At 36.9% G+C, this 60,948-nt stretch overlaps 4 protein-coding genes and 1 non-coding gene across 7 annotated transcripts; 1 reads left to right on the top strand and 4 right to left on the bottom strand.

Annotated features, from left to right (window-relative positions):
- The first annotated feature begins 13,232 nt into the window (after positions 1 to 13,232).
- Positions 13,233 to 18,226, top strand: LOC113288889 (translocase of chloroplast 120, chloroplastic-like). The gene is made up of 2 exons (XM_026538026.1): positions 13,233 to 13,532; positions 13,753 to 18,226. Exon 2 carries the CDS (start codon positions 13,774 to 13,776, stop codon positions 17,884 to 17,886), a length of 4,113 nt encoding a protein of 1,370 aa, XP_026393811.1. The 5' UTR covers positions 13,233 to 13,532; positions 13,753 to 13,773; the 3' UTR covers positions 17,887 to 18,226.
- Positions 18,227 to 18,723: 497 nt separating this feature from the next.
- Positions 18,724 to 18,797, bottom strand: TRNAE-UUC. Its single transcript has one exon. It is a non-coding gene; the product is annotated as a tRNA-Glu (tRNA).
- Positions 18,798 to 19,174: 377 nt separating this feature from the next.
- LOC113288888 (60S ribosomal protein L17-like) lies at positions 19,175 to 22,249 on the bottom strand. 3 transcript variants are annotated; one of them, XR_003330750.1, is made up of 7 exons: positions 21,636 to 22,248; positions 21,046 to 21,216; positions 20,285 to 20,515; positions 20,099 to 20,202; positions 19,943 to 20,007; positions 19,745 to 19,836; positions 19,231 to 19,515 (listed from the first exon to the last, which is right to left on the bottom strand). XR_003330750.1 is itself a non-coding variant. In XM_026538025.1 (6 exons), exons 3-6 carry the CDS (start codon positions 20,480 to 20,482, stop codon positions 19,832 to 19,834), a joined length of 372 nt encoding a protein of 123 aa, XP_026393810.1. In that variant the 5' UTR covers positions 20,483 to 20,515; positions 21,046 to 21,216; positions 21,636 to 22,249; the 3' UTR covers positions 19,175 to 19,831. The 3 variants fall into 3 exon arrangements, 1 of the variants encoding a protein (XP_026393810.1); XR_003330751.1 differs by having other exon boundaries at positions 19,231 to 19,512; XM_026538025.1 differs by having other exon boundaries at positions 19,175 to 19,836; positions 21,636 to 22,249.
- A 576-nt stretch (positions 22,250 to 22,825) lies between these two features.
- LOC113286056 (dirigent protein 23-like) lies at positions 22,826 to 23,756 on the bottom strand. The gene has a single exon (XM_026534774.1). It carries the CDS (start codon positions 23,471 to 23,473, stop codon positions 22,910 to 22,912), a length of 564 nt encoding a protein of 187 aa, XP_026390559.1. The 5' UTR covers positions 23,474 to 23,756; the 3' UTR covers positions 22,826 to 22,909.
- Positions 23,757 to 24,340: 584 nt separating this feature from the next.
- LOC113291321 (dirigent protein 21-like) lies at positions 24,341 to 24,825 on the bottom strand. Its single transcript, XM_026540869.1, has 2 exons — positions 24,514 to 24,825; positions 24,341 to 24,412 (listed from the first exon to the last, which is right to left on the bottom strand). The coding sequence occupies exons 1-2, from the start codon at positions 24,823 to 24,825 to the stop codon at positions 24,341 to 24,343; spliced, it is 384 nt and encodes a 127-aa protein (XP_026396654.1).
- Between the last annotated feature and the right edge of the window lie 36,123 nt (positions 24,826 to 60,948).

Below are 60,948 nucleotides of genomic sequence, written 5' to 3'. Positions count from 1 at the left end.
TTTTTGTGAAGCAAAAAATCTAGACTTATGACTTCTACTTCTTCATCCAAACCGGCTATTACCAATTGTTAAAGTATTCATTAAAAAGTTTAGTATCTTTTTCTTTTTTAAATAATGCACTTAATATATCTAAAAAAATGATTAAAAATGGTCATAAAATTAGCAAAAACGGGAAAATATACATATATCAGTCTCCTTTTCCTCGTGACAGGTTCGATGCAACAACAAGTAACAAACTTCCCGTAAAACACATATCACATCACATTTTAGCCGTCGATATAAAATTCTTATCCAAATCTCTTCTTCTCATGAATCTCTTTTTGAAATTCAATTCGAGAGTGGAAAGTAAAATCCTTAAAAGGGAGGAACGAGAAACAGTAAAAAAACACGAGATTTTTAGATATATCCAACCAAACCAGCTCTCCAAGAAGCTGAAGAAGAAGAAGAAGAAGAAGAAGAAGAGGGTTTTAGATATTTTTCAATCTATCGTCAATACGCCTCTTATCTCCACCAACACCAGGTTCGACTCGATTTGGTTCTTTTCTTCATTTCGATTTTGATTATTTTTTTTTCTTTAAACCCTAATAATGAACCTCATAATCGATTATTTTCAGATCTGTAAACTTGTTTGATATGCATTTTGTTATGGTCTCACATAACTCGTCTTGATTTCGTATACAAAGTGAAGATGATTATGACAAGAACCGATTTTCGTGGTCTCATTAGAGAGACACCAATACCTCTGGCATCATTCGAGGGACACCAGACCTCCCAACGATTACTTCGAGTGTAATCAAACTCCCAATAAGAGAAAAACTCTCAAACTTGCATAATTCAATTCCTAATCACAACCGATTACATTACACCTTCTTATAAGGTTTATTCTTACAACAATTATAATAACTAACTAAGGTAATCCTAAATAATAACCACCCCTAGATACATACAGATACATAACACATTTCTAGGTTTTTAGATATGTTTTGTTGGATATTTGTTGTTTGTGTATACATACGTAGTCGTTGTTTTTTAGGGTTTTAGTAGATCTTAGTTTGATTGGGTGATTTTTTTTTTTAGGTTAATGTGTAAAATACTGTGATGGAAAACGGTGTTGAGAATATTGATAGAGTAGCGCTGCCTGAAGAAGAGATAACAAAGACGGCTGATGGAGGAATTTCTCAGATGAAATTAGTAGATACTGTTGTTCAGGTTTTTCATGAACCGACTGTTTCTGAAGTGGATGCTGATGTAATTGAGGAGAACGGAGGCGGTGAGAATGTTGATATTGATGATTAATCTCTTCCAGTAGCGGAAACCAAGACAGCTGATGGAGGTATTTCTCAGTTGAAGATAGTAGAGAATGTTATTCAAGTGTTTCATGAAAGAAATCTTTCTGAAGGGGATGAGGTTTTTGAAGAGGCGATAGATGGTAATCCCGAAGAGATAAATTTTCGGCAAACACCACAGTCAGATGAGGCTGTTGAAATTGGGGATGAGAGTGTAAACAAGAACGGGGATTGAATATGTTGGAAGTTGATGAAAGTCCTAATGAAGATCATACAGTTGAGAAGTTCGAATAAGCTATTGATGTCGGCTCTCCTTCTGTAAGTGTAGTTTCTGAGGTGGAAGAACTAGTTGTATTAAAAACAGACCATCATATGTGTTCCACAACTATTAATGAAAATCTAAAAACATGAGTTAAATGAACTCAGAGAGGAGAATGTAGACCGAGAAGTTAATAAATCAAGATGCAGATTAAATCAAAGATAAAAAAGAAAATTAAATTGTGAAAAAACAATTTTCAATGAGTCAACTCATTAATCACCCGACTTGCAGAGTTTCTCTCTCCTCTACAACATTAAAATCTACTTTTCCTGGCTTATTGCATCTAGTTTATTTGCTTTTTGGTTGTATCCTCTCTTTGAATTTTTCTTGCTTAATGCAGGTAAGCCTTTTAATATAATTCCTAAAAAAATAAACAAATCACTACCGTAGATTTATATATGCAAAATAATCTTAGACGGGGGTTACGAAGGTCATGCAAAATCGGTAACATAAAGGAGCTTCTCAAACTTCCAATTCCAAGCACATCCTAAAAAGAAGCAGACTTTTGGAGTAAAGTCGAAACTTGAAAGATACATTTGCCTAGATGATCACCAACCAATTCTGGTACGCTTTTGGTTGTGTTAATGCTTTAGTCGAGGGATATCCAAGGAATTATGCGTGTAGTGTACGTACTACTAAATTGGACGGTAACATCAACCCACATTAAACTATTGATTGATGAAATCTCTACACTTAGTAGGTAGGCATTAGCAAGTAGAAATTATGCATCCAACGTGCAACACGAGCTCATTGTGGGGCGGGGGCATCATAGAAAAAGGATTCCCCATTTTTTAATTTGTAAAGAAGATTCATTGAAAATGACCCCACAGCTGTTATTTTCACGGGCCACGGCTTCCCACCTACTAATCACCCATCCTTGCCATGAACAACTAATCGCCTTGTGCAATGGCTTAAGTGTCCACTCCTCGTCAATCAACAGAAGGCAAGTGTGCAAATGAACAACTTGCATTCAGTTCAAAATTAAGCGTATAAACGATGCAAACCAGGACCCCCTTGCTGCAACATGGATAACTAAGTTTTCTTTATTGTTGACAAAATCGTGGCTAACTAAGTCAAATAGTCTGGCCATTTTTTTCTTCTTTTTTTGCCTGGCTAAATCGGGGTCCATGGTGATTAATCGGGGCCTATTGATTTCTTCATCCACCCCATAAAGAATGATAAGATGTGTCTAAATTTGATGAAACTACTATTTTACCTTCTATGAAATTTTAATACTACCAATTTATTATCATTAAATCCTAATAACAAAAAAAAAAAACTAAATCAAATCAAAATCATTTCTATTTCCATCAAAATTAAGAATTCAAAATCAAACGAAAACATTGTCGATAATCACCAAATTCACTAAAATAGGTAATTTTTCGTTTTAACTCGAATCAGATACTTTTCTATTAACCCAATCCCCTAGAGTAGGTTTCAATAACATGTAATCACTCAAACAATCCAATTTTTTTAAATCAAAGTTTTTTGGGTTTATAATAATCGGTCTACGCCAATGCACTTGTAAACCGATTTCATTTAGAAACGATTGTTGTTTATGCCCACAAAGACCGATTGTCCTGGATGGGCATTCTAGTTGGAGGAAATTGAACCAGAATCGGTTTACTTTAATGCCCACGTAGCCCGATTCTTGTATGGAAGAGATAATTATTTTTCAGTTTTTTTTTTGTTAGAATCAGATTACATGAGCATTTTTATAAACCGATTCCTGTTGTGCAATGTCAGGAATCGGTTTTTTTATATGTATCGTGTACATCGGTTCTGGTTAACCCATTTTTTTTCCAGTTAATACTCGATCATAAAATGAATATGAAATTATACTCGATTTCATTTCGATTACAAATGAAAATTAAAATAGTTTTGTATGATTTTACTCAATTTGAAAACGAGTGTAACTTTATACTCGAATTGAAAACGAGTATAACATCTTAAGCGAACTGAGATTGAGTATGAAGTCATACTCATTCTTAACTCGGATATAGAATGAATTTTAATTTTATTTGATGGTTAACAACACATAATTTACAGATAAAAAAGAAAATTTTTATCCACAATCGGTTTATGCTCATGCCCATATAAACCGATTCTGGATAATCGGTTGATTTTCATGTCCATATAAACCGATTCTGGATATAAGCAAGTTTCAAAAAATCTTTGTATGTTTTTGAGGTTACAATCGATTGATACCAATGACAACATATATCGATTATGAGTTGGTGTTCTTCAAAAAATTTCAAATTTTCAAATTTTTTCATGTTCAGATGATTCATTAACACAAGTTAATTTCCATCTAACACGATATCTTACCACTAATCATCCAAATTAATACTATTAATCAGGAGTAAATTAGCTATTAAAAAAATATTTGGCTAAGGGGTTTTTCATTTTACTTCAAAATATCTTTTTTTGTCACGTAGTGATAGGCCCAAATTAATCCTTATAGGCCCCAATTTAGCCAGGTTTTTATGATTGGTAAAAAATTTGAGACTAGTGAGTTGTCAACTCATACCGCTGGTACCATCACCTAATGATTTTGTCACTGTAGTACAGTGACAATGGTATAAAATCGACTTGTTGAATACAAGATTTTTCTTTTTTTATAGCAATGAGTAAGGTGATTAAACATCAAATTACTTAACAATCAACGACAGTGTTCTGTTTTTTTTTTTCATAGAAAAAGCTTAGGCCTATAAGGCACTTAAGACTCAAACATAGTGTTGGTGTTGGCATTGGTAGCATAAGTGCCACTTAACCTGCCAGCATTGTTTTTACAAAAAAGAGCTAAATTTGAAAGAATCCATGTTTTGGTGTCTTTGGATGATGTTAAGATTCAATAAAACAAAAGATATTGGGTGAATACCCAAACTTGGGCTATTTTCTTCTTCTGCATCAGGACAGTTTATTCTTTCGTGGTAGCTAATGTGAAATCTTCCTGTAACCGCGTCATGATAGAGTAATTTGAAACGAACTAGAATCTATATTGCCTCAGAAGATATGGTAACTTTTGTGTGTTGCAATTCTTTGGCCCATTGGAAAGCTAGATCTGCCCTTTCTGTTGCTCCCTCTGCTCCATAGTATCCTGGATGTCCTCTGGTTCCAGTGATGTTTCCTACAAAATCTGTCATTATCAGAGCAGTGTAGTATAATAAGGTTGCATGGTCTTGTAGAGTGCATATTTTGATATTATTTCCAAACTCCGTTGTAGTATTCAGAGTATAGGAAGTAATATTATATTGAGATGTTGTATCAGTTTCCTCAGGAAAGAGAGGAAAACTGTTCATAATATGCCCATGCATATAATGAATTATATTATGATTGCACAAGTGCTTCTTAATACAGAGAGAAGTTTTTCCCGCATTAGGCTGAATTTGTTGGAAAATGAGATCACATCTCGTTTTCCAGATATACCAACAGGTAGTTGCATAGATGTTGCAATTAAAACTAGTATTTCCAGGTTGAAACCAGGAATTCAACCAGTCAATGAAGATGGTATTGCTGTCAAAATGGGAATTAATGGAGCCCAAAACCTCCTGCCAGACCATAGTAGCAGCTGGACAGTTTAAGAACATGTGAGACATGGTTTCTGCTTCACCACTATTGCAAACAGTGCATGTAGGGTTGATGTAATGAAGTATGCTATCTATTTTGTCATTGGTGGGAAGTATTCCATGAGCACATTTCCAAAGAAAAATTCTGATAACTGGTGCCACTTCCATGTTCCAGATAGTTGCCCAGTTCCCTGTAGTGGTGTCATTTCTGTAGTGGTTTTCAATTTTTTCCTTATATAATTCCTTGACAGAGAAAACACCTTTATCATTGAGATCCCATATTATTCTATCTTATTCATTTGGGTGAGTCTGCAGATTGACAATCACTGCAGCCTTGTCATTGCTAAAATAAGTAAAAATTAAAGCTGCATCCCAAGTTCCATCTGGTAGAAGTAAGGACTCTAACATTTCAATATGATGTGGGAAATTCTGTGGTTTTGGCTGTTTCAGAGAGGTGTTAGGAATCCAAATGTCTTCCCATATATTTATCTTTTTCCCATTTCCAATTCTCCAGAGGCAATGATGTTGTATATTATTGATTCCTTCTAGGATTCCTTTCCATACCCACGAATCTCCATCCTTAGCATTTGTATCCATGTTGAGAACATTCCTTCCTAAGAGATATTTGGCATCCATGAGCTTAAACTATAGAGAATCTCTGTCCTGCTCAAGCCTCCATCCAATTTTTGTTACCATTGAGCTGTTAAAGAGTTCCATATTCATAAATCCTAGTCCCGCCCAGGTCTTTGGGTTTGCACACTGCAGTCCAAGCTTTAGGGTAGTATCCAGAAGGATTTTCTATATATTTTTCCCCAGAAAAAATCTCTTTGAAGGTTGTTGATGTCTTTGCAGGTTTTCTTAGGCACCTTGAAACAGTTCATCTGATATATGCATGCTGAGGAAGTGACAGACTTGATGAGAACTTCTCTTCCAGCAGGGTTTAGGGGAGTATTTTTCCAGCTAGTAAGTCTCAGTTTCAGCTTTTCCACTCCAGGTTTGAAAGAATTTATTTTGCTTCTATGGGTGAAGAGTGGTGAGCCTAGATATTTATCATCCAGTTGAAGTATTTGAACTCCCATGGAACTGCTGATTTGAGGGATGAGGTCTGGATTGGTGTTATTGCTGAAAAAGACTCCAGACTTGTTGAAGTTGATTAACTGCCCAGAGGTGCTACCAAAGATTTGTAGAATCTTCATTATGTTTTGAGCTTCCATCAAATTGGCTTTGCATAATATCATACAATCATCAGCAAAAAGGAGATGGCTGATAGGTGGTAAAGCTTTGCATATCTTGATACCAGTGATGATGCCTAGCTCCTCAGCATGAAGAAGGGTTCTTGACAGTGCTTCCATGCATAATAGAAACAAATAAGGAGATAGGGGGTCTCCTTGTCTTAGTCCTCTGGAAGGTTTGAAGAATTTGTCAGGAGAGCCATTAATGAAAACAACAGAGGTGGAGGTTGAGATACACTGCAAGATTTTGCTGCACCATTTCTCATCAAACCCCATTTTATTCATAATGGTTATGAGAAAGGTCCAGTCCACTCTATCAAAAGCTTTTGCCATATCTATTTTTATGCCCATGGAGCCAACATTCCCCTTTTTTCCTCTTTTTGATCTCATAGAGTGAATAATTTCATGAGCAATAGCTATGTTGTCAGAGATTTTCCTTCCAGGGATAAAGGTTGACTGATAAGGAGATATGAGTTTGTTCGGGTAAGGTTTCATTCTTTGGTATAGAAGTTTGGATATGATTTTATAAGTGGTGTTGCATAGGCTGATTGGCCTGAAATGGCTAGGAGAGGTTGGGGTGTCAATTTTGGGAATGAGAACTATAAAAGTGGCATTCATCTCCTAAAGTAAGTGACGTGAGGAGAAGAAGTGTTGAACCATTTTGACAATATCATTGCCAATTAGTGATATCCCAATGAAGAAGTTTGGAGGGAAACCATCTAGTCCAGGAGCCTTGTCATTTGCCATGATGAATAAGATAGCTTTAATTTCAACAGGCTCTGGTTTTCTCTTGAGCATTAGATTGTCCTCAGTGGTTATGGCTAGGGGAATGAGGTTGAGGATTTCTGAGGAAGTATTGATGGTTTCAGCAGTTTCCATCTGAGAAAAGTGGTTGGTGAAGCATTCTTGAGATCTTGATAGTCAGTGATCCAGTTGCCATCTCCATCTTGAATAGTATCAATTTTATTTCTTCTTGTTCTACTCTTAGTGGCTTTGTGGAAGTAACTTGTGTTCTGATCTCCCAGCTTGATAAGTTGATATATGCTTTTGGTTTTCCATAATTTCTCTTCTATGTCTTGCCATTTTTTAAGTTGTTTTCTATCATCAACTAGTGCATGTCCTTTGTCTTCTCTGAAGTAGTAAGTATGGAGCCAGGTTAAGTGTTGCTTGCATTCATCTATGTTGGTTTTGATATTGCCATAGACCTCCTTGTTCCAGACTCTGATTTGTAGCTTTATGTCTTTAAGATTTCTAGATATAGACAAAGCACTTGAGCCAGGGATGTATTTTTTCCAGCATTCAACAATAATTTTCCTGCAATCTTCATGATCTAACCATGAGCCAAAAAATTTAAAAAGAATCTTACCATTTTTCCAGTGAGGATTTGAGTTAAGTAAGATTGGGTGGTGATCAGACCCAATATCTAACAAATTATTAATAGTGGTATTTGGAAAAATAGCCAGCCAATCATCATTAGCTAGACCTCTATCCAACCTTTGTACAGTAAGAGCATGGACCTTTCTTTTATTTGGCCAAGTGAAAGGACAACCAGTAAAGCCAAGATCAATAAGATCTAAATTAAGAATCTTTTCATTCAATATTGAGGCTTCATTAGCATCTATGGGATGTGTGCTAAACTTTTCAGTATCATGAAGAACCAAATTTAGATCCCCAATCACCAGCCAAGGTAACTTATTAGAGACAACAGTGATTTCAAGCTTTTGCCAAGAGTGGAGCTTGGAAGTGGTGTTATAAGGATTACCGTAGTAACCTGTAAATAACCAATTGGGGCTATTGGAAATGTTGATTTTAGCATTGATATGGTTAATTGAGCAGTATAATATCTCTAGAGATACATTGCTTTTCCATATTAATGCTAAACCACCAGCAGTGCCACTTGCTCCACCCGGATTGACATACCAGATATTGCTGAATCCTAACTCATTCATGGTTTTCTTGAGTTTATCACTCTTTAGTCTAGTTTCAGATAAGAAAATAATGTCAGGGTTTAGCTTATTTAGCATATCATTAAGGTATCTTTTGGCATCCCTAGTGCCTAATCCTTGGCAATTCCATGCTAAATAAGTAAATAATTGCCAAAAGGGGGGGTGTCCATCTTCTCCTGAGTTGCATCATTCAAATCTTTGTATATCTTGGTACTTGCCATTTCCATGCTGTTGAGAGTTGCATTTTCTTCATTGAGAATAGGCTTCTTTCTCTTGGTACCCAAGGTGTTACTAGAGGAAGTGTTGAGTGAAATGTCATCTAGTTCTTCAAAATTATGACCCTTTTTCTTTGCCTTCCAGGAAGCTTTCTTTTTCTGTTTTGCTTCAGCTTCCATGTTTGCTTTGATTTGAGCCAGAGTAGGAAGGGAATCAAAAGGGAAATGTTTTGGAGTATTGGTGACTGGGAAAATTTATTCAACAGCTGCAAGATCAACATCAGCAGTTTCCTCATCAATCTTGCTTTGAGTGTTGTTGTTGTTGGATGTTGTTCTTGCAGCAGCTTTCCACTTTGGAAGTTTTTTCTTGTAAGAGCCAGCTATCTTTTTTGCTAAATCCAATCTTTTGTTTCTGATTTGGCATGCTAAGACATCTAGGTGAGGTGATTCTTTAGCTTCTTAAGAAGATGGTTGTACTGCAAAGGTGATATGGTTATTTGAAGTGGAAGCAATGTTAGCAATTGACTTTTCTATCTCCAATCTTTTGGAAATCTTCATTTTTACTTCAAACTCAGCAGCTGCATCTGAATCTGAATAATGTCTGTGAATGATATCCTTTCCAGCTTAAACTATTTTTTGTCTAGGAGTTATGGGTAGAGGTTCTGGCTGAGGGGTTGGGAGGTGGTAATAGTCAGGGTTGTTTTGGTTAGGAGGTGATGGACATGGTGGGCTTGGGTGATCGAGAGTTCTACAAACTTTGCAGAATTTGATGCCATTAAGAGCAAATGCACATTCCAACCAGTGAGACACAGTAGGAGTTTCAAAGGCTTCTATTCCAAACTTGAGAGGTTTAGTTACATTGATTGTAACTTTAACTTCTAATTTTTTTCAAACCTGTCTCTACCATAAGGTTTTTTGGATCCCTGATACACTCCAATTGGTCTTATAATGTTTGGTATATCTGGAATTATGTGAGTTGGGATTCTCTTCACTAGGAGCCAGATCATAACTTTAGAAAAATGTTCTTCATCAATGAGTTCAGGAACTTTAGCAGGGACTCCTACTAGAGCCATCATCTTGTCAAAAATCCCTCTAGTGCCTTCATTCCTCAAAGTTGAGTAATCTTCTTCATGAGTAGTTCTGATAATGTAAAAATTTCTTCTTCTGTTCCATACTTCAACCTCAATTCTGCTGATCATTTCCCAGTTTGCGTTGATGAAGTTACTAACTTTGGATGTTTGGAAGCAGATATTACTACAAAGTTTACCAATGAAACATCCTTTCCAATCTTGAGCTTGCTTGGTTTTGATATTCTCGGAATTGATGAAAACTTTTGGAAACAAATCCTCAGGAATGGTTAAGGTTGTGTTCATTTTTTTTACCAGATTCTCAATGGTTGGCGGATTAGAATTGGATGAGGAGGCCATTAAACTAAGTTTATGAGACCAGAGAAGGAAAGAGGTGTGAGGGTTATGTTCACTTGGGGTAGAAAGGGTAAAGTATAAAACAGTGAGGGTGATGTTGATGTGTCTAACTTTAATTTGAAATTTTTTCACGGGATGACATTGAGCCTTGTCGTAAATGAAGTGGATAAAAGTTGCAGTGAAGATACCAATATAGTTGTACTTGTGATTGGTGCGGAAAGCTAAGGGCTTGTTGACTTGGTCGACCATGGCTAATGGCACATTGGATCGCAACCTGTCATAAATCATATCACTGGCCACCAAAACGTTAGTATAAACTGAATTTGAGTGAGGTTGAGGTGTTTTTACCCATTTGTTGTGGTTGATGGCTGCCGCGATGAGTGAGGAGTGCAAATTTACCTCATTACTGAGACCCCTTTCCGTGCCAAACTCTGACGAGGAGGGGGTGTATTTGGGATTTGGTGTGCCTTTTGAAATATTATGTGTCTTCCACCAAACGATTATGGGCTCGACCAATGTGCAAGGAATTTTTGTCCAAATATAATATGACTCAGCTTGTGTCAGGAACGGTATGTGGTGTGTAATCCGCTGAATCAGAGTTATATGTAACACCATGATAAGTTGAAATAGGTCTCCAAGTGGATCAATTTTCACGGGAAAAAACCATTGAAATTTATCCAATATCCGACCCGATTTTGTGGTAGATTTGTAACTGCCAAGTGCTTGATGCCGCTTTGCATGAGCCAATAAGAAGTTGTTACTTTTGCTAGTCTATTGTAAATAGCCAGTAGGCTTGCCACTTTGTAAAATCAAGTAATAACAATATCTAGAACGAATGATCCGAGTAACACAAGAGGTGATTAACGGTTGTGATGTGAAGACCGTTGCTCTTCCCAGCCAAGATAAAAGCAAATGAAGAAGGAGTTCTTTCAGTTTCTCAGTCAGTTTATCCAAATCAGAACTAAGTAAAATTATAGTTTTTTTATGTCGAGAAAATTTCCAAAGATGTATCAGGATTTGGTTCCAGTGATAGAAAGAGCGATCAAATGACTACTGATGGTATTCAAGATGAACCGCAGAAGCCTAGATTGAGTCCGCCCAAGCTTCAGGTAAAGAAATATGTTATTCAAGAATAATTTGTTAATTACTGGTGTTCTAAAAAGAAGATTGCAAAAATGGGTAATGTTTTTGATTAATAAGAGTTTGATGTTGAGTAATTTTTTTTCCACCAATCCGCTAGGGTGATGCAATTAGTGGGAGAAAATCCTCTCCAGATAGGATTGGAGGCATGATGCAGGAGAGTGTGTAAAAGAGTGCTATTGGTAGTGGTTCTGGTGTTGAGATCACAGGTGAGGGGTCTGGTGATGGAGATAATAAGCAGGCAGCAACTGGGGATGAAAGTCAGAATAAACATAAGGAACCTTCTCATCCACATAGAGACTGGATGATGGGAGTCAAGAATGGATGGGTATTGTATGCCCTTCATCCCCGTCGAGGCCGGTTTGTAATCAATGAGGGGGTTGTTCTGGTAGGGTATCATCGAATTGTTTTTGGAGGAGCACGACAGGGTTTCTTTGTAGCACCAGTGCCTGAGGATGTCAGAGCCCAGATTCATGAGAATGATGCCATCCCTTTCTTTGTTGATGCAGTTATCTTCCCTAATTTGTTTATGCTGGATCCTGAAATACGACAGATGGCTGCAAATGTTGCTGTAATAGCTAATGCAGGCCTTGGGGAGGTGACTCCGCCTCAAGATGTACCAGCAGATGAGCCTTTGCCAGTGCCAGTATCTAGATCCTATGCACCAGGACCAGAATCCGCTGCACCAATGCTAGCAAAGAAAGCTACAAGTGCATCTGGAGATGAAAATACTGTCTAAACAAGTAGGATTCAAAGCATATCTCTAAGAGATGTGAGGGTTATGTTGAATGAATGGAACTAAAGTTTTATTTTGGATAATGATTATCAGGGTAAAGGGTACTATTTTGTTGTTAGACAAAGTTGTGGTGTTTAAATTAAATGTTGGTTTTCCAGGGTTTAAGAATGAGAATTTTGAGCATGCTAACATTATTAGTGCTTAAGACATTAGTGCACTGCTTTCCAAGATAGTTTAGATTTGAATTGCAAATAATCCTGTAGGCAGTTCTAACAATACTAATATGTCTGAAGTAAGAAGTGAATTAAGAGAGAAAGCTTTTGGTATAGGAAATCCTTTGAGTATGATTTTGAGGGTTTATGTCACTTAGTTTTATGAATAAACAAGAGCATAAGAGATATGATGAGATTATAAAGATAGACATACCAGAATGATGGAGAGAAGTATCCAAGAAACTCACCCATTTAAGCTTGTGGCCTAATTTCCTCAGTAAGAATTGAAGAAATTGAAGTAGAGTGCAATTGTAGCTAGCCTGATGCCCATGGGTTGAGCAGTAGACCAATAGAATGTTGTAGAAGTTGTTGCTTCCGCTGAGAGTTATGTTATGAGATTCATAACTTGTGAGGTATCATTCTTCAGTCTGAACTGGTACATAGAGCTTTGTGTTTGAAACATTGTAATTGATATAGGCATTAGTAGGTTGGGGTTTGATTTGCAGGGGGAGTTATTTCTTACGCTCCTTGTAATTGAAGTAAATTCTTGATCTTTTTTCATTTGAAATAACTGATGTGAGTTGATCCTTGGTACAAAAATTGTGTTGAGAATTCTTCTTGGAAGGGGAAATTCCAGCTTCCAGACTAGAGTAATTAGTGAATTGGGTGAGATTTGTGTTATGTGTGTTGTGTGTGATGCGTGAGAAGATCCTCATCTCTTCTTTTTCTGTGATATTATGAATGTGATTTGAATGATTGATGCAGTTGCAGTAACACTGAAATAGGTGATTTGAGGTAATCATTTGATCTCAGGTGATGAAGAAACTTAGCATTTGGTGAAGAAATTTAGCATTTAAATTCAGAAGAAAAAGAAGAAAAGAAACTGAGAGGTTAGAGTAGTTCCGGTAAGAGATCCGGTGAGAAAAGACCGTTAAAAAAAGCCGTTGAGGGAAGAAGACAGGAGATAACGGCTAGTTTTGTCCGGCTAGAGGGAGAAAGCAGGGAAGGGAGAGAGGAGAGAGGGAGTATATAAAGTCTTCGTTAAAAAGTTTAATAAGTATCTTTTTATTTCTTAAAAAATCAATTAAAAATGGTCATAAAACTGGCAAAAACGGGAAAATATACATCTCAGACTCATTTTCCTCGTGACACAGTCGATGCAACAAACTCCCCGTAAAACATAACATATCACATCACATTTTAGCCGTCGATATAAATTTATTATCCAAATCTCTTCTTCTCATGAATCTCTTTTCGAAATTCAATTCGAGAGTAGAAAGTAGAAACCCTTAAAAGGGTGAAACGAGAGAAATAGTCAAAAAGCACGAGATTTTTAGATATGTCCAACCAAACCAGCTCTCCAAGAAGCTGAAGAAGACGAAGAAGAAGAGGGTTTTAGATCTTCTTCACTCACTCCATCAATACACACACCTCTTATCTCTACCAACACCAGGTTCGATTCGATTCCTTTTCTTGATTTTGATTGTTCTTTTTTCCCTTTAAACCCTAATAATGAACCTCGTAATCGATTGTTTCCAGATCTGTAAACTTGTTTGATATGCATTTCTAGGTGTTTAGATAGGTTTTATTGAATTTGTGTTGTGGATACGTAGTTGTTGTTTTTTAGGGTTTTAGTAGATCTTAGTTTGATTGGGTGATATTTTTTTTTTTAGGTTACTGTATAAAATACTGTGATGGAAAACGGTGTTGAGAATATTGATAGAGTAGCGCTTCCTGAAGAAGAAATAACAAAGACGGCTGATGGAGGAATTTCTCAGTTGAAATTAGTAGATAATGTTGTTCAGGTTTTTCATGAACCGACTGAAACTGAAGTGGATGCTGATGTAATTGACGAGAACGGAGATGGTGAGAGTATTGATATTGATGATAAACCTCTTCCGGTAGTGGAAACAAAGACAGCTGATGGAGGTGTTTCTCAGTTTATGGTAGCAGAGAATGTTATTGAAGTGTTTCATGAAAGACATGTTTCAGAAGGGGATGAGGTTTTTGAAGAGGCGATAGATGGTAGTCCTGAAGAGGTAAATGTTCAACAAACACCGCAGTCAGATGAGGCTGTTGATATCGGGGATGGGAGTGTAGAGAAGAACAGGGATTTGAATGTGTTGGAAGTTGATGAAAGTCCTAATGGAGATCATACAGTTGAGAAGTTTGAGGAAGCTATTGATGTCGGCTCTCCTTCTATAAGTGCAGTTTCTGAGGTGGAAGAGCTAAATGTTCCTGAAGAAAAGAAGGAATTGTTGGTGGAACCAGAGATAGTGGAGGAAGTTATGGACGACCACAGTCATCTGAAGGATATTCTGACAGATGAACCAAATGTTGTTGAAGAAGATGTGAAGGAAGTATCTGAGGTGACAGATGATGAAGAAAAAAAGCCTTTGAATGATGTCAAAGATTTGAATGTTAGTTGTGATGCCATTGTCCATGACAAGTCTGAAAACGGGGATGTGGAGAAGCCTCCTGTTACAAAATCTTTGGATGCTGACCATGTAAATTTTGACGGGTCTGATGTTTCTCATGGAAATGAGCAGATTGTTCGTGAAGATGACAGAAGTTGGGAGGTCAAAGATACCATGGCTTACGAGGATACTTCTGTCAGTCATGAGAAGGAGATTTCGGAAATAAAAAGCATTACATCCAGCATTGGTGATTCCGTCAGTGACGCGACAGAGGCTCAAGAAGGTCCTCTTGAAGTGGAAAATTTCCCTACTGTTGTAGATACTAGAGCCGACGAAGTAGAATCTGACACAAAAGATGGCGAGAATTCTGGGACTAAGCATTCAGTTCAGAGTAATGAGGAAGCTTCTAACAGCCATGCCGTCCTTGAGGGGTCTTTAGGGCATGAAACACAAAATGAGCCAGAGAAAGAAAGTCTTCAGACTAACAATTCCAGTGAGGTCAATATGGCAAATGAGGCAAATACAGAACCCGAGGTTAAAAATCTCGCAGAGCATGGAGTTGAGAATGATCAAGAGAAACAAGACTCTGACGTTAAAGCTTTCAGTGAGTCAAGTATAGCCGAGGAGGAGACAAAACTTGTGGTCTCACATCCAGAAGAAGATGGTGCAGAAATTGAGCAAGTGAAGCAAGACCCTGAAATTAAAGATTTAAGTGAGTCTAGTATGGTGGAAGAGGAAGAAAAAATTCAAAGTGCGGTTGAAGAATCCAAAGAGGCAAGTACAGAAAATGTACAAGAGAAACAAGACCTTAATACTACAGAGTTGGGCCAGTCGAGTATTGCTGAAATGGGAACAAGGGCTCTGGTCAAAGATGTCGAACAGCATGAACAAGATAAGAAGCAAGAGAAAGAAGATTCTACTCCATCAACACGTCCTGCTGATCCTGTTCATCCAGCTCGTGCTGCCGAACCTGTACTTCCCGCTCGTGCTGCCAACCCCATACTTCCCACTCGTCCTGCCAACCCTGTTCTTCCCACTCGTTCTGCCAACCCTGTTCTTCCCACTCGTGCTGCCGACCCTGTTCTTCCCACTCTTCCTGCTGACACTGTACCTCCTGCTCGTCCTGCTGGCCTAGGAAGTGCAGCTCCATTGTTGGAGCCTACTCGTGCACCTCAGCAGTCTCGGGCGAATGGAGCTACACCACAGAGGCAGGCACCGCTTGTTGAAGACCCTGTGAATGGTGAGGCGGAAGAGAATGATGAGACACGTGAAAAACTCCAGAATATTAGGGTGAAATTCTTGCGACTTGCACACCGGCTTGGGCAGACTCCTCACAATGTTGTAGTAGCTCAGGTGCTGTACAGGCTTGGACTAGCTGAGCAGCTTCGAGGGAGAAACCAAAGTCGTGTTGGAGCATTTAGCTTTGACCGAGCAAGTGCCATGGCAGAGCAGCTCGAGGCAGCTGATCAGGAACCTCTTGATTTCTCTTGCACGATAATGGTTCTTGGAAAATCTGGAGTGGGTAAAAGTGCAACTATCAATTCAATATTTGATGAAGTGAAGTTCAACACAGATGCATTTGAAATGGGTACGAAGAAAGTGCAAGATGTGGTGGGAACAGTCCAAGGTATAAAGGTGCGGGTGATTGATACACCTGGCCTTCTACCATGCTGGTCAGATCAGCGACAGAACGAGAAGATCCTCCATTCTGTCAAACGGTTTATCAAGAAGAATCCACCAGACATTGTTTTGTACCTTGATAGGTTGGATATGCAAACCCGCGATCTTGGTGATATGCCGTTGCTGCGTACTATCACAGAAATATTTGGACCTTCGATTTGGTTCAATGCAATTGTGGTTCTTACGCATGCTGCATCTGCTCCACCTGAAGGCCCGAATGGAACTCCTTCTAGTTATGAGATGTTTGTCACTCAGCGCTCTCATGTTGTTCAGCAAGCTATTCGCCAGGCTGCTGGGGACATGAGGCTAATGAACCCCGTCTCACTAGTGGAGAATCACTCGGCATGCCGAACAAATAGGGCCGGGCAGAGAGTCTTGCCAAATGGCCAGGTCTGGAAGCCTCATTTGTTGTTGCTCTCTTTTGCTTCTAAGATTCTTGCTGAAGCAAACACACTTCTAAAATTGCAAGACACTCCACCAGGAAAACCTTTTCCAACTCGGTCAAGATCGCCTCCCTTACCATTCCTCTTGTCATCTCTTCTGCAACCAAGAGCACAGGTGAAACTGCCTGATGAGCAGTTTGGCGACGAAGATGGTATTGATGATGAATTGGAGGAGCCATCTGACTCGGATGATGAGTCGGATTATGATGAGTTACCACCATTTAAGAGTTTGACGAAGGCCCAGCTTTCTAAGCTGAGCAAATCTCAGCAGAAATCCTACTTTGATGAACTAGAATACAGGGAGAAGCTTTTCATGAAAAAGCAGTTGAAGGAGGAGAAAAGACGAAGGAAGTTAATGAAGAAAATGGAGGCTTCGGCCAAGGATTTGCCGAATGACTTCAATGACAGTAATGTAGAAGAAGAAAGTGGTGGTGCAGCTTCCGTGCCTGTTGCCATGCCAGATTTTGCCCTACCGACGTCTTTTGACTCTGATAATCCCACTCATAGGTATAGGTTCCTTGATTCAACCAACCAATGGCTTGTGAGGCCTGTCCTTGAAACTCATGGCTGGGATCACGATGTTGGTTACGAGGGTATTAATGTGGAAAGGTTGTTCGTCGTGAAGGAAAAGATACCAGTATCTTTCTCTGGCCAGGTTACGAAGGATAAGAAAGAATCCAATCTTCAAATGGAGTTGGCTGGTTCTGTAAAGCATGGGGAAGGAAAATCAACTTCTCTAGGTTTTGACATGCAGACGATTGGAAAGGACATGGCATATACTCTGCGCAGTGACACAAAATTTTGCAATTTTAGACACAATAAGGCAGCTGCTGGTCTTTCAGTTACTCTTCTGGGTGATGCCTTAACTGCTGGAATGAAGCTAGAAGATAAACTGATTGTCAACAAAAGATTCCGGTTGGTTATGACTGGTGGTGCTATGGCTGGTCGTGGTGATGTTGCATACGGTGGCAGTCTAGAGGCAACATTGAGAGACAAGGATTATCCTCTGGGACGTGCTTTATCAACACTTGGTCTCTCTGTCATGGATTGGCATGGAGATCTAGCAATTGGGTGTAACATACAATCTCAAATTCCTGTAGGTCGGAGTTCGAATTTAATTGCCCGTGCCAACTTAAATAACAGAGGGTCCGGACAGGTAAGTATTCGCTTGAATACCTCAGAACAACTTCAGATAGCACTAATCGGACTGCTTCCCCTAATTAGAAAGGTAGTCGGTCAGTATCAGCAAATGGTGCGTGGGGAATGAGATTTATACACAGAATGCTTTTTTGTTAGTTATGGCTATCTCGAGATCAATAAAATCCTTATGTCAAAAGATTTGGCCATTTGTCAATGGATGCATCACATCTGAGTGCAATTAAGCTGCTGCTCTTGGTTCTCTTCTCTTTACATTTTAAGAATACTCCTTTGATATTAGTAGTTTCTTTTCGGACATATTTTTCTTTTATTTGGTGATTTCCTTTTGAGCTTCTGGTATAGATTCTGAGTACTGTACTGTGTTCCAATACCTTTTTGAAGGAAATATTTTTTCTGTCAGATTAGTTTCAATTTTATAAATAGTAAAGAGAAGTTCCATCTGCTGTTCAGCCATTTGTTTTACGTTCTTCCAGCATGGAGTTCTATGTTTATTATATAAGCAACCTAGGTATATAAACCTTCTTTCTCCTGTTCAGAGATTTTGAGTTATTGCTTTTCCATAATGTGATTGCATTCTCTAAACATGCCACCATGGTTATGCCCTGATATCCTGATTACCAGAACGGCAAAACCAAATCCAATCCACACCGTAAGGTGGACCATGAGACACAGTACAAAAAGTGATTGTTGCAAGAATCCAGGCGCAATGGTGCCATCAGTAGTAGTACTTTGGGATCGGTAAGCTGTTAGTGAAAAGAATTTCAAAAAATAAAACTGTTATTAAAAGTTAAAAGAACACCTCTATTTTGAAAGCGCCGTAGAACAATAATGGTATTGCAAGTTGCAACCAGAGTGAGGAGACCAAACTTTCCACTGAAACATTGTGAAAAAGAAAAACTTGAAACATTTGTGGAAAAGAGAAACTTTTAACAAAAAATTCAAAAAATTCCATTGCCGGGATTTGAACCCGGGTCGCCTGGGTGAAAGCCAGGTATCCTAACCGGGCTGGACTACAATGGATTGATGTCTGCTTGTGAACTCATATTTAAATATAACTAACTAGACAACAGTTACCAGGTGGAAATTAGACATTTTAAGGACCCATGTCATAAAACTTTTGGAGCTGGAGTTTGTCTTGTGGTAAGTACTAGTGTACTACTGGTGAAATGCTTAAGCTAGTTCCACTATCATTAATTGAAGCGAAGTGCTGGAGCTGACATGCCGGTAATTGTTACCGCTATCTATTACTAGATTATTACTAGATGACCGCTGTCATGATGGCACGGCCGACCGAAAAACTGTCGCAAAACTAATTTGTATACTCACAATTTAGTTCCGCCATAATGACACGGAGTCGGGTTTGTAAATTTGTAAAGCGAAATTGTAAAGCAAAGAGATTTTCAAACAAATACATCAAATTTCTTTGTAAAGAGATGTAAAGTAATTTCTAAAATTGTATACAGTTGAAAAGCTAAATTGAATTCAGTTGAAAATTGTTCAGAGATGTAGAATACAATTCTGGCGGAAACTTGACCGAAAACATCATTCGAAACGCATACATCCCTTTGCGATTCTTCAAATATAATTGATACCCACTCTATGATTCAATGAAACTTTAAGTTCCACATTTCAATCTCCGACACCCGGTATACGGAACTGGTAGCATTGGCTTGCTATTTCTCCTCCCTTTTGCAAATTTTTACTACATGGATGGTTCAGGAATTCTGTCAAACACCTGCTAAGCATGCCCAAAATGAAATTTGATGAGTTAGCCTGATTTCTAGATCCTAAACACAACTCCATCCGTGCATATTATTCCTACCAAACCCAATCTAATTCTACCAATACAGGATTCACATCAAAAGAATACGCCAAAATCTTCATATGATTGAAAGTCGGAACATATCTAAAAGCAACAAAAATGGTTTCTAATGTAAGAATATCAAGGCTCAAAGACAACTCAATACATTTCAGAGTACTCATCTACTTCTTAAGATGAGGCACCACTACGAAGAACTTGCGATTTCTTTGACTTCCATGGTGCCAACTGAGTGTCAGCCTGCAACAAAATGAATTAACGTCAGCAAGTAGTGATACAACAAGTATAACTAGGATTCTATTAAATGAAACAACTGTAATTCTATTAATAATCCAATGACCCTCACCTCTTTCTTCACTGCTTCTTCCTTCTCTGATAAGGTCAACTCGATGTGACGAGATGATACGTAAGCTGAGTCAAAGATGCACATTGCAGTCATCTTAAATTAAAAATCCAACAATCCAGAAAGAGAGAAACAACACATGTTTAAAAGGATACTTACGGTTGATTTCTTCCGTGAGCATGGTATGTCCTACGCCTTTGCTTCTGAGCTTGGTTGACTTGGATCTGAGAAATGTAAAGTGAATCCACATCCAAACCTTTTACCTGCATCGTGTAATAAGCAGCAATTCAGATCATTGAACTCTAACTTGATGAAGTAAAAATACAATAGAGATGAGAGGCCTACATCAGCATTGCTCTCAGCATTTTTAAGCAGATCAAGGATGAACTTGGCGGACTTAGCGGGCCAACGTCCTTCTCCATTTGAGTGACGGTTCTTGGCTTGAGCAGTCCTACCAACACCACCACACAAACGTCTAAAGGGAATGGCTTGCTTGTGAGCTAAGACATCCTCCAAATACCTCTTGGCTTTAACCAAAGGCATCTTCCTTAAAGAGAACGTTGTTTCCCTAGTGTTCTGAGAAGCAACATACAAAAGAAATATGAGCTACTGAAAAATATTTAAATACAAAACCAAGTAAAAAAAACTCTTCACAACTCACAAATTCTATAAAAATATCAAACATAGCTCATATAGTGAAGGCATATTATTAGAAAAACTACTAGGATGCAAAGCATTTCTACTCGTGAATTTTATTGACAATCAGATATAGCTCAAAAGCAGGCTTAATCATTTGAACAACTAGGCTAGCATGGAGTAAAAACAATTCAAATCTAGAAGAGTGATAGACAAACCAAGCAATAGTGCAGTTAATAAACTTTTTTCATTCGCTTCAGGTTAATTAGGCTAATAACAAACCAATCAATATCATGTTACACAATAGATATTTAATCAACTAGAGTTGAGCAGAAAATCTATGTATCAAATTGCACAAAATTGAAATGAGCACATTATCCTAAGAGTCCACTATCCAAAGGGTGATAGACAAATTCTCCATTAATAAACCAGTGTATTAACTCCTACTGATTGTGGCTAGAAAGCATTACAGCAAAGAGTCAAATTCTCTCCGATAACAAATACATGTGTCCATCTTTATCAACATTCCTCCAAGGTGGAGATCCATTCCGGATCTGTGATTTGTAATACAGAGAAGCACCAGTACTTTTGGAGCCAACCCCAATCATAAACTCTTGCCCACAATAGATTGCAGGCAGTACCTAAATGAAATAAAACAGTAGCCATCAGTATAATAAAAAAAAATCACAACTCCTTATCAAGATAAATCAAGGTATCGAACTATAAACTCAGTCATCAACCAAAACAACAAAATCCTGAAATAAGCTGAGTTGTTCAGTCAAACATGAACAAGAACTTGATCATTTGGAAAAATTGTCAAATTCCAATCACTCATAAAAAAAATAAGATCTTAATTTTGTAAAACATAGATTTTTAATCCCCAATTTAAGGTTTCATTTACAAACAACCAATCAAATTAAAAGATTCAACAACAAAAAAGTAGATAATCATAATACCTGTAGAAATTTGCATATATAACACATGAATTCTTACAAAATGATATTGAACAAAACAATCTGAGAAAATAATTGAAATTAAAAATCAAAAATGAAAATTATACCTTCCGAGGAGGTACATGAGGAGGAATAGAAATTAGGGTTTTTTGTTCAATGACTCTTATCCGTTACATGAATCTCCATCGACTGAAATTCGGACATGAAAACGCTATCCAAGCAAACACCGTTGAATCAGTATCACTGAATTCGAGAACCCATTAACCCCTGTTCAAACATTCATCTAAACCTCTTCATCTTCTTCATCAACTGAGGACATCACCATCAATTTCTTCTCTGGTTTCTTCTTCCAAATCAAGTAATTCAAACACAAATCCATTCTCCATCTGTAGCCGATCTCTCTTCTTCATATTCTCGATTTCTCTTTCTGAATGCTCTCGTTTCTTCATTAACATCGCCTCCCCTTTTTCTCTCGATTTCAATTCAATTTCAAACCCTACCACAGACCAAAACACTCTCCATTCATCACATTTAACTGCTGCAACATCCAATTCAGGTAAAACCAATCCTTTCTTTGCGTTCTCGAACTCGAAATCATCTTCTCAACCTCGAACCAAAATCACCAGAAGTTCAGAGAGGAGAAATCGAGAGGAGGAAGAAGAAGAAGAAGAAGAAGAAAGAAAGAAAGAAAAAAAAATATTGAATTTGTTGGAGGTGGCCGAGATTCGATCTCACGACATCCAACTCAATACCGTGTTTTTGTTTTTTTCATTTTACAAAACTGTCCTCAACATTGTATTTATTTACGTCTATTTAAAGAAGGAAAAGAATCAAGGACGGGTTGTGAGGTCCTTTCATCGTTGAATCCAATCCAATCTTTTTTATGAAATTGGAAAAAAATGTCATGCTTCACATTAACACAAAGTCACCATATATAAAATTCTCCCTAGCTTCGTTCGGTCGGTCTAATAACGGAGCCCGAAAACATGACACAACGGCCGTCTTAGTCTTCCATGTATGTTTTTTGTCAGTTTGTGAGAAGGGCGCCCAAAGTCGGAGGGTAAATATGAATCGTAAACCTCTATTACCACCCCTTGATACGACAATAATGTCATACATCATCATGTACTCCATATTGTTACACATCATGGTCAGACTTTAAAATGCCGATCTTAACTGAGCGTCCCACTTCAAGGAAGTGACGGACCACTTCCAACGGCCTCTTAATTGAAGGTCCCCACCCCAAATGATTTCCTTTAGTTTTTTGATAGAGAGATTTTTATGAATTCATGTAAAATCAATGACTTGGTTAAACTTAACCAGTTCAAACATAGATTAATAAACGCTACCAATACAAATAATTAGTAATAAACTACATAAATCAGTAGTGAAGAACTGTAACATTATACTCAACAATGGCATCACCAGTAGTGCCGTCAAACCAATGAGTCCTCGCCACAGCATTTCCACGCGCCAACTGAAACACGCCGGTTCCACCAACAATCGGCATCTCACGCACCGGCTTCATAGCTGCATTCCTACCCAAAACGCTAAGTGTACTACCATTGTAAACACCTTCAGTGAATCCAAAACTCATAGACATAATCAAACCCAAAGAGTCTTGTCCAGCCGAACCATATAATCCTTGTGCTCGGCCGATAAGTTTCGAAGTTGGCTCAGGTCCTTCAGTTAATGCATCATCAGCCATCATCAGAACTCCAAAGAAAGTTGGAGATTTATCAGTATCTTTACCTTGTGCAATTCGTATAGCACTTGGTTTCTTCCCACTCAGTATGTCATGGAAGTAGAAGTGAAGCTTTGTCATCTTTTCTTCCCCTAAACTTAGATTATCTTTCCAGTTTTTCACCTCTTCAAACTTGCTTTCAGCAATTGCTGCCATCGCAATCCAAACAATTAGCACTATTGCACAACTCATTTTTGCCATAATCTATGTAGAACCTAGATTATATTGCTCAAGTTGATACGGAGTTTCTCACAAACAGAACTCAAGGCCTAAAACCCTTTAAATACTACTGCTGCTGACAATAGTTTCCTAACACAAATCTACCGATAGAATTTCCTAATAAAACCAACTTTCTTAAACTAAACCAAAATACCAAATACTGTTCAGTATCCTAATATAACTGAGATTCTAGAATTTATCTCTAGATTTCTGAATTGCTCGTTTTTTTGTTTGTGACTATAGAAATGTAGACAGCAGGCTGTATATGTAGATATTCTAAAGAGCTAAGTCAGTCATGTGATGACTCATGAAGATGGCGTATTTGAAGGGCAAAAATAATTTTTATGACTGTTAGTTTCCACACGTTGCATGCTTACCCAACTTTTCTTTGTTGACCCACCTTTAAGATTATAGAGACCACATAACTATGAATCAAAACCTGAGAAAATTAATCTGACGAGGACAGGTTAGAGAAATGCTGCTTGGCAGGATTCTCCGGTTTATTTAAATCATGAATTCTAAGTGTCTGAACTAGGTACACGGTCGGACAAACAAAAATTCTTTGTCTATGATTTGGTTCAAGCACTTTTTTTCTTTTTCCGAAGTCGTAGAAGTGAAGCGTGGTTCAGGATTGCAGCTCCTAAGACAAGTCCACAACCTGTTCATTTTTAAAAGAGAAAGAAGTGAGGATGCCCCCCTGTTCTAGTCCTGCACGTTGTTAGACAATTGTCCAAGAACCTGCTCATTTGTTTTAGAGAATATTAGTCCTGGCAGGTACTTCATGGACCGACTGGATGGATTTTCTTGGTTCATAAGAGTGCGAGTCATCCATAGATTAAATGATGCTCCTTACATTTGTGTATACTCCTCTGTTTGTGCATCATTATAGATCCATACCACAGGAGTTGCTACAAGTAATTTCTTGAAAACATAAAACATATAGCGCTTTAACATATACCGTATATTACTTTTGAATTTTGATTGTTTGAGTACTCCAAATATCAGTAGTGAATGACGGTTACATTATATTCGACAATGGTATCTCCAGTTGTAAGATTGAAGAAAAGGGTCTTAATTTGTGCAAATTCACTAGCAAAGCAAAATGACCCAGTTCCCCCAACAACCGCTAATTCTCGAACGCGGTTTATTAGTATCGGGTTACTGGAAACAACACCGAGACTGCTCCCGTTTTTAAGCTTCTCATCAGTGAAAACATAACTTACCACTGCTATTAAAGATAGATCATCTTGACCTGAAAATCCATACATCCCTTGAGCTCGACCCACGACTTTTGAGCTAGGGTCAGATCCTTTCGTCAACGGGTCGTCTATCATTCGCAGCGTTCCAAACAATGTCGAAGATAATGATTTGTAGTAAGAGCTTGAGCAATTGGAATAGCACTTGGATTCTTTCCACTCACTGTCTCATGGAAATAGAAGTGTAGACGAGTCACCTTCATAGTCATTTTTATCATAAAAGCTTTTCGTACGGTACAGACTCACTCCAATTGGCCTTTTGAGCTTGGATTGGGTGAAGTATGCTCTTCGAAACCATCGCAACGATGGACATTATGGAAAGTAGAAAAACTCTAGCTGCTACAACACCCATCTCCTCTGATCTTGCACGCTTTGTTTAGCTCTTGACAAGAGTAGTACTTAGTAAGAGTAGATTTTATAGTGCATCAAAATTTGAATCAAAATATAAACTTAAATGCGAACCAAGAAAACAGAGAAAAAAAAGACATAATTAGTTGAAGCATCAAATTATTTTTGGTGCACTATTAATTAGCATATCGTGACTTTACTTGAAGAACAATTTTTGTTATGTTTTTCCCCAATTGAGTTGATTATGATCTATGAGTTGGTTTTGAGTTCATTGCAAAATATCTCCCTCCTCTTTAAGGAGAGCAAACCCAAAATTTAAAGCTTGGCCAATTTTTGGTTCACCTTACGGAGTGTGGTTAACCAAACGAAATATTCACTTTAATAAACATAATAGGGATTATATACCAAATGAAAGGATTTTTTTTTTTAAAGTTAAGATATTATTGGATAACGATTATTACATGAAACTAGTCGGAAGCCTAACAAGCCAAGCTCCAATGACATACTACTACATTAATTGAACAGGTTGCTGTGCTAGCCTACCAGCGAGTCTCATGGGTAACTTATCTAAAGGAGCCGAAGCGGATGGGGGCAATTTTCAATATTAAAATATATCGAATAGATGTTACCATTACGATCCCTAACTAAAAAGATGTCATCTGAGATTGTGTCATAAGGGGGGAAAACTAACTCTACCTTCCATGTTAATTTCTGCAATATCACGCCATTGGGGGCTCGAACCTGGGACCTCCTGGAACACATGAAACTTACGGAGTTAGTAACCCTTACATCAGGAATAATAGAGCCATCTAATGTTGGGCTACCGACTCCAACCCGAACATTAGATTTATCTACTACTAAGGCTTGCAAAATACAAGATGGAGGTTCATTCCTCCAATTGACAAGAGTTCTAAAGGATTTAGCCTCCTTAGCAAGAATATCAGCTACATTGTTTGCTGATCTAGGAATATAAAAAAAACTTAATAAATTCTGACAAAGATTAAATTCTCTTTTTACTTCATCCATGATCGCCTGGTTCTGCCAAGTAATTTGAGACGATCTTCCATTCAAGCAGTCAAAAAGGTTCTTACAGTCTCCTTCCACACTGAAATTGATAGTCCCTCCTATGTTGCCCATTTAGCTGCCTGCAAATGTCCTAAAGCTTCTGCTTCTTCTGGGGATGAGGCTGATATGGGTTCTGCTCTGCCCTGTTCGCAATTCCCTGCATCATTTCTGAAGATTAAAGAAAAACCTGCTGGTGCATTCATAGAAATCCATGCTGCATCTAAATTGAGTTTCTTTTGCGAAAATCTGGGAGTTGTCCATCTAGGTTTTTCCACTATACCAGTTGAGACTTGTTTGGTCAAGTATTTATCCTTGTGCCAGAAATTTAAATGTCTTTGTATTTCTAATGCTAATTGAGTATGTGTTTGTTGTTGTTTTTCAAAGGATCTATTACATCTTACCTTCCATATAAACCAAATTTTTGTCATGATTATTTCTATGAGGGTAATTGGATTTTCCTTTCCTATCCAGTCTTTACAGACATCTAAAAATGTGGTGGATCCATCAAAATTTAAATCAACTGGGAATGGCTCTGATGCCCAAACTGACTTAGCATAAGAACGGTAAAGAAAGAGATGCTCTATGGATTCATGTTTCAGACATCCAAAAGTACATATAGGTGTTCTATCTTTCATAAATCAAGATAACTTAAGATTGGTAAAAACATCATTTTGCAGACACTTCCAAGTAAAACTCTTAAATTCTTTGAGATACATCTAAATTCCATAAACCTTTCCAAAAAGAATCTGGCTTCCCTAGGTTATAATTGTTAACTGTTCTTTCATTTAACTTGTTATACATGGATTTGACTGTGAATTTCCCTGAATTGGTAAGGAGCCATCTAAGAGTATCTGGTATAGCTTCCAAATTACTATCTATAGCAATTCTAATGTTGCAGATTTGTCTAGCAATAGGACCTGGAAACAATTCAAGAATTAAAGAAGAATTCCACTTTTTGGTGATCGGATCAATTAGATCCTTCACAAGTGTTAAATGAGAGTTAGTAACAGTTTTGTAGATACTAAGGTTTTCTTCCAAGTTAAGAATACAATTTTCTTACCAAATATTAATGCTATTTTCATCTCCTACTTCCCATATGCTGTTTTGTTCTTCTAACTTAATCCCCTTACTTATACATTTCCAAGTCCAAGAGCTAGTAGAGGGGATTTTAGCTTTAAAAGATGAGCAGTTCCTGAAGTATTTAAGTTTAAGTTGTGACACCCAAAAATCGTTGGGCTCAGTCAAAAGTCTCCAAGATAATTTAGTTATCAAAGCTAAGTTTATGTGCATTCTTGAAACCTGGACCTCCCTTGCTAATTGGTCTACATAAACATGAATAAGATTTAGCATAATATCCTTTATAATTAGTTTATTTTCCCCTCCAAAAGTCCCTTTGTAAAGCATCATTTTTTTTTGGAAGAATAAAGCCACTCATCTGATAACTGGCCATACTTGCTAGAGTTGCTTTGTTAAGGACCATTTCACTAGATTGAGCTAAGACTTTACCTATATAACCTTGCACTTTGTGTTCCATCTTTTCTATGGTATTGCAGAGGCCAATTGGTATAAAGTTATTAGGGTCTTTAGGATGCCTATTTTTGGGTATTAGAAAAAGAAAAGTTTTGTTGAATTCTGGATGAAGTTCACCTGTTTTGAATAACTGTTGAATGACAGCTGTAACTTGTTCACCTACAGTTTCCCGGTTGAGTTTGAAAAAATTAGCTGGAAAGCCATCAGGTCCAGGAGACTTGTTAGGTTTTAGTTTTTTAATGACTAACCAAATTTCCTCAACTGAAGGAATATAATTTAGGATAACATTCTCCTATATGGATATATTAGGAATATTTTGAAACATGTTAGGATTAGGAGGAAGAGGAGGTACATGAGTGGCTGAGAAGAGATTTAAAAAGGAACCTGAGGGAGTTTCCTGCATTTTTGATGTACTAAAAGTAATTTCATTGTTGTTCATTTTTAGACATTCTATGTTGTTCAATTTCCTTCTTTTTAAGGTTTTTGTATGGAAAAACTTTGTGTCCCCCCTAATTGGACCATATTATCTCTATAGTGCTGTTTTGCTGTTCCTTCTTGGGTATCATAAAGTTTTTCTAGTTGAGCTAGTTTTTCCTTTATCTTTTCATATTTCTTATAAACATAGCTAGAATTATTCAAATTATCTATTTGGGATAGGATTCTTTGAATTTGTTTAGAAGGTAAACCAAATATGTTTTTTTTTTCTTTCCAGAAATCCAAGTTGGTTTTTCGAGCTTGAAGATTAAATATCAGAGAATTTATTGGATTTTACCTAATAACATGGGTCCAGGTATCTTTTATATTTTGGACACAAGAGCTTTCCTTTTGCCATGTATCATAAAGTTTAAAGGTATATTCAAGTTTGATAAAACTAGTATCTAAACTTAAGGCTATGGGACTATGATCAGAACCTACTGCCACTAAACGGGAAAGCTCTGCTTTTGGGAATTGAGTATTCCACTCAACATTTGCAAATGCTCTTGGATATTAGCCACATCATCCCTATGATTATTCTAAGTATATTCATAACCTTTAAAACCTAGATATATTAGACCTGCATTACTTAAGACATTATGATAGTAATCACAATATGATTTCTTAAATGCCAGACCCCCTAATTTTTCCTCCTGGATGAAGATCATATTCATATCTCCAAAGAGAACCCAAGGCATGGACTGCTTTAACACTTGTTCAGAGATTTCAGTAATAAAATCCCAAGCAGTGTTTCTGTTAGATGGGTAGGGACTACCATAGAAACATTTTAGCAACCATTTCTTAGATTCAGAGTTAGTTTGAACTAATATGTTAATCATATTAGTATTCCAATGAACAATTTCGAAAAAGAAGCCATCCACCCATGCTAAATCTAGGCCTCCTGCTAATCCTATCGGGTCTACTATGTGGATGTTGGGGTAATATTTAAGAATGCCTAACACTCTCTACAATCACTGGTTCTTATCTCAATTGAAAAACACTAACATTATTGATTCCTATATTATTTATACTACCAGGATAGGGACAAACATTCTGTTCAACCGCTTGCACAAGCATTGGACAGACAAGTGTCCAAGTAGTTTCCATAACCGCCAACATCAACTGCCACCTTTTGTGTTGTCACGCCAATTGGTGCCACAACTGTTCTTGTAATACCTCGACATTCGTCAGTGGTTGGCTGAATGGAATATAAGTAATGGTTTGTCCTTTCCTAACACCGAGGCCTTTTCAGCACAATTGGCTCCAGAGTTGGCAGAAAAATCTGCAGTTAATCATGCTCAGGCGGGAGTAATCCAGGGATGGGTGACCATCCGGGAAGTTTCTGCTGGATTACCGCAGCGATGCTCGTTGAAAAACCACACTGCTGGATGACCGCAGTGACTAAGTGGGGATAATATCGGTGGAGGGACGGGTCATTACAAATGGTATCAGAGTCCACGACGGATCACCTGCCGAGGGTGGGAAGATATTGGATGCGGTTGGTCCAGGTGCTTCTTATGAGAAGGCCGAGGATGGATCCAATCTAAGGTGGTGGTATTGTAATACCCCGATATTCGGTAGTGGTTGGCTGAATGAAATATAAGTAATGGTTTGTCCTTTCCTAACACCGAGGCCCTTTCAACACAATTGGCTCCAGAGTTGGCAGAAAACTTTGCAGTTAAGCGCGCTCGGGCGGGATTAATCCGGGGATGGGTGACCATCCGGGAAGTTTCTGCTGGATTACCGCAGCGATGCCCGCTGAAAACCCCACACAACTGGATGACCGCAGTGGCTAAGTGGGGACAATATCGGTGGAGGGACGGGTCATTACAGTTCTTGTTGGTTATGAACACTCTAATATGGTTATAAACACACTTAATAACCTTTCTACCTTTACTCACTTCATTGGCATGCTCGCAAAGCCAATAACCAACTCCTAACCGTCACTTGAGTTGTATTGCACAACCGTTGCGCTTTACTGAGTTTGGCCTTGTATTTTGGGGTAAAAACTGATTCTGCTGGAAATGGTAAATTTGGGTGTGCCACTGAGAAACGAATCTAAACCCTAAACAAATGTACTACACAGGAGTACTTCAGACTCGAGAGATCAATCTGTACAATTCTGGCGTAAACCAAGAAATGGTCATTCCAGTCTTGCTTCAGTCACAAAATGAAGGAGAAGAGTTGATCTTAGAGAGGGAAGCGAAGAAGGTGTTGGGACCAGAATGGTTAAATTTGAAGGTGTGGTTGTTTTATGACTTGTATCAGAATGTGGAACTTGCTTGCGGAATGTAAGCTATAAGTTCTTGGTGTTTTCTGGATACTTGTGTTGATAACACTTGTTCTTTGAAATAGGTTGAAAACCTATTTATACAAGTCATAGTTTGAACGCACCCTGACCTCATAGGAAGTGGAGATAGTTGAGTGATGGAGAAGTGGGATCGTGTAAAATATTGAAAACCACGTCCCTACTATGAGGGGAAGACTGTTCTGTTTACACCCACTACTTCTCTGCTGCTACTAACTACCCGTCTTTCCTGACACTTTCTCATAATGGGCATGTTGCACGCCGCACGCTGTAAACCGCCAGACCAATACCCTGATGAAGATCCCCAGTTTGTGACATGTTTGATGTCTCGAGTATTTTTGTAAAAATATGCAGCAGACTGTTGAGTGGGTCTTGCCTGCAAGACCTAATTATTCTGACCAATCACGCGCAAGCTAGGCGGTGGGCAGTCATATATGACAAGTCAAGTTGTGAGACTTGGTTAGTCGCAGAACTTAATGTCTTAAAAGGTGAAATCGCTATTTATAAAATATCGATTATAATCGATGCATACAAAGAATCGCTTTTAAGCTAACAACTCAAAATAATCGATGTGTATAAAGCATCATTGTATATAGCCTGTCTTGGCTAGTCGCAGAACTTAATGTATTAAAAGGTGCATGACCAACCATCTTCAGGAAGCTGCCAGAAGCCGTATCAGTAGGCTGAGGATTGGCAGACAAGTTCTTATCGAAAAGGGGTTGTCGGCGATCACGGCGGCATTTCATTGGTTCCCAAAATCAGATCTAGGACAGTCAATTCAGCTGGCAGAGTATCTCTGCAAAATAATTTTACCACAACAAACACAAGTTCTTGTGCAAGTATTTTGCAAATATAATCATGCTAAAAAATACTTATTGTTAGAGCATTACGCGGTCGAACTCGCATGCGTTGCTATATCAAGCATGTTTGTCAATATTAGTGATCAAAACTATATGTCTTGATTTCTAGTTTACTTATGACTAAGTCTCGGTCTAGGATAGTTAAGTGTAGTTGAGCTCCAGACTCCATGGCGATCATCTTATGAAGACGAAGAACTACTCGAGGAACAAGTTGAATTTCATCCGACTAAAAGGTATGTGGAGACTTGAACTTATCTATCACTCAAAAGTCTATTTTATCTCCTACTCTTGAGACAAAATCATATAAGTATGATAGTATTCATACATACACATTTGCTATTTCGAGCCGAGTTTATTCGCCTATCTTTTTCTCGAAATATGTGTTGGTAAGCTTTCGCTTTAACCATTTTCATCTTTACCCGTGACGAAAGTCATGATGATGTTTCAATCTTGAAAATAGCTTTGATGACGATAATCGTGAATAAAGATTGTTATAACATTACAGAAGAATGCTTCAATGATTGAAATGTAGAGTTGAGATTACCATCTATGGATATAAGCATATATAGTGTGTTTGCACATTAGTGTATAAATCCATGTGCCAGAAACCAAGTGCGTGCATATGTGTGCATGCAGTACTGGTGAAGGAGACAGGTTGAGTACGCGTATGCGTACCAGCGGAAGTTTTCATACCGAAAATTTCTGTTGAGTTTGTAGTTTGCAAATTAGTAAACCAGTCACCTTAGGTACGCATACCCGTACGCGTACCCACAGAAGTTTTCATACCCGAAAATTTCTGTTGAGTTAGGAAACCAAAGCCAACTCAAATCCGGTAGCTAAGGTACGCATACCCGTACGCGTACCCAAGATGGTTACTTCTCAAATCGGTAGTTCATGAACTTAAAACAATAAATTATAAGGAACGCAATCTTTGCAAACCGTGGGTATATTATTCATGAATTGATTGAAGTGGATCAATACGATTTTGTTGCAATTGTGTCTATGAATAAATACCTAAGCAATTGAACAACTATATCAACTAGTTCTTATGAGTCATTTGAACTAGTTATGAGAAAGATGAATACGGTTAATATGAAAGTACTCATATGCCTAACTATTGGTTAACTATTTGTGAACCAACTAAGTGTACACGTTTAGGTACTGTTACTCAAATCTAAATGAATACATTTCATTTGTGTGTGACAAGCTAAGTTTAGATCTAACGTCTGAAAGATATTAGCTTGGTTGAATCAGGTTTTTCATCTAACGGTGAATATTGAATGCTTTGTTACCAAGGTAACTTAGATTGCAAACCTTGATTTGAAAACTATATAAAGGAGACATCTAGTAATTGGAAAAACTAATCCCCACACCTCCTGTATGATGCTAGTTGGTTTTCTAGAGTCGATTCTACTTTAACCTTAGGTTTCTTCTCGAGATCCTGTAGGTTAATGACTGAAAGACTTCATTGGGATTGTGAAGCCAAACGAAACTACTTCTCTTGTAGTTGAGCCATATGATCTTGCCATTTTCTATCGTACGAGTTCAATTGAATAATTGACTTGAGATTATATCTCCGATAGGTAAAGATAAAAAGAAATCACAAACGTCTTCGTCTCATCGTTTGTGATTCTGCAATATCTAGTTTCGCTATCATACTATTTAGATTATTGTGAGGTGATTGATAATACTAGGATGTTCTTCGGGATATAAGACCGGTTTATCAATTAGTTGATGTTCACCTTGATTTATCAAAAGTCGGAACAAAAACTCATAGGTTTATCTGTGGGAGACAGATTTATCTATCATCATAGACTTTTCTGTGTGATACAAATTTGTTTATTAAAGCCTTCGACTTTGGGTTGTAGTAACTCTTAGTTGCAGGTGAGATCAGCTAAGGGAATCAAGTGCGTAGTATCCTTCTGGGATCAGAGACGTAAGGAGCGCAACTGTATCTTGAATCAGTGTGAGATTGATTAGGGTTCAACTACAGTCCATACCGAAGTTAATTTGTAGTAGGCTAGTGTCTGTAGCGGCTTAATACAGTGTGGTGTTCAATCTGGACTAGGTCCCAGGGTTTTTCTGCATTTGCGGTTTCCTCTTTAACAAAATTTCTGGTATCTGTGTTATTTCTATTCCGCATTATATTTTGTTATATGATTGAAATATCATAGGTTGTGCGTTAGGATCGATCAATTAGAATATTCAACCTTTGGTTGTTGATTTAAATTGATTGACACTTGGATATTGGTCTTTGGTACCATCCAAGTTATCTTTCTAGTATTTGATAAAGACTCGCAGATTTCTATTTGCTTGAGTATAGATCAAATCGAGAGATAGAGATATACTCCTTGATATACTTTTCATTAAGATTGAGTCTGACTGTCTAGTTAATTCATTTAAAAGTGTGTTAGAGTTAGTCCATACAGATTGCTAATCGAAATATTGGGTGTGGTTGTTGTACCCCCGCATTTTCAATTGGTATCAGAGCAGGCAAACCCGTTTAAAGACCTTACAAGTCTGTGTTTGTAGCGATCTGACTCTATGGACAAGAGTACTATCTCTGATAAACGCGTTGATAGGTTTGGGAAACCTACAATAAAAATACTGCAAGTGCACAATGGCAAGTACAGGTCGTTCCCACGAGGAGTGTGAAAATACTTCTACTAACTAATATCAAGAATAACCAATTAAATTCAATGTTTTAGAATGTTTATGGAATAATGAAAGCAAAATAATAATATGTAACCAAAGATGTGAAGGTGTTAAGGTTCCGGGAATCCGTTGTAGGCAATTTATTTGTATTCAATCACAAGGATCTCGAATTAACTCATGTAAAATAGCAAACCAAGCTAGTAGTACACGAAAGATATTTCATTAAGAATCATTGACAAGAATTATCAAAACGGTAGTTTGCTCTCACCTTAAAGTAGAATTCTTAAGTACTAGATATACATGGCATAAATAGTCAAATGAGATTCAATAATCAATTATTGCAAAGGTTCAACGAGTCCTTCTAGTAATCTAACTATGGACTATACATGACATATAACATGAAAAATGTAGCTAGAAGGTAAAACATTGAAAGAGAATCACAATCATTATCATTAAGTTCAATTTGTAGAAACTTTATTCATGAACACAAAATAAATCAACTTACAACTTCGTCCTTTCACCCTAACATGGATCTAGCTCGTCATGGCTTTCTCAAAAGCCACAAATAAATTGAAATCAAAACCACAAGCTAATCGAGAAACCCAATGAAGAACTCCAAACCCTGTTCGGCTGTGTAGCCGCGCCTCTGGCCGTCCCTCCCGGCTACTGCTCGAATTCCCTTTCATATGCTCACCCACTCCACATGTTTCCTTCTTTAGAAAATATATATAATTACTTGCTAGCTTGGTAAGCCCACCGTCGCAAAGGAAAGAAAATGAAAGTATACATGGAAGTTTCCTTTCCCTGGATCTTGGATTCGACACCTTCACTTCTCTTTCACGTGCATTTGTGCATGCAATTATATCTCTCTGTCATAGGGAAGACTAAATCTTTGAGTTTCCTTATATCTGCATGCAATTATTTCGAATCATTCCTCAACGTTACACGTTACTTTCCTTTCTAACTGCATCAATAACATCACCCTCCACCGGCAGAGATAGCTCCACCAAATCAACCCAATTCAGCTAACATCTTTAGCAAGCCAAGTATGACCCCAGACTCCATTTCGTCTAACTAACTTCGGATGCAACCATCTCAATCTCGGCCACTCCTTACTGAATCCAGCCATATCTCTCATTCATGATAGCTTTAATCAGTCCTCGACATCTCCATCTCGTACACACGGCCATCACAACCAACACCAATTTTCCATTGCAACCAAACAATCACTTCATTCCCGTCGACGATCCATTATTGACAGCCATGAGTTGTCGGCACTGACTGCAATAGTTGTTGTCGAACCATCACCAAGTACAGCTCCATCTTCTCACCGTTCAACTTCAGCTCCTTGCCAAATTCAGGCCACAACAAACTGCAGCCATCGAGAGATCATATAATACCACCGCCAGCCAAACCCATCATTACTGAGCTAAACCGAAACTCCATTCCATCTCCAGCCACCACTGTTCTTCACGACTTCAGTTCATATGCAGCCGAGATATTTTCAAGAACAGCTATCAATAAACTCCACTGACTCCTGTCATTCATTACTCCGGGATAATTTCAGTTCAAGAATTCGTTTCTCTATATGTTCTCGTCACCAAGATAACCCCAAATGTCGCTTTGCTGCCATCTTCTCAATCGAGACCAAAATAGGGTAAGAACCCATTTCTGCCAGCAGCTCTTCGGTCTTGTGTATCAGCTTCTCGTTCATGACCATGGCAATTGGATAAAGACCTATCCCTGCGATTCGTTCCTCATCTGCATTCAATCACACACACATTCGTTGAGTTAAGTAACAGCAGCAGCACTTCTCTCCACCAACACCATTTACCAATATCCACTCAAGACTCCACTGATTCTACCACCATTAGCCATCGCCAGCTCTTGCTGCTATTTTCTTGATCACTGCCATTTACGACCAAGCTGTATAGTACCCTCAGTTTTGTCTTCATAGTCCCAAAACTGATTGAGCAGTATTAACCCATGCCAAGATTGGGTAGTACCCATCATAGCCTCTAACTGAATCTGTTGTTGTTGGCAAAAATAAATTCAGCGACCTGCAACTCCATTTCATTCGATGCAACTGATCAACCACGACCAACGAACTGAACCCATTGTTACAACCATGGAAGTACATACCAAAGCAAACCAGCACCACTAATCAACTTGAGAGATCAAAATCCACGCCAAGAACACCCGTACCAGCCACCACCAGAAACGATTGTAACTGCAGTTGCTTGTAGAATTCTTTGATAAGAAAATGTTTACAAAGACACAGATGATGCCTTTCTTTATAATCCATCCAGAATTATGTGGAGTAAATCGTGCCACATCATTCTTATTTCTCTTGTGGACCCGACGTGCTTAGAAAAATGAAGAGACAGACACATGCATTTGTTCCATTTTCTGACAGCCCACATCCATTAATCTTCATCTCCATTAGGTGCAGTGAGGACGTTCGTGGTTGCTGATATATAGAAACACAAGGCCAACCATAATTGATGAATTTTGTCGCAAATGCCATTTAATTTTTTATTTAATGTTTTATTCTTCTGATGATCAAATTCATTTGTACTTTCTACAAAAACACTAAAATTATGTTGTTAGCCAAAATATCGAGTCCTAACTACTATAAATGTGGGTATAAAATGTAGCATTTACGTGCTTATCACGCGTCACTAGAAATAAAAACTCTGTTTCTATTAAGTCTATCAATGAGAAAGATCCCTCAATCTCTGTTATAGACGAACCTTGTGTTCAAATGAAACAGACTAACACTGACATGTGTTTTTCTAATGAATCTGACTCTGTCGTTCAAGAGGAAACAGCTGGAGAGAGTAAATTAATTCTAAATCTTGTTAGAATTCAAGCTGATAGATTCAAACAGTTAAAAAACATGTCAATAACCTTCTTGGTGTACTGAAAGACTGTGGCTCCAGTGAAAAGGCTTCTTATAAGGAAAATCCTAAAGTTCGATTAACTCGTATCTTACTTGAGGCAAAACTTAAAAAGGATGCTTTAAAAATTGAACATCTCTTGAGTAAACTCTCCATTCAAGGATGTTCTGAAAAGTCTGCTATAACATCTACTTCTACTCAAACTGAAAGAGCTCCAGTTTCAGAAGTAATTTCAGATTCTCTTCCAACTCAAACTAATGTGCAGGGGATTCACACATCAGTTGGAAGAAAGAAATCTCCAAACGATAATGTTAAGTCTGAAATCTCTAATCACTCCCGTGATCAGAAAGTGTGCCTTTTTTGTGATTCAAAAGGGCAGATAGTGCAAAAAAGGAAATCCAAGTTGAAAAACAAATCGTTGATTCAACTTCAACACACCTTAGATTTAATTCTTAAAGGTGTAACTGACATTCGCATGTCTAAACCAAATGGTTTTAGTTCACATCATGTGTTTCCTACAAGTAAGGTCAGTTCGATGAGTTCCTCAAATGCACAAAAGCATAATAGACCTGTTAACAAATATCGTCCAAGAAGAACTTCTGTTCTCTCTCCTATCAGAAATGAAGATAATATTAATCCTGATGTGAATCATTTATAAAGTGAAGAATGCAGATATGAGCAGATGGATGACAACCTAAGATTGATTATTGAGGGATATAAGGAAATCATCAACAAACTGTGTACTCCATCTAGACAATACTCTTTAGGTAAAAATCCTTACTATGTGTCATATTTTCATGATAGTAAATTTTATGATAATTTTTCACATCATAAGAGTCCTCTTCCAAAGTACAGAAGAACAGGGTTTAACCAAAAACAATATTCATTTGATGAGCTAAAAGCTCATACTTGTGCCAATTGATCACAAGGTTGAAATCTCTTACACAAAATCCTGGTTGAGAGATATGCTCAGGTATACTTGTGTCAATAGTATTCTCGGATCCTCAAGCTATTTTCTTATCGTCTTTAGCATGAGTATCTTTGCAAAATACTTGCACAAGTATTTGTGTTTGCTGTGGTATTTTTTTTTTGCTCTTTTTTGTTTGGTTAAACAAGGTGCTACTCATGCACTCTAAAATTGCTTCTCTTTTGAGAATTTTTTTGGAGTCATTATGATCTATTAATATTACAAAGAATTTTCTGCAAAGTCGTGCGCGTACGACTCTTGTTTTTCTTTTGGGTCGAGATTGATCTCGTACAGGTTACCCGTGTGACTGGCGCGAATCAAATTAAGGAAACCCTAAATTTCCTTCCCTGAGAAATCCTTTAAGTACCCGACCTATTGAGTTACGTAAGTCACATACGCATACTCTAGGTTGTTTTCTGGGTTATCAAGACTGTCTTCTTCTTCATCTCGCTATGGTGATTTTGCAAGGGGATTTCTTGAGAAAGGTTCTGGTTTCGAATCAAAAGGGAGGAAGAAAAGAACTCTTGTTGAAGATGGTGCACCTAATGCCTCATGCTACTATGCCTACTCACACCAAGATGTTGAGAATGAGGATATGGTTTCTGCTGAAGTGGTTCATGATTTTCTTAAATACTTTGAGGAAGCAAAACTGCAACTTGTTGATATAATAAAGGATCTTAATGTGGTTAGAATTGAGTTGAAAGAGGTTACTACTGACCTTGGTCTCATAAAGTCACATGCTAAAGAACTTCTCAATGAGGATATCTTCTCTGAAGACGCAATTACGAATCACAAACTCAAAGGCCTCGAAACCCGTGAAGCTGGCGAACGTGAACCTTGATTTAACTTGTGATCGGTTTCTAGTAGATGTTTCTTTTTGTTGTCTAGGAAACTTCTTAAGAGAATTTTATTCTTGTTTTTGTTTATGAAGGATAACTAGGGTTTGGAATAGCTATTATTATGAGTACACATAGCTATGTCCAACGTTTTCATCTTCATGTTTTTAGATTTATTTTTTTAAATTCTAAAGTTGGTTTGGAATATGATTTTTGCAGTATTAATCTTTATGGTTTTATATATTGCAATATGTTATAGTATATGTGAGCTTGCGTCCGTGAACTATTGTTGTCCCATACGATGTCAAAAGTTATCTCTTTATATGTCGATATGCAAGTATTGATACAAGATCGATGAACTTTTGACAAACAAAAGTTAAGACTATTATGTCATTTATTGATGGAAGATAGGTTAAAATCTTTTGTTTACGAAGATTATGTCTATTGTATGTCATTGTGCAAATAGTGATGGAAAATAGAATGAATCCTTGTATATTCCGCAGTATTGATCTTCCCTGATCCATATTTTATGTATATACTGTGTGGCTCCATAAGTTTTCTTATGTGAGCATTTCCAACTAAACTAATCATAGATTCGTTTGTGGTTATTTTGGTTGTGTATTCCGATTAAATTAACCATGGGTTCTCTTGTGGTTAGTCTAATTGAGAATTTTTGGATAACAAAATCATTTTGTGGCTTTTTGGTGTCCAAAGAAATCCTTCTTTTCTCATAAAAGTAAGGTCGCTCTTGTTGTTATTTCGGGAATGACATCAAATGGGGGAGAGTTCTTTTGAACTTGCGCTTAATTTCCATACCTTTGTGGGGAGTGCGGATGTGGAATTTTTAAGGAGTTATCTTGTATCTTTATAAACTCCGTGATGAATGCATTTATCTTCGGCTTTATGATTGCATCTAAACAAAGTTGATATGTACTTTTCTTTGGTCTTGAAGTGTCTTCATGAAAATTTCATTAGGATCCCGTTTTCGTACCTTTGCCAATTTTATTGACAAAAGGGGGAGAATTAATATGTAATTCACACTACAAATACATATGGTTTTCGGATCATTATGTAAGGGGGAGTGGTTTTCGTGTTGAGACGAAGTATTGACTAAGGGGGAGTGATACATATCACCATAGTATTTTTGTCAAAGTTATGATATGAGAACTTTGATACTGTGTAGTAATAATATGACACTGTATAACAATGATTGAGAGCTTTTGTTTTCTCATTGTTATGGCTACGGATCTTCAACAACTATGATGCTGAATTGCATATCTATGGAATCATGGGAGTACTTGGAAAATACGAAGTTTTCAAGTAATGTTCATGCACCAAGGAAATCAAGCATGTGGACAAGAAGCTACAAAGTTTTATCTATTTTGTAATCCATATGTATTGATAGTTTTGTCGCTAAAATTGACAAAGGGGGATATTGTTAGAGAATTGCTCGGTCGAAATCTCATGCGTTGCTATCTCAAGCATGTTTGTCAATATTAGATCAAAACTATATGTCTTGATTTCTAGTTTACTTATGATTAAGTCTCGGTCTAGGATAGTTAAGTGTAGTTGAGCTCCAGACTCCATGGAGATCATCTTATGAAGACGAAGAACTACTCGAGGAACAAGTGGAACTTCATCCGACTAAAAGGTATGTGGAGACTTGAACTTATATATCACTCAAAAGTATATTCTATCTCCTACTCTTGAGAAAAAGTCGTATAAGTATGATAGTTTTCATACATACACATTTTTTATTTCGAGCCGAGTTTACTCGCCTATCTTTTTCTCGAAATATGTGTTGGTAAGCTTTCTCTTTAACCATTTTCATCTTTACCCGTGACGAAAGTCATGATGACGTTTCAATCTTAAAAATAGCTTTGATGACGATAGTCGTGAATAACGATTGTTATAACATTATAGAAGAATGTTTCAATGATTGAAATGTAGAGTTGAGGTTAACATCTATGGATATAAGCATATATGGTGTGTTCGCACATTAGTGTATAAATCCATGTGCCGGAAACCAAGTGCGTGCATATGTGTGCATACGGTATTTGTGAAGGAGACAGGTTGAGTACGCGTACCAGTGGAAGTTTTCATACCGAAAATTTCTGCTGAGTTTGTAGTTTGCAAACTAGTAAACAAGTCACCATAGGTGCACATACCCGTATGCGTACCCTCGGAAGTTTTCATACCCGAAAATTTCTGTTGAGTTTGGAAACCAAAGGAAACTCAAATCCGATAGCTAAGGTACGCATACCCGTACAAGTACCCAAGCTGGTTATTTCTCAAATCGGTAGTTCATGAACTTAAACAATAAATTATAAAGAATGCAATATTTTCAAACCGTGGGTATATTGTTCACGAATTGATTCAAGTGGATCAATCCGATTTTGTTTCAATTGTGTCTATGAATAAAGACCTAAGCAATTGAACAACTCTATCAACTAGTTCTTATGAGTCGTTTGAACTAGTTATGAGAAAGATGAATAGGTTAATATGAAAGTGCCCATATGTCTAACCATTGGTTAACTATTTGTGAACCAGCTAAGTGTACACATTTAGTTACGGTTACTCAAACCTAAATGAATACATTTTATTTGTGTGTGACAAGCTAAATTTCGATCTACCATACGATTTAGATTATTGTGAGGTGATTGATAATACTAGGCTGTTCTTCGGGAATATAAGACCGATTTATCAATTAATTCCTGTTCACCTTGATTTATTAAAAGGCGGAACAAAAACTCATAGGTTTATCTGTGGGAGACAGATTTATCTATCATCATAGACTATTCTGTGTGATATAGATTTGTTTATTAAAGTCTTCGACTTCGGGTCATAACAACTCTTAGTTGTGGGTGAGATTAGCTAAGGGAATCAAGTGCGTAGTATTTTGCTGGGATCAGAGATGTAAGGAGCACAACTGTACCTTGAATCAGTGTGAGATTGATTAGGGTTCAACTACAGTCCAGACCGAAGTTAGTTTGTAGTATGCTAGTGTTTGTAGCGGCTTAATACAGTATAGTGTTCAATATGGACTAGGTCCTGGGGTTTTTCTGCATTTGCAGTTTCCTCGTTAACAAAATTTCTGGTGTCTGTGTTATTTCTATTCCGCATTATAATTTTTTATATAATTGAAATATCACAGGTTGTGCGTTATGATCAATCAATTAGAATATCCAACCTTTGCTTGTTGATTTAAACTGATTGACACTTGGATATTGGTCTTTGGTACCATCCAAGTTATCTCTTAGTATTTGATAAAGACTCAAAGATTTCCATTTGCTTGAGTATACATCAAATCGAGAGATAGAGATATTAACTCCTTGATATACTTTTCATTAAGATTGAGTCTGACTGTCTAGTTGATTCTCTTAAAAGTATATTAGAGTTATTCCATACAGGTTGATAATTGAAATATTGGGTGTGGTGTTGTACCCCCGCATTTTCAAGACTCAATCTATAGAAAAGTATATCAAAGAGTTATATCTCCATTTCTCAATTCAATCCGCAATCAAAATAATAGGAATTTGCGGGCTCGATTGAATAAGAGAAATAACTTGAACGACACCAAAGACTAATGTTCAAGTGTCAATCAATTTATATCAACAATCAAAGGTTGGATTATCTAATTGATTGATTTTAACGCACAACCTGTGATATTTCGATTATATAACAAAATATAATGCGGAAAAGAAATAACACACACCAGAATTTTTTTTAATGAGGAAACCGAAAATGCAGATAAACCCCGGGACCTAGTCCAGCTTTGAACACCACATTGTATTAAGCCGCTACAGACACTAGCCTATTACCAATGAACTTCAGACTGGAATGTAGTTGAGCCCTAATAAATCTCACACTGATCAAGGTACAGTTACACTCCTTATGTCTCTGAACCCCATCAGGATTCTACGCACTTGATTCCCTTAGCTGATCTCACCCATAACCAAAAATTGCTACAACCCAAAGTCGAAGACTTGATAAACAAATCTGTCTCACACAGAAAAGTCTATTGGAATAGATAAATGTCTCTCCCACAGAAATACCTATGAGTATTGTTCCGTCTTTTGATAAATCAAGGTGCACATGAACCAATTGATAAACCAGACTTATATTCCCGAAGAACAGCTTAGTATTATCAATCACCTTATAATAATCTTAATCGTGTGGAAGCGAAACAAGATATTGTGGAATCACAAACGATGAGACGAAGATGTTTGTGACTACTTTTAATCTTATCCATCGAAGATAAATCTCAAGCAAATATTAGCAAAGATAATACTCAATCACGATAGTAAAAGTAAGATCAGAACATGTAACTACAGATAAAATAGTTGGGTCTGGCTTCACAATCCCAATGAACTCTTCAAGTCGTTAACCTACATGGTTTCGTGAAAAACCTAAGGTTAAAGGAGAATCGACTCTAGTCGCAACACACAAAAGGTGTGGGGATTAGGTTTCCCAGTTGCTAGAGTTATACCTTATATAGTTTTCAAATCAGGGTTTGCAATCTAAGTTACCTTGGTAACAAAGCATTCAATATTCACCATTAGATGAAAACCCGATTAGACTCAAGCTGATATCTTTCAACCGTTAGATCGAACTTAGCTTGTTATACACAAATGAAACGTACCTTCATTTAGGTTTGAGTAACCGTACCTAAACGTGTACACTAGGTTGGCTCAACAGTAGTTAATTTAAGTTAGCTATATGAACATTCTCATATCAACCTTATTCATCTTAACCACAACTAGTTCAAATGACTCAAATGAAACTAGTTATAGAGTTGTTCAATTGCTATATTCTCATAGAAGTACACAAGAACACAATTGAAGCAAAATCTGTGTGATTCATTCGAATCAATTCAAGAAAATTATAGCCACAACTTGCATAAAATGCATTCCTTATTATATAAATGTATTAGTTCATGAACAAACCGATTTTAGAACTTTAACCACTTAAGTATGCAAACGGGTACGCATACTTAAGTGGACGGTATGATTTTGGGTTTGCCAGTATGCAGACGGGTACACATACTTCCAAACCTTACGCCAGTATGCGTACGGGTATGTGTACTTAGGCTCTCGGAATTTCACAACTAACAGGTACGCATACGGGTATGCATACTATATTTCCGGTCATGGATCACATATATGCAAGGACACATACTATGTTCATAATCCAATGATGTTTAAGTGTTGTAAACTCTATTTCAATCATTGAAACATTCTTAGAGGATGACAACAACTGTTTTCACGAACTATTAACATCAAAGCAATTTTCAAGTTATTGAAATAATCATTACGAAACATTCCAAGTCTATACCAAATGATTGTATCACATAGACCATGTAAGATATTACTCGGAAATTTTCAAATGATCATCTTTTGACTTTCGTCAAGAATATAAGATGAACTTGGTTGAAGCAAAAGCTTACTAACACATATTTCGAGAAATATGTAAGCGAGTTAAACTCAGCTCGAAATATCAAATGTACATAATCGAATACTATATAGTAATACGACTTTTGTCTCAATATAGAAGATATAGTAGAAATAGACTTTCTAAGTGATATATGAGTTTTAGTCTCCATATACCTTTTGTTGATGAAGTTCCACAAGATCTCTTTAGTAGTTTTTCGTCTTCAAATGATGAACGTCGTGAAGTATAATGATCAACTACACAATCTATCCAAATTACTATAAGTAGACTAGAAATCAAGACTTATAATTTTGATCACTAACATTAACAAACAAGCTTGAGATAGCAACGCTTGCGAGCTTGACCGAGCGTGCTCTCATTTCCATAACCTTATGCCTTAATTTCCGACTTTAGTTGCACCATGCAACATAACAAGACTTGTATAAGACTTGGCCTCATTCTTCAATCATATGCGCCTGCGCCGAATAATACCATGCCTTTTGATATGCACTATATGATTCCATACCACTCTTGGTATGCGCCACAATCTATAGCCTTTGATGCACTTTGTCAACATCAACACCTTCACTAGATTTGGCTTCCAAATCATATTGCGAACTTCACCTTCTTGGACTTGCATCATTTGTATGCCGAAGAACGAGCACCTCGTTGTTCTTTGCTTGCATTTTAGCAACAACTTGATTGAAATGTATGACTTTGGTATAGTCATGACTTAGGATTACCCGAGACATCCCACCGTCACTTTGGACAAGGTATCCTCTTTACTCTCCTTTGAAACCAGCAAAGCCTCACTTTCTCTTTCAAATTGCTGCGCTTTAATGTGGCGGAGAAACAACATCATGTTCTTCTTACTTGATGGGCTTACATCTTCATTCTTGTTGCGTTACTCTATGATATCGCTGCCAAATGCCGTTGCACTTCCACATAACTCTCAACACCAAACTCTACTATGCCACAAACTCCTCTATTTGCTTCTTTCACTTTCAGCGTTTTCTATTGCATATTTTGGCTAATATTCTATGTAGCATCTTCCACGTGAACTAGATTTACTTTGAATGAAAGATACCAAAACTCTCTCCTTAAATACCCTTATTCACTATTACCTTACAGAGAGAGACAATTCCCAACACCAAGGTCCACTTGACCAAAACTGAAAGTATACTCAAACTTGAGCAAATACTTGCACCAACAGATTGCAACTTGTAAGACCTAACAAGCCTTGCAATACTGACTTCATGATCACTTCTAAGCAACAAACAAGGAAGCGAGACAGCACCTACTTTCCGCAATGTAGCAATTCATTTTGAAAAAGCGGGGGTCTAAAAACCACACCCAATATTTCGTTTAGGCAATCTGTATGGATTAACTCCAATATAATTCTGAAAGTACCAACTAATAAAGCAAGCTCTATCAATAAATATATCCAAGAGTAATATATTTGTTTCTTAATGTAATCAGCAAATCAAACAGATATAAATCCGTGAGCTTATTTAATATAAGAAATAACTTGGATGGTATCAAAAACAAATATCCAAGTTGAAAAAGTATGGGTCTAACAACCACACCCAATATTTCTCTTAGAAATATATATGGACTAACTCCAATATACTTTTAAGAGAATCAACTAGACAGTCAGACTCAATCTTAATAAAAGTATATCAAAGAGTTATATCTCTCTTTCTCGATTCAATACTTACTCAAGCAAATAGAAATATGCAAGTCTAATTGAATACAAGAGAAATCACTTGAACGGTACCAAATATCAATGTTCAAGTATCAATCAATTTCAATCAACAACCAAAGGTTGGATTTCCCAATTGATTGATTTAACGCACAACATGTGATATTTCAATTATATAACAAAATATAATGCGGAAAAGAAATAACACAGACACCAGAAGTTTTGTTAACGAGGAAACCGCAAATGCAGAAAAACCCCGGGACCTAGTCCAGATTGAACACACACTGTATTAAGCCGCTACAGACACTAGCCTACTACAAACTAACTTCGATCTGGACTGTAGTTGAACCCCAATCAATCTCACACTGATTCAAGGTTCAGTTGCGCTCGTTACGTCTCTGATCCCAGCAGGATACTACACACTTGATTCCCTTAGCTGATTTCACCCACAACTAAGAGTTGCTACGACCCAAAGTTGAAGACTTTAATAAACAAATATGTATCATACAAAAAACTCTACGGTAATAGATAAATCTGTCTCCCACAGAAATACCTACGAGTTTCGTTCCTTCTTTTGATAAATCAAGGTGAACAGGATCCAAATGATAAACCAGACTTATATTCCCGAAGAACAGCTCAGTATTATCAATCACCTCACAATAAACTTAATTGACTAGCGAAACAAGTTATTGTGGAATAACAAACGATGAGACGAAGATTTTTGTGACTTGTTTTATATCTTGCCTATCGGAGAAATCAATCTCAAGCCAATCTTACGATTGTACTTAGTACGATTAAAAGAGCAATATCAGATCACACAACTACAAGAAAAGTAGTATCGGTCTGGCTTCATAATCCCAATGAAGTCTTCAAGTCGTTAACCTACAGGGTCTCTGTAGAAACCTAAGGTTAAATAAGAATCGACTCTAGTGATAGACACATTTTTGTGTCTGATATAATCTCAATTGTATATATTGTTATTGCTCGATTTTTTATTTATTTTGGCTTTTCATGTCTTTGTAGGTGTTTTTGAAAAAATAAGATTTTGCGGCGAAATTGGCTCGAAAAGTGTTTTTTGCATTCATGGGAGGACATTTGCTATTCGGACCCTCACTTTGGATAAGGGGTAACCTAATTACTAAGGGTCATCCCATTTCCAAGCGTCTTCTAATCGCACCCCTACTCTAGATAAGGGGCAACCATCTTCAACATTCAAAAATCAGGTTTTGGCGGGAAAAAAAGTGTAGTTAAAGAGCAGTTTTGGCAATCGTGATTTGGAGGAGTTTGAAGTTGATTAAACCTCTGATTTTCATAGGATAGACTCCTTATCGGTCTAGGAATCTGATATGGGTGTTTAAATCGATTAGATTGGGCTCAAACGACGATTTTTTCTCACAACAAGAAAATATGGAAAGTCACGTGTGTGACCTGTTTTAGGGAATTTTAGAGTGATTAAAACGTTGTAAACCTTCCCAAAGATTTGTATCTATCTAAGGAAGAGTTTAGAATAAAAAGGAAAGCTCAGAAACACGTAGAAATCCTAAAACAAGAAGTTGTCGCAACTTGGCCGTGAAGAGAAGGAAAGAGATTTTGGAAGATTTGGGAGAGATTTAATCGGTATTTTTGATATAAATAGATGTCTTGGGTCATATAGAAGAGATTCAATCTTATTCTAGGGTCTTAAAATCAGCGACAAAGCAACAATTTTTCTGTAACAGTTCCACTGTAACAGCTTTTTTGCAACAACAATACATTGTTGCAAACAGTCTGTGTTATTACTTTTCACTCTTTTAATCATCTTTTGAGCAACAAACACATATTTTGAGATCATGATTAATATGAGGAGCTAAACCCCAACACTGGGATGACGGAGGAAGCCATATTTCGTGCATGTGGTAATTATATTTAATTCTTTTTATGACTTTTTGCATTAATTTAATCGTTTTATGATTTTTCTTAATTAGTTGTGAAGTCGTATGATGATGTATGCTTGGTATAAGTGCTTTTGATGCATCATGATAGTGATTTACAGTTAATATTTTTAAAATCTACCCTGGCAAAGAATTAGAGTCAATAAACAAGAGCTATAATTGTTTAAGAATTGATTTTTGAACCACATGGTATGAGGTTTGGTGGAATCCTGAGTCTCAGTAATCTCTCGACATTGTGACAAACCTTGTGTATATATTTTCTTTATTTTTATTGTTTTCTATTATTAAGTCTAAAATTGAGTCTACACAAGTCCGAGTTGAACGAACTTTATTTACCACTTAAAAACAACATCAATTTTTGGCGCCGCTGCCGGCGGATTTGTATTTAGATTTGTTTTAGGTTTATTTTTATTTTTATTATTTTTTTTGTTCTTTTTTTACGCGTTTTGGTGTTTTTCGATTCTTTTCAGATTTGGAGCGAAGCTACAAGGAAAGAAAAAGTGCTATAAAAGGAAAGCATCGCCAAAGAAGGAAAGAAAAGAGGAATCTGAAAGGAGTGAAGAAGAAGATTTTGTATATAGTTATTTTGTTTATTTTTAGAAACTGTAAATAGGATTTTATTTTTGTAATTTTTCTTTTCCTTTTTTGGACATTTTTATTTTTGACTTTATTTTTGGACTGGACATTATTATTGTTTTGAAACCCTAAGGAAGGGTTAAAAATTAAATATAAATTGTTTGCATGGAAGGACGACAGTTACGATACTGTCTCGGCCCCTCGGGTTCGTACACTGACATAGGAGTCGGTGGCCTGAGTCGACTTCAATGGTTCATCGCCCGTCTGGTACGGAGGTAAGACTCTATCCACCCACGAATCCCCTGTCAGTGGGTTTTATTTTGTGTGACAACTTACACCTCTGTAGTAGAATGTTGAACTGGTATTAAAATATCCAATACAACGAATATCCGACAGAGTTTCAAAATGGACGTTACTACTTTGACCATAGTGTGAATAGTGGTTGGGAACATCAGTCTTTTGAAGATTATGGTCCATACCATGGTGAGCCCAATTACTATCCACATAAGTACCGATCATATGAGCAAAATTCTTACATTTCTCCTTTAGAAGAGTCTCTCAGGAAATTAGAAGAGTCGACACGTAGGATAGCTGAGATGAATAACTTAGTTTATGACGAAAGAAAACTTTCTTTAGAGGAATCCCTCAAGCTGATATCTGAGATGAACGAAAGAATTGCTCGAAATAATCTTAATTTTCAATACAGTGTCTCCAATAATACCCTTGAAAATGAGGATAGTTATTTGCATAATCAAGATGACGAGGATATAATTGGTAACACTACTTGTTGTTTAGATGAGGTTCAACCATTTTCATGTTATTATAATGATTATGATGAGGATAGTGTTGATGAAGAATTTGAAATAAATAGGCATAGTGATCAGGAATTTGCTACTCCAACTGAGCTTAATAATAATATTATTTCTAGTTCAAATCCAAATAATTTTAATAATTATTCACCTATTCAAAAGGATGAGGATTTGACTAGAGATACCCCCGTTTTAGACGATGTAGTATTTCCTTTTGATTACGAAGCTAATAATGGTTTAGAGGAACGAATATATTTTGAGTCTAGCGATTTAGAAACAATAGACTTAGAAAAAGAAAATGAACTCGTCGAGATGAGTGAGGATGTACCTGACTAGAAGAATCAATTGACCATTTTCCTGAATTAGATGACCTTGAAATTAGGGAAGTTGTGACTAGTCTTTCTAGAGACACACAAAACTCTAAGTTTGGGGGTAATTATCATTCTCCTTGTGCCTTACCTTTAGCTCTTACAGAGATCCCTCACTTGGGACTTGACATATGTGCCTCAACCATTTTACAAGATTATCTTCATACACGTTTTCCTGAACCTAGTGATGTCCACAAGAAATTTCAGTTATTAGAAACCCATCCTCTGGTTGATGTGGTTTACCCAGGATATGATACCCAGATTGACTTTGTTTTCCCACCAAATATTTTTCTTCCAAATGTGGGAATGTTTGATTGTCAAATGTGTCGAATACTAAGTTTTGAGACTAAACCTAATTACTTTAGGAGATTAGGGTAGACATACTTGTTTAAGGAAGATCACCACTCTCATTGTAGTCAGCTGTGTAAGTCAAATCTGATTGACTTAGAGGATCCTCAATTATTCAGGTTATTATTATGTGCTTCTAAATTTTTATTTGAGTTTTTCCAGACTCTAGAACCTGAACATTTGGATCTAACCTATGAGGAAACGCAACCCATGGAAATATTTTATTTGGACCCAGTTATAGATCCTGAACCTGAACCACAACTAGATGTAGTTGTCTTAAACAGGAAACTAGACAAGGGTGTGCTTTATTTGTTCATTTTCTTGGCATGTTGCGGATTCCTTTTACTTGTGATAGCTCTATTTGGTTTTGATGACCCACAGATATTTCGGCTATTACTTTATGATTTTATAAGGTGACTAATCCTTTCTTAGTCTGTTTGAAGACATTAAACTTAGCACTTCTTGGGAGGTAACCCATTCTCATGCAACACGGTAATATCTTTCCTTATCTCTTTTGCTTTAAATGGTAACAGTTTCTCCTTGTTCATGCTTTTAATTTGATCTTTAGAACATTAAGGGCAATGTTAGATTTAAGTTTGGGGGTATAGGAGAAACTTTTTAGTTGCACAATTAAACTCTGGAGCCTAGAAATTTATGCTTATTAAGGATGACACTAACCAATCTAAGTGGATGGAAGCATTTTGGTTGTAGGAGTTGAGGAACCAATCTGACTAGATGGCAACATCTAAAGAGTCTATTCATAAAAGCACAGAGCTCAGGTGTTAGAAATAACATGATAGTTTCACCATATCTCGTTGATTCCTTTTCACTTCTGTTTTTATTTTGTTTTGTTTTTAAACTATGTTTCTCTAAGTGATTAGGTGGGGCTCACGATTCAAGTTGTTACCAATGCCAGGGTGAATTAGAGTGATTGAGATACACACACACAAAAAAAAAGACCAGACCAACTGGAATAAATTCAATAAAGTCGACCACTGGAACCCTTGTATATGCAAGTTGTGTTGACCTAGAGTTAGGATTATCAATCACTGGTTCCCTTGTATATGCCAGTGTGTTGATATTAGTCAGACTAGTATCTCAGTCCATTATGATAGGTTCATTTTGGCGGAGGACTTCAGACAGATATGAGAAACATCGTTCACCTAGTAAACATCAAAACCATCTATGTTTTTCTATATCCATCTTCTTGATCTATCTATGTGATTAGTTTTGACTCCGGATATTGATGTCAATAGTGTGATTATCTGAGTAGAGCTCTGTCACTTCATATGAATTTTAGTATGCTTGAGTGCAAACTCATGTACAACAATTGTAATTTCACATCAGGGTACTTCCTCCTGTAGTCAATAAGTATGCCAACCAAGGAGATTCTTTAGTGCCTTCCAAGGTTCTGTGTAGATAGCTAGGGTCTGGAGTAAAAAGGTTTTGTGGGTATACCTCTGGTAAGCCCTCCGGAGACAACGCTCCGCCACTAGGGACACCTAGGGGTTTAAAGGCTTATTGCATACGCTAAATGCAATCGACGATGCCTGCGACAGTGAGTTAGGATTTTATTTCTATTTTATTTTTGCTCGAGGACTAGCAAATAATAGGTTTGGGGGTATTTGATAGACACATTTTTGTGTCTGATATAATCTCAATTGTGTATATTGTTAGTGCTCGATTTTGTATTTATTTTGGCTTTTTATGTCTTTGTAGGTGTTTTTGGAAAAATAAGATTTTGCGGCGAAATTGGCTCGAAAAGTGTTTTTTGCGTTCATGGGAGGACATTTGCTATTCAAACCCTCACTTTGGATCAGGGATAACCTAATTACTAAGGGGCATCCCATTTCCATGCATTTGCAAATCACACCCTTACTACGGATAAGGGGAAACCATCTTCAACATTCAAAAATCAGGTTTTGGCGGAAAAAAAGTGTAGTTGAAGAGCAGTTTTGGAAATCGTGATTTGGAGGAGTTTGAGGTCGATTAAACCTCTGATTTTCATAGGATAGACTCCTTATGGGTCTAGGAATATGATATGGGTGTTTAAATCGATTAGATTGGGCTCAAACGACGGATTTTTCTCACAACAAGAAAATATGGAAAGTCACGTGTGTGACCTATTTTAGGGAATTTTAGAGTGATTAAAACGCTGTAAACCTTCCCAAAGATTTGTATCTATCTAAGGAAGAGTTTAGAATAAAAAGCAAAGCTCAGAAACGCGTAGAAATCCTAAAACAAGAAATTGTCGCAACTTGGCCGTGAAGAGAAGGAAAGATATTTTGGAAGATTTGGGAGATATTTAATCGGTATTTTTGATATAAATAGATGTCTTGGGTCATATAGAAGAGGTGTCGAGAGTTTGGGAACCTAAGGAGAGCCAGAGAAGAAGAAATCAGAGCTTTACCAAACTCTGTTTCTGCCGCTGTTGCTGTTGAAGAAGAAGAACGCGAAGAACATTGACCCTCGGTAGACAGTCGCAGAAAAGTGTCATTGTTTAACAGCTGAAGAACATTAAGCTGTTCAGGGCGGTCTTATTCTAGGGTCTTAAAATCAGCGACAAAGCAACAGTTTTTCTGTAACAGCTGTTTTGCAACAACAATACACTGTTGCAAACAGTCTGTGTTATTACTTTTCACTATTTTAATCATCTTTTGAGAAACAAACACATATTTTGAGATCATGATTAATATGAGGAGCTAAACCCCAACATTGGGATGACGGAGGAAGCCATATTTCATGCATGTGGTAATTATATTTAATTCTTTTTATGACTTTTTGCATTAGTTTAATCGTTTTATGATTTTTCTTAATTAGTTGTGAAGTCGTATGATGATGTATGCTTGGTCTAAGTGCTTTTGATGCATCATGCTAGTGATTTACAGTTAATCTTTTTAAAATCTACCCTGGCAAAGAATTAGAGTCAATAAACAAGAGCTATAATTGTCTAAGAATTGATTTTTGAACCACATGGTATGAGGTTTGGTGGAATCCTGAGTCTCATTAATCTCTCGACATTGTGACAAACCTTGTGTATATATTTTCTTTATTTTTATTGTTTTCTATTATTAAGTCTGAAATTGAGTCTACACAAGTCCGAGTTGAACGAACTTTATTTACCACTTAAAAACAACATCATCTAGCTAATACAACTAGTATCACACAGGAGGTGTGGGGATTAGGTTTCCCAGTTGCTAGAGTTCTCCCTTATATAGTCTTTCAAATCAGGGTTTGCAATCAATGTATCTTAGTAACAAAGCATTCAATATTCACCGTTAGATGAAAAACCTGATTAGATTCAAGCTAATATCTTTCAATCGTTAGATCGAAACTTAGCTTGTTACACACAAATTAAATGCAAGTTTACTTACGTTTTTGTAACCGTACCCAAACATGTACATCTAGTTGGTTCAACAGTAGTAACCAAATGGTTAGCCATATGAGCACTTTCATATCTACCATATTATTCTTTACCACAACTAGTTCGAATGACTCAAATGAACTAGTTAGAGAGTTGTTCAATTGCTTAGATCTTTATAATAGACACAATTGAAACAAAAGCGATTTGATTCACTCGAACCGATTCATCAACTTTATATCCACGGTTTGCAAACTTGCATTCCTTAGTTTATATAAGTTTAAGTTCACGAATAATCGTTTTTAGAAAATAACCAACTTAAGTACGCGGACTTAAGTACCCGGAATAAGTTTGTTTTCAATTCACAAACTCCAGCAGAAATTCTCGGGATGAGAACCTCCGAAAATACGCGGACTACGTACGCGAACTTGGCAAACTTGACAAACAAGCTTGAGATAGCAACACTTGCGAGTTCGACCGAGCACTGCTCTAACAATCTCCCCCTTTGTCAATAAAATTATCAATAATATGGATTAAAAAATAAATAAACTTCGTAGACTCTCATCCAAATGCTTGTTTCCTTGGTTCTTCAAAATTACTCGAAATCTTCATCACTTCCAAGTACTCCATTGATTCTGGACGTGTTCAACTCAGTATCATAGCTGTTGAAGATCCGTAACTATAACAATGAGAAAATAGTATCTCTCAATCATTGTTGTACAGTGTCATAGTATTATTACACAACATCAAAGTCCAATTATATCACAACTTTGACAACAATACTATGGTGATATGTCTCACTTCCCCTTAGTCAACACTTAATCTCACAATGAAAACCACTCTCCCTCACATAATGATACGTAAACCATATGTATTTACAATGTGAACTACACAATAATTCTCCACTTTTTTGTCAATATAAATTGGGAAAGGTACGAAAACTAGTGGGATCATAATGAAATTCTTATAGAGATACTTCATGACTAAAAGAGAACATATCAACTTTGTTTGGATGATTTCACATAGTCGAAACTTAGTGTATTTATCAAGGAGTTTATAAAGATACAAGATAACTCCTATAATATTCCACAGCCACACTCCCCACAAAGATTTGGAAATTAAGCACAAGTTCAATTAAGAACTCTCCCCATAAAATGTCATTCCCGAAAGAACAACAAGAACGACCTTACTTTTAAAAGAAAAGAAGGATTTCTTTGGACATTTACAAATTACATGAAACATGAATTTGTATTCAGAAAACTCAATTAATTTAACCATAAGAGAACCCATGATTAATTTAATCGTAAATTCTCAACATAAGAGAACTTACGGAGCCGCACAGTACTTACACAGAAGTGGATCAGTGAAAGATCAATACTGCTGAATATTCAAAGATTCATTCTATTTTCAATGATATCATAGAATTAATCTTTGTCTTCAAAAGTTCATTCGATTTTCCATCAATATTTTCATAATGACATATAATAGATTAACTTTTGACATATATTCAGCTAAACTTCTTATGGATTTAACAAATTTAGCAGTTTGATTGAAAGACAAAATCATTCAAGGATAAATTATTACAACCATTAAAAAAATAACAGTTTTAATAAGTTCAACATAAGAAGTTCAACATAAATAACATAAGAAAGAGTTTGAACTTGACATAACAAAATGAAGAAAAAAACACTAATCCAGATCGCGATAAAAGTCCTCAGCAATCTTAGATATCGGTTCAGCTAAGTCTGGATGAACCGTCACAACATGAGCCAACTGTCGCTCCAAGCATTCATTCTTTTGAAGAAGAAGAGCAACTTCAGGATTGACATGTTTCTTCATTTTGTTAAGTCTGTCTGGCTCAAGAGAGATGGAGTACCAACACAAGTTCCAAGCTGAGCAATATTAAATTGACTATATATTCGGTTGATGAGGCATGGAAAACGAGGGTTTTTATTTTGTGAAACCATGTGAATCATTTGACGAACAATTAATTCATATAAATCAACCTCTTCACCAGAAACAAGATGGTAAACCAACTCAACCAAAGTTTTGCTCCAAAGATTTTTGTCGAGCGTACTGGGAATTAAGTTAGCCACAACCAGCTTACCAAAAATCTTCAAATGAAAGCTTATGTTGTCCACAGGAAGTTTACTTCTTGTACATGGAACATTCTTTCCTAAAAGCAGTTCAAACAACTGTTTCTTATTTGGTCTTTAACCTTGTGGTTAAGGAACATCAAAAGAATGATGTAGAGGCAAGTTTAATAACTCAACTATAACACCACGGTTAAGCTCAAACATTGTTCCTTTGATTATTTTCTTAAAACATCAGTTGGTCTTGTTGGGTGCATGAAGATTAACATAAAATTCACAGGTCATCTCAGGATATGATTCCCCCAAACCCTTACGAATGTCACCCCAGTCAAACTGGTTCATGAACATGTGAAAATATGGTTCCTGAACCGACCGACCATATGCCCTTTGCATGACAAAATTACCACTATAGAGTTTATTGTATTTTTCCCTGGCAGAAAAGTTGATAAAACTAATTCGACGACTAGCATCAAAGTATGGTTGTTGAACGACTACACCAAAATCATCATAATCAAATTCAACCATCCTCCTATTTGAACTAACATTAGTACCCGAACTCTCACCGCGATTCAATCTTTTCCTAGGATCCTTAGAAACCAAAGAATGATGAAGAACTTTGCAAGTACGTGAAGTGTCGTTAATGGTGAATCTCCAGAACCAGAGAATATAAAGAATCAAATACAATACCATAAAATTATTTCCAGTTGTTAACACAAAGGTACACAGAACACCCTAAAAGATTGAGATTATAGTGATTCAGAGTTTACAAACTCTTGGGTTTTCTTTTTCGTACTCGAACTGTAGGAAAGAAAAGGTGAAAAGAACGAAGTGAGATCTTCATCTTTTATATGTCACATGGTGATATTTGAACCGTCAAAATGTGTTCTGGAATGCGGTTCAAACACGTAATGGTTATGATATCAGGGTACGTGAACCGTACATGTGCGACATGGAATCGTTTGTTTTGAAACATCATATTTTTATTAAACAAACTATGGAAAATAAAATTGGAGAAAAGCTCAACAACTCTTCAATGAGCATCTCATTGTGAACATAAGAGAGAACCATCCTTGCACACCATGACACCAAGACAGATTTTCTTTCCAACTACTCTTACATCTTACAATATTGAGAGAAACCCAAGGGACAGTTTTTACAAGTTTTTCAAAGAACATAAAAAGATCACAAAATAATTTATATTCATGATATCTTCATTTACAACTTATAACATACAGTCTCTGCAGATGATGTTCAGTACTGCACAGGGAAACTCTTTTGATAAAAAGAGACATCCTTACTTTCTCACAAGAGAGGACAATACCATTATCTTGAGAAGGTGTATCTGAGTTTGACTGATGAACTGAGTCAAATTCAGAGATGAAACTGACTGATAGATGAGGTTCAGATACTTTTTGTATTATATCCAGTTTGTCTGGGACACTGAAAAGAGAAGGATTATCCTTACTAATAAGAAGATCAATATCAACCTCAACATGAAAATTATTCATCATAACTTGATTTATCAAGAGAATCTTGCTCTCTCTGGAGATATAACTCAACATCAAGGGATAAGCTCTCATGCCTTTTTTCAAGCCATGAAAACACTTCAAGGGATTTTAAACCTGGTGGAGGTTTATATGGAATTTCTTCTACAAATTTTATTAAATCAGTCATGGAAGAGAATTCTGGAATCCCTGGATCTGGTGGTGCATTTATTAAGATAGCATAGCTGTCCATAAAGTCAGATTGCTACAAACACAGACTTATGAGGTCTTAAACGTGTTTGCCTGCTCTGATACCAATTGAAAAAGAGGGGTTCTAACAACCACACCCAATATTTCGTTTAGGAAATATGTATGGACTAACTCCAATATAATTCTAAGAACACCAACTAATAAAGCGAGTTCGATCAAGAAATATCCAAGAGTTATATCTCTGTTTCTTAACGTAATCAGCAAATCAAACAGATAGAAATTCGTGAGACTGATTAATATAAGAAACAACTTGAAAGGTATCAAAAACCAATATCCAAGTGTCAATCAATTCAATCAACAACCAATGGTAGGATTCACAATTGATTGAACTTACGCACAACATGTGATATTTCAATTATATAAACAAATATAATGCGAAAAAAAACACAGACACCAGAAGTTTTGTTAACGAGAAAACCGCAAATGCAGAAAAACCCCGGGACCTCGTCCAGATTTGAACACCACATTTTATTAAGCCGCTACAGACACTAGCCTACTGCAAGTTAACTTTAGACTGGAATGTAGTTGAGCCCTAACCAATCTCACACTGATCAAGGTACAGTCGCGTTCCTTACGCCTCTGAATCCCAGCAGGACTCTACGCACTTGATTCCCTTAACTTATCTTACCCACAACTGAGAGTTGCTAAGACCCAAAGTCGAAGACTTGATAAACAAATATGTATCACACAGAAAAGTCTATTGAATAGATGAATCTGTCTCCCACAGAAATACCTATGAGTTTTGTTCCGTCTTTAGATAAATCAAGGTGAACAAGAACCAATTGATACACCGGACTTATATTCCTGAAGAACAACCTAGTAATATCAATCAACTCACAATAATCTTCGTATGGTAGCCAAACAATATATTGTGGAATCACAAACGATGAGACGAAGATGTGTGTGACTACTTTTTATCTTGCCTATCGGATTAAGTCCAGAATATCAATCAACTCACAATATCAATCAACTCACAATAGTCCAGAATTGAATACTCTCAGGATTAAGCCGCTACACAAAATTACACTAACTTCGTATAGTTGAGACCAAGTAACTAACCCTATAGTTCACCTAGTTCCTTCTGTATTCCCACGCCTCCAACTTATATATAAGTCACGTACTTGGAACAATTCCTTTGGTTCATATTCCAAACAGTAAAGGAACAACAAATCTGTTTGGTATCAACTCTATTCAACCAAGTGATATGAGTCGGACAAAGGCTCTTCCGTTTATCTCAACATAAACTCCTTCGCCAGGTCCTTAGATCTATTTCATATTCAATCACCCAAAGGTAATCGATTAAGATTAAGCCAACAACACCTTTAATCCGAAGAATCGTGTTGATGCCGATCTACTCAATTAATCAATCCAATCTACCATAAGGATAAATCGATTATCAATTGGATTCTCTTTTACCGAAACAAGTATTGTGCACACCAAAGATTATAAAACCCAAGTCAGATCTTCAATATCTTCTTTGTCTTCAAATCTTCTTAAATCTTCAATAAAAACCTGCACACAATCACTTGAATCTCTTGTGATCAATCACGCATAAAAAGGAGTCTGTTAACAATGGATTATCACAAGATCGTCTTTCGAACTAACAACAGTCTAAAGATCCCTGTCGAAACTCTGAACTAGTTTGAGTGAATTTTATATCAGAAGAGAAGATTCTCAAGAATAAACAAAATAGGTGCAATCATATTTCAACCACCGTTAGTCAATCAAATCAATCGAAAAGAAAAGATAAACCGCAATTATCAAGTTTCCCACCAACGGTACACGCTAGAGCTTCTCAATCCAAAATAAGACTTTAAACTGAGCGCGCGTAAGATATTTCTCCTAATTGGGTTAGTCTCCTCTTCGAATAGGCGGCTACACCAGTAACAACAACAAAACAGTAAATCTGTTGTTATAAAGGATTGGTTTGCTAGAAAGGAAAACTTCGAGTATTTATAGACAAGGAAGTTTGGGCACCAAGGATTTCCAAAACCGAAAATATTCTCAAGATATTCATAAAAGCCAGATTCGGTTTTCATAATTCCTGGAAATGCTCTGTCCAAAAATAACGATCGAAATCTCTTGGAAAATCTAATTAGTAAATGCACATTACTAATTCTGTAATTTTCCTACAAAATGAAATTAATAACCTTAATTAAAAGATTCTTAACTTACTGATGTTTCGATCCTGGGATTCTCTTCCCTTATCCGTTAAGGAATATCTTTGAACAATTAAAGAAATAAACATTCACATCACGTGTTCAAAGTTTGTCGACATCTTAACTTTGTAAGTTCTCTTTCACACTTACAACCTTGAAACCGATTTGCCACACTTCCAAACAAGTTTAGAATTGGTTCATCTTACTTTTAAGAACTATGTGATTGATTAAACCAAAATTCAATCATAATCATGGGTTTACGGTTCTACCAAAACAAGTTTCGGTTCTACCTCCATATGAGTAATGTGCATAGTCACACTAGCTTTCCAATAAATCGGTTGATTAGGTACTAGGATCGTTTCCCCACATATATATGGTATCTAACTTATATGTGTTGCACATGTCTATAAGATCGGTTCCCCTTTGCCTGAAAACGTGTTGCACATGTCCATAGGATCGGTTCCCCTTTCTGCATAAACCTTGCTGCACCCCATACAAGGCTCGGTTCCCTTTGATGTACTGCACCCCTTACAAGGATCGTTTCCTCTTTCCTTTTAATTGGTCAGACGTACAAAATCCGATCATACCACAGGTGATTACTTAAGATCGGTTTTACTAATAAAAATTATACCAATACATAAGTCAGGTCTTTGTTAATAGTTCTACCAAGAACACAACAAGTTGTGAGCGGTTATACTCTATCACACATATTGGTTGTTCATAAGATAAGCAATGCATAACAAAACCAATAACACATGGCAATTTACTTTTCGTTCCACAAACAAGTTTATGAACTTACTTCTTTAGAACACATGTAAACATTGTTCCCTAGGATGAAATCCTCACCTCATACCCATACATAATCACAATAGCATTCAAATGATTATGGCGATGTCTTATCTACAAAGTTTAATGGCTAAGAAATAAACCTCGTATTGTATTCCTTAATACTATGTCTATCTAGAGTTCAAATATGCTTTGCAATTATGTTTTCAATATGCACGACTTGAAAGATATGTTAGGGAATGAACAATTCAAGTCAAATATCACTAACCTCAAGTGGAAGGATGATTGTTGTCGTTGTAGCTCCTTGCTTCTTCACATCTTTAAGACTTCGCAATACTTGTAATGTCTCATATCCTAATGCTTTCACGCTAACCTATACGAAGTTGACTCTAGTACATAATCGACTCTTAACATGAGTTTTGATTCACTATAATATGACAACCAAACATGACATACCAACGCTTGGTGGGTTCAATCGAGCAATTCTCCAACAATCTCCCCCCTTTTCAATTTTAGTGACAAAACTCTTACATCATATGGATAAAAAAAATTACAATAATTCATTACAATCCGCTAGATTCCCGATTCAACAACACAGTAAAACTGCTTACATTCAATCCTTGAAATTGATATGTACTTGATTGATATGTAGACATTCAATCCACACGTCTTTGTTATACCAATTTATATGACATGTTACTCCCCCTTAATCTGTGCTTTCACTCTTTCGTTAGATAAAACATTCAAGTACCAATGTTCTTTTTCCTAGCGATGCCAATCAATATAAAATCAATGCAAGCATCACCTATTTACTCCGTATATTTATCCCCCTTTTTGTCACAAAAATGACAAAGAAACGAAGAAATAAAGGAAAACACGAAAATAATCTTACAAATCTCAGAATAGACTTGCAAACCTGTAGAGTTAGGCACGAGGGTTCC

This window comes from Papaver somniferum, chromosome 6, assembly GCF_003573695.1.
Source record: "Papaver somniferum cultivar HN1 chromosome 6, ASM357369v1, whole genome shotgun sequence".
Lineage (NCBI taxonomy): Eukaryota > Viridiplantae > Streptophyta > Magnoliopsida > Ranunculales > Papaveraceae > Papaver > Papaver somniferum.
The sequence above is the reverse complement of the archived record's forward strand: the minus strand, read 5'-3'. Positions and strand labels throughout refer to the sequence as shown.

Coding starts and splice junctions, on each gene's coding strand:
- LOC113288889 (XM_026538026.1), top strand. CDS start 13,774: ATGGAAAACGGTGTTGAGAATATTGATAGAGTAGCGCTTCCTGAAGAA.
- LOC113288888 (XM_026538025.1), bottom strand. CDS start 20,482: ATGCCTTTGGTTAAAGCCAAGAGGTATTTGGAGGATGTCTTAGCTCAC. Junction 20,203..20,284: donor ATGCTGAGAGCAATGCTGAT/GTAGGCCTCTCA, acceptor TACACGATGCAG/GTAAAAGGTTTGGATGTGGA. Junction 20,008..20,098: donor GCTCACGGAAGAAATCAACC/GTAAGTATCCTT, acceptor TCTTTGACTCAG/CTTACGTATCATCTCGTCAC.
- LOC113286056 (XM_026534774.1), bottom strand. CDS start 23,473: ATGGCAAAAATGAGTTGTGCAATAGTGCTAATTGTTTGGATTGCGATG.
- LOC113291321 (XM_026540869.1), bottom strand. CDS start 24,825: ATGATAGACGACCCGTTGACGAAAGGATCTGACCCTAGCTCAAAAGTC. Junction 24,413..24,513: donor ATACCATTGTCGAATATAAT/GTAACCGTCATT, acceptor TATGTTTTCAAG/AAATTACTTGTAGCAACTCC.